The sequence below is a fragment of the Falco peregrinus genome, chromosome Z, assembly GCF_023634155.1.
Source record: "Falco peregrinus isolate bFalPer1 chromosome Z, bFalPer1.pri, whole genome shotgun sequence".
Classification (NCBI taxonomy): Eukaryota; Metazoa; Chordata; class Aves; order Falconiformes; family Falconidae; genus Falco; species Falco peregrinus.
Window position 1 is genome coordinate 31,415,966 of NC_073739.1, and position 68,839 is coordinate 31,484,804.

General features: G+C 46.8%; 3 protein-coding genes across 3 annotated transcripts; 1 reads left to right on the forward strand and 2 right to left on the reverse strand.

Annotated features, from left to right (window-relative positions):
- Positions 1-2,726: 2,726 nt before the first annotated feature.
- CHRNB3 (cholinergic receptor nicotinic beta 3 subunit) lies at positions 2,727-17,282 on the reverse strand. Its single transcript, XM_005232833.3, has 6 exons — positions 16,899-17,282; positions 12,719-12,870; positions 11,632-11,676; positions 6,771-6,880; positions 5,663-6,545; positions 2,727-4,333 (listed from the first exon to the last, which is right to left on the reverse strand). The coding sequence occupies exons 1-6, from the start codon at positions 16,984-16,986 to the stop codon at positions 4,199-4,201; spliced, it is 1,413 nt and encodes a 470-aa protein (XP_005232890.2). The 5' UTR covers positions 16,987-17,282; the 3' UTR covers positions 2,727-4,198.
- A 16,324-nt stretch (positions 17,283-33,606) lies between these two features.
- Positions 33,607-38,211, reverse strand: THAP1 (THAP domain containing 1). Its single transcript, XM_055791560.1, has 3 exons — positions 37,958-38,211; positions 37,313-37,508; positions 33,607-34,184 (listed from the first exon to the last, which is right to left on the reverse strand). The coding sequence occupies exons 1-3, from the start codon at positions 38,026-38,028 to the stop codon at positions 33,732-33,734; spliced, it is 720 nt and encodes a 239-aa protein (XP_055647535.1). The 5' UTR covers positions 38,029-38,211; the 3' UTR covers positions 33,607-33,731.
- On the forward strand, positions 38,191-54,173 carry LOC129782743 (transcription factor JunD-like). Its single transcript, XM_055791075.1, has 3 exons — positions 38,191-38,302; positions 40,701-41,194; positions 41,665-54,173. The coding sequence occupies exons 1-3, from the start codon at positions 38,191-38,193 to the stop codon at positions 42,640-42,642; spliced, it is 1,584 nt and encodes a 527-aa protein (XP_055647050.1). The 3' UTR covers positions 42,643-54,173.
- The last annotated feature ends 14,666 nt before the right edge of the window (positions 54,174-68,839 follow it).

The following is a 68,839-nucleotide window of genomic DNA, read 5'->3' on the forward strand; positions in this document are numbered from 1 at the left end:
TAATCCTGAAACACTCTGTAGATGTGTACCTGATGTGGTTTCTATACGACGTGGACAGTTTACCCTATGGTCCCTTGTCTGTTTAGATTCCTGCTGGTTTTGTGGTGAAGGATTCTTCCCTAAAAGGCACCATTTCAATTAAAGCCAATGGTTTCAAGAGTAAAAACTTCTTTTCTCTCACCGGAGGCTCTAAATTTAACTGTACAGTGTCAGTGCAGTGTTTTCAGTGTCTGCTTTGAACATCACCAATCCCTGGAAAATATGAGTCCCTGTTTCTGAAGTCCCTGACTGGCCTTTTGCTCTTTTTTGATGCTCCATAATAAAGAAAATAGAACTGAATAAATGTGTATGTCAGAGATAAAGATGGAATGACAAGAATATAACTGTCTTAATCCAGTAGCTGAAATATGTAAAGTCATGATTTTCTAGAAAAAAACTGTATTTTCTGTAGTCCGCATGAATGTTGCATAATTATGCAGCAACTGACAGACAGATGTATGAACAAGCATGGTTTGTTTTGTCAGCCTGTCAATTAAATATCACTTCTGGGATATACCTCCTCAAAGGATTTGTATTTTGTTAAAAACTCCCTGCTGTACAAATGTGTTCAGAGGTGCTACGGAATGACATTTGCTATGCTGGCTCTTTAATCAGGAAGGAGGGGCAGGGAAAGAAGGGGAATTTGAAGAGGAGAGCTGCATTCTGAACTCAAAAGTTTCATTTCTACAGGAAAGACATCTGATTGCCAGCATTTGCTGTTTTCAGTTCGTGACCACACAATGAAAATAGTGCAGCTGAAGATGTACTGCATTGGTGGTTTAGGCATGACAGCTACTACCCCACAGCCAGTAAGCTGACTTTGGCAAAATCCCTGACTTTTTGTCAAAACATTCACAATTGTACAGCTGTCATTTACAGTAACACACATCTCTCTGTCTTGCCTCTGGACCTCAAAAATAGGGTCTGGACAGTTTAGCTCATCAGCCTGGTATCCTAAGAAAGTAAGATTTACAAAGTCATGTTCTGTCTCTTTCCAAGTGTAGTATTTCCCCTTCCTTTCTCCCACCCAATAACTTCTGGATCCTTGTTTTGCCATTTTCAGCTGTGTTTAGCACATTCAAGACTGGGATCCTGGCATACTCCTGTCAGCATTATGAAAGTAGTCGGCTGATTAGATAGGGTGTAGGGGGACAGGACACGATAAGCATCTCACCTTAGAGAAAGCTGCAGAAAGAATTTAAACCACGGTGACATTTTCTCTTGCCCCAGCTCTTGTTGGCAAATGTTCTAACTGAAATAGCAAGAAAATCTGGCATTTCAAGGCACTGGGTTGGCTGAGTTGGGTGGCACACCACACAACAGCCACAGGAAAAGTACCCATGTTCATTGCAGGGCACATGGAGTGGTCTGTCTATATTTGCCCCATCAGCTCCAAAGCTACATCAGCAATACCCCTTATTATATGTCCCGGTGGTAAGTGGAGCACTGGCAGCAAGAAAACTCTTTTCCTTGAGAGTGATGGCATCTATGAATTACTTTTAAAAGCACAGAAGCAATTTGAAAGCTCAACCAGCTCATTACATTCTATTCCCAAGGGAGACTATCTTTCCACTTTACGCCCCCTAAAAGATCCAGAGCATTATGTCATATTTGTCTTTTGGTGAATGGATGATGCATATGGTCCTGCCAAGCAGTGCCAAGGCCCTTGCAAACCCGTGCCCAGAAATCAAGGCAGCACATGTTGCAGCAGTACTAAGGCAGAGGGTTGCTGGGATTTTTTTGAGATTTGCAGTTTGCAGTGATCTCATCCATGGGCAGAGCACGTGGAGCAGAGGGAAGGAGCCCATCAGAGGACTGTCTGCCCAAATGTCCTCCCTAGTTGTGTTTTATAGTGACAGGCCAGGCCATGGGACATGCTGAATGCATTTGTGGGCCAGTGGGAAAAAGATTCAGGGAAGCTCAAAAAACAGTTATACAAGGAAAGGATGAATAGTGAGACTACAGATGTAGCAGTCCCAGATGAAATGCTCAGAAAAGCAGAGGCCAAAAGCCATACCTGTGCAGTGGTCATACATCTCCCACTCCAAAGGATAAGCCAGGAACCAGAACAAGCCAGAAAAAGCAGCTTGATACCAGACACAGCCACATGAGACACAGCCATGCGTTGACTGCTGTGGGCAACCAAAAATGTCACAAGGTGAGGACAGAACCATCTGCCAGCTGAACAGCTGAAGCACTTGCCCAGGAGAGGATTTTGTCATCCATCATCTGTCATGGCTAACAGGCAGCCCTCTGGCAGTGGTGCTCCGAGGGAAAACCTCTCTCTTATTCATTTCAAGAGTCTGTAAATGCTGGAAAGAAGAGCTTCCTGGCTGTTTTCCTATGGATATTTCACAGTACTGGCCAGAGAAACAAACCGACTTCGACAATGTAAGAGAGGAACAGCTAGCAGTAAAGTCAATGTGTAAGTTTTGTACCAGTGTCTTATGTTAAGACATGTATCAGTATATGCTAAACTAAACAGGTCTGTTCTAAGTTCCTCCAATATCTGAACGCTCCCTCCTCAAACGCACACACAGAGCTAAAAAGTTTCAAGGACTTTCCAAGAACGAGACAGCCCCTGTGAATAGATTTGAGACAAGGCTTTTAAAATGGGCTACAATCTAAACTTTATTGACAACAAAACAACAGCAAAGACCAGAATATGAGCACTTGCACCCCAGGAATCATTTACTAAATATGTCTTTATTAATAATGATTGCACAAGTGAGCAGGACTTTCTGCAGTGACGCAACAAGATGGGATGGTATTAACTCACAGAGGTCTGGTGCGCACTCATAATCCAAGTGCAAGAATACCTCTATCTATTTTTACCACCTTCTAACTTCTATACCTACGGAGAAATTTCAAGGCTAGCTAAAGCTTTAACACCAGATTCACATTTAGATTGTTAAAAATTGGATCTCCAAGCCCCTTGCTAGCCTTGAAAACATCTGCAAGTTCTGAATGGGATTTTCTAGCACTCCGTGCAATGAAACACTGTCCCAGCAAAAGTGATGAGAGCTTCACCTGTGCATTTTCTGTCAGATCTCATTTACACTTTTAAGTTGTGTTTCTAATCATGCAGAAGGATTCCATTTAAATGAATAAAAGGAATGAAATTATGAATTACCTAGGAAACATCAACAAGCCAACACCCAAAGTTATACCTTCCCAGCAGCCAGCCCACCCCACAGCTCCCAGGAGAAACTCCACTTCGGCACCAACCAGAACGTGCTGAAAACAATGTCTGCAGCTTTCCTCCAACTGAACTGTTTAGGAAGATCACTGTTGCCTTATGGAGTAGCATAGCCACCCTTTTCAATGCAATACACTTCAGGTGATCTTCCACTTCCACTTGTCAGCTAGCAGGTGCAGGAATCATAGTTTCTAAATGAAGAGCACAGGGAAAATCCCTACTTGTTCAGCCTTTTTGGTACATTACAGAGTAGCAGGCAGAATTGCAAATAATACTGAAAAGTGGGTAACACCTTGTTGCTTCCTGATGGGCAAGAAGAAAGATGAGGTGTGCATGCCGTAAAGGGTGGCAGCAGGTGGGCAGAGTGGTAAGTTCAGCCACTGTTGAGCTAATCCTGCAGCAAGGTGAGGCCACAGAGTCAAAATTTCAATCAACCCATCTAAAAGGTATTTGTGCTTTTCTTGATGCACATGCTGTGCAACTGCCAGTTCTGACACATGCACAAAGCGATCTGTATAGACTTTGTGGTTTTTACTTGGAAATGCAAATAAATTAAGTACTGATTTGTGTTCCTATTATAACTTGTTTTATAAAGTAGCATTTCAACTGACAGATCTGCCTTTTAAGTATAATCATTGTGCTGGAAGTACTATTTCCAATTTCAACTAATAATCTTGGTTTTTATTGTAATGAAACCAAGCTACTAGTACAATACGTATAACCTAATTGTGCAGCCCCAATTCACTTCAGGACTCAGCTGCACACCAAGCCCTTCCCTGATCTCAGCCAAATCTGTAACTGGTAGAGTTGTATGAAGACAGAAAGCACTATTCAAAGCCTGCCGTTACCAGCACCTTCCCTCATACTTGCTGTTGCTTCCCATCCTTTATACCAGAGACCAAGCTTGAAGGCACCACCATCCCTTGGCATTGTACTTGTATGCTACTGTGGGAGCATTTTCTACAAAGTGCTGTTCAGCCACATCTGTAATGCAGGGGTAAAGATAAGAACTGAACCCATCACTGACACCACCAGAAATAACCACAGGAAGATCCGATCAAGGACTTGAGCTACAAATTTCCAGTCTTGGACAACCTAGGAAGGAGAAAAGGAGAGCAAACAGAAACTGTAATGAGCCTGGTGCTTTGTTGATATTGCTACATATATTTCAGCTCCAAAAATCTGTTTTTAAAATTAGAAGTTTGTGGTATGCTTTATCCTAGAACGGACATAGATCAACTTTTTAGCACTCATAACCATGAGCTGCTCAAAACCCCCAAACAATTCCTTCATTTTAAGCACATGGCAATCAGACCTTTTTCAGCATGTGCAAAAGTTTTTAGATGAGTGCGTATGTGAAAATTTACAGTCTCAAGCTTGAAGATGGCTTTATGATGAACTGGGTTTCTTTTCACAGAACTGCATTTCCCTTAAAGTGCCAGGACTTGGCCCTAGCGCAGCACTTTGACACAGGCATTGATTCCAGTGCAGGTGGTCCCATGGGCTCGTGTTTGATTAAGTGTTCTGTTGGCTCGGATTGTGCACCTTCAGGGCGGCGATTTTGCATTGTGAGTACTGGCACAACCCAGCACACACAAAAAAGCTACTTATAAAAGTGATTTAAAGGACTTTTTTAATTAAAAATTGTTTCAGCTTCAGAGGGCTTCATTCATGGAGATTCTATGTTGACATACTACAGGGTTTACTTTTAAACATAAATTTACTGTTCATATTTCTGCTGAAGTCCTCTCAACACATTATGAACTAAGCCCTGGTTTTGCTACTAGGAGGGTGCTAACAGAAGTTTTTCTCTTTCCGTATGCTGCTAGGTGCATTGCTCTGCTGTCCTACCCTCTCATGAGATGCATAGTTTATGCACACAGTAATTTGCCATTTTAATAGATGGATTTTCAGAAAGGGGAGAAAAATGGTGGTTAGGGGCTAATCTGAACTGGTGTTGGTGAAAATCTAGAAGACCTCCACTCAAAACAGGGCAGCCACACTGTGTATAGTCACTGGGAGGCAGGGAATGAGACCTAGCAACTGCCATGGACCGTGCCTGTAAGTTTTGTGAAAGATACACTTTCAGAGTGTGTGACGGTTCAGAGGTTTTCCAGATTCATTCTATCCCCAGCTTAAGCAGGACAAGGTTATTCAAATAATCCAAAAGCAGGAATTCCTCCAGGAGAGGCTGTTGTGGCCTCTTGCATGTGTGAAGAACAGGGACTCTCACAGCACAATACAGTTCTCCTTGAAGCAATGTGTTTCCCCCAAAATCATATTATTTATCAAGCAGGGGAAGCTCCCAGGACATGTTTGAGATGAGAGCAGGAGGAAGAGGCAGAGGGAAAGGCATGCAGAAAGGGTAAGAGCTTGGAAGTCATCGCAGCCAAGGAAACTGTGATCCGCCCTTGCCCTCCTTACCTGTCTGATGAAATGTTCCTTTTTAACGTGCCTGGAAATGTATCGAATGGAGTCAGCGGCCTTTTCCAGAAAGGCAATAACAATTTTCTCTCCGTCTTTTGCTTGCTTGTGTTTCTGCTTCCCCAGAAACTTTGATTTCAAGGTGGTTTCCTTTTCTTCAGTGTCTGAGAAGGAGTAACGATCCACATGGCCCTTCATGCACAGCAGCCGAGGCAACTTCTGGAGGAAGAGTCTTTTGACCCAGGGAGCCATGGGATGGTAGGTTGCTGAGGAGCGGTGGTGGACGTTGATAACAAACACAGTCACGATGATAGAGAGGGTCACAAAAATCATGATGAACAGCAGGTACTCACCAATCAGAGGGATGACTTTGGAAGAAGAAGGGATTATTTCCTCAATCACTAAAAGGAAAACAGTGAGGGAGACTAGAACTGATGTAGACAGTGAAAGCTTTTCTCCTTCATCTGATGGTAGGTAAAACACCAGGACAGTTAGAAAAGACAGTCCCAGGCAAGGGATTATTAAGAAAAGAGTGTAAAACAGTGGAAGGCGTCTCAACACAAAGGAGTAAGTGACAAATGGGTAAGAGTACAGCCCATCCTTCCTGTTGCCTTTCATACCCTTGGCATTTAAGATCTCCCACTCTCCATTATCAAAGAAATCTTTCCTGTCTACATTTTCATCCACTAAAATTAAGTCCACCATACTGCCATCATATGTCCATGACCCAAACTTCATGGAGCAGTTCTGCCTGTCGAAGGGGAAGAAGGTCACATCCATTGTGCAGGAGCTCTTATAACTGGCTGGTGGTGTCCAGGTTACCACTCCATTGTACTTCACTATGACTTTGGTCATCAGGGATCCTTCAAAACGTCCATCAGCACTGGGAGTTGGACAGGAAGAAACAGTACCAAGTTCAGGATTACGTTTGCCCCAGTCCTACCCCCTCACAGCTCTGCTTCCTACCCATCACCTGGAGGACAAGGGAAGCCAACATTCATACTACCTAAAGAAGCAGCCTTCTGACAGCACATGCAAGCTTCGCAGTGGCTGACATGCCTTGTCCAAGCTCTGGTCTAAGTCGGGAGCAAGGACCCATGCTACTCACTTTTCAAATAAAACAATGTCGGGAAGCCACAGGGACTCAGAAGGAACACGGATGGCGGTGATCCCACCATATTCCTTGGGATTCCAGGAAAGCTTGTGGTCGATCCATTCCTGTAACAAGCCAGCAGAGTCCTCTGCCCAGTCATACACAACAACCTCATTCCTTCTCCCACCACCCACCTCAGAGGGACTGCGTCGCACAGCACAATGGGCAGAGCTTGGTGAAAGACTGCTCAGCTGCAGGGAGGATGCTAGGCAGGCATGGCTGGGAGATGTTAATCCCTATAAGCATTGCCCCTCCAGCCACAGGTGGGTCTTAGTAACTCACCCTTTTGCAGGCAACCTCAAGGCAGGCACTTCTGGGGAACACTTGACATTCACCACCCTGCCCAGCCCACCTGAGGGTAGTCCAGAAGGAGGAGACACTTCCCTTGGGTGTGGTACATCTTCTTCCCTCTGACAGCCAGCCCATGGTGGTTTTGGCTCTTGATGACCCCATAGAAAAGCCAGCTGGCATGGCACCTACTACCCAAGTGACAGAGAGGTGGCCTTTAATTACTTTTCAGTGGAGACCTGGCTGTTTTCAGTGAGTGGAATACAACACCTGATACCTGTACACTGTCCTTGCAAACCAAATCATTGTTCTCTCATCAGAAAGACCTGCACAATATTGTGGGAAAAATAATATGACATTATGATAAAGCATTTGGTACACATTCCTGAAGAGATAACACTAACAAGGCAAAAGCAGAGGGATTCCTGGCCATTTTCATCATGCTGAACTCCAGAATAGTTTTTCTCTCCTCTTTTGTTTTTCAGATGGGGAGATCCTAGCAAAGTGGCTCTCACAACCTGGAGATTTCCACAGAGGTGCAGTGGAAAAGCAGCTTTTTGATCCCCGTTCATTGTTGATGGGGGTTTTCACTTGCCCACAAGAGCAGCAGTGAGAGGAGGCAAGAGCTGTAGAATGTGGTCAATATCAAGAAGCACAAGATGAACGACTTTCCATTAAGCTCCAACACTGAGAGGTCCCCAGGGATGTGGGGGCCTCAGCCTTCTCTGGGCAATTTCCTCCATGATTTAAGGATGAGCCAAAAGTGAAATTCTCTGCTTCTTCTCCAACTATATTGTTCCCCTCTTCTTCAATTCCACATGTGTTTCACAGCTATACCTACAGAAACTTGTTATTGCAGTCCTTTACAGTGTGACAGCAACCCAGACCCTCCATAGAGTCCTAAACACAGACAGTGAGAACAAGAGTCTTCCTCCTCCCAGGTTCAGGGAAGGGATGGGGCCAAGGTCCTGGGCAGGTGGCTGGTAGACCTGTCCTAAAATCTTGCCGAAAGCACAAGCAAAGGAGGCAGCTGCCCAGGATGGCACCATGGCAGGATTAATGGCCCCACTACCTGTGCCAGAAGAGACATGGACCCACTCTCCAAACTGTTCATAGGGCTGGCATCAGCTGCCAGGCACAGCCCTCCACCCCTGACTCCTGCTGCTGCTGAAGGAGAGGTGGCAGCTGTTCACGTGTGGAAAGAGAAGAGGGGTCATTGCTGATTTAGCCTCAGCGACAGAGCACACAACTTCTAGTGTGAACTGTTCTCTGTGAATGGGCATCTACCAGATGTTTCCAGCAGCCTGGGCTGTTAGGTGGGCACAGACTCGCAAGTATGTATCCTGGACATCTCCTGCAAGAGGTCCAAGGGGGCTTAGGCTGGAAACAGACCTGTTATGCAAGGGGATAGCCAGAGCTGACAGCAGCAGCCAACAGAGTCACCTCACAGCCTGCACTAACACAACAGAAGCAAATACCCAGTCAGCCACCTAGAGATACAATCATCCCTCTGGACCTGAATTGGAGCAGCCCCTTGGCATCTGCAATACTCCTCCACCCCCCCTGCCCTGCATTGATTTCTCTCCCAGCTAAAGTGCTCTTTCATGTCTGCAAGGCAAATTGTTGCGTGCCATCTTACTAGAGCAGAAAATAGATTGTATGCGGAATTTGAAGAGCAGTTTAAAATGGGAATCTCCCTATGGGCTATGCTGGCACAAACCATAGCAGTGGATTCAAAGGGCCCTTTCCTCTCTTATCCCTTTCTTCCAAGCTGCTCCAGACCCTCCCATTGCTCTCCCCTTCCTCCAGGTCTGCCAAATTCCCATCTCTGGGATGTCACATCAGTGCTTAACCCACACCAAGTGGACCAAGAAACACTGGACCCAGATTCTCAACCCTTGCTAGTATACTCCATAGCTTTCCTGAACCCAGATACTTTCTTAGCAACCACTAAAAGCTCCTTTGCAACTTGTGTGTCTGCCTGCATGCACATCATCAAGTCCCACCATCTTGAGCACCTGGATGTCTAAGGTAAAAAAGAAACCCCTTGGATTTAAGCTATGCTCACCTAAGAAAAGCCAGAGTCATGTAGAGAGACGATGACTGTGATTCCTTCTCAACCTCACGCACTCAGTGTGAAAATCAGACTTCCCTGACCTTCCCAGGTCCTGCAGAAGGTCAGGGTCTGTGTCATTAGAGAGTTGTGGTTTGCTTTAGTGTTTTTTACTTTTCCCTACCCAAAAGAAAAAAAAATATTTTAGTTGTACTTAGTTTTATGGACCTTTTCCTAGCTGTTGCGCTCATACACTCTAATAATCCCCCAAGGACTGGATTGCACATGAGACCAGTTCACACCAAGCCCAAGTGAATGCATGATTCCCAAAGCAGGACACCTAGGTGAGGCCACAGATATGTAGTGCTCATCCTGACTTCCTAGGAGAATCTGCATGTGTGACAATCAGAACCTGTCTCTCACTTATATTCTGCTCCCTTTGCATTTCATTTGGGCCTTGATGTTCCCAGTCCCTCGGACGGAGAAGGAGTATTAGAAATGGCAGCAACTAGCCACAGCCCCGCTCAGCAATTCTGAAAATCACAGTGCTGAGTTATCCTGGGGAACTGCCCTGGGTAGGGCACAGTCTCCGAAGGCCTCCAGAGAACTCAGCATGTCTACAGTGCAGACTCCTGGGTAGTCACAGCATGAGGATCAGATAAAGTGGTTTCCACCTTATCTTCATCCTCCCTGACACCCAAGAGGCAATGAGCAGATGGTGGCGTATCCCTACGTCCTGCAGCATGTTTGGAGTACCCTGCAGCAGAACCTGATTTCCCACAGCAAGAGTGGTGAAACAGGCTCCAGGCTGTACCTCTGGGGAGGTCAGTGCTGCAGTACAAACAGGGTGGTCATCCTGGATGGGCTAACCTGAAACGTCCCCACACAGGTTCATGCAGCAATGGAGAGGATGGGTAGGTGTCTGTCTGCATTAGTGTCTCAGCCCTGATGCCCTTGGGCAGCCTGGACTTGGATTTGGTCTGTTAATGTGAGTCAATACTTCAGGTCCTTCTCTTCTGCAGTCACTGTAACCTGAGTGAAGATGTCACCCAGCCAGAGGGATGAAGGCAGCCCCAGGACATAGGAAACTTTGCTGTCCTGGATGAAGCAAGCAGCCAACCCTTCCCTAAGAAGGAAATGATCAGGCTGAAATATTCTGTCAAAGGCTGCAAAAGGCTATAAAATCTTTCTGGGGATACTTGCAGGAAAAGGGAGATGAGGAGGGTGAGTGGGTGGATTTCATACCTGCAGATGGCAGGGCTTGGGTGTGCAGGGGCAGGTGGGTGCAGCAGCCTGCAAGGAGAGAGGGTGGGAATTGGGAGAGGACAGATGGGAGGTGAGGGGTTACCTTTGTAACCTCTGTCTGGCCAAGTGGCTACTCAAAGTAAGGAAGTCAAGATCTGGCCCCGTGCACCTGAAGGGCTCTGCAATTGCAGCTGAAGGTGAGAAAAATGTAATGCTGCAGATTTTCAGGGTAGGGTCTTAGCAGCTGGATTTGGATCAGCAGCAAATTTCTCCAGCAAAAGGGGAAATTCCTGTCCTCCCTGCAGCCAAGGGAAGTCTGAGCTTCTTCTTCAAGGGAGAGACTGTCTTTACATATAATGTCCATATGGTCCTGCTCCACCCAGAAGCTCACACACTGCAGTGCTACAGGTACCACACTGAGAACAAAAACTGAGCTGCATTTCTCCTCCACCAGCCCAGTGACCCCTGGGAACCATTTCCCATAGCATCATTTCAAGTACAGTTTGGGTTTTATGTCCTCTGCCTAAGATCAGCTGCCATGTTTATACTCACGTGGCTGAGAGACTTAAAATAATTGTCACAAGGTCACTAAACTGGTGCAATGTAATCTATACCAAATGCAGTGTTCTTCAGGAGTGAACAAGAAAGGAGACTTAACAGTCTGACTTGCACCTTTCCCCCATTTGTATAAATTATCATCACTTCCAGAAGCAGTTATGTTAGAGAGGTCTCAGATTTTAATTGCCAGAGATTTCAATTGGGGGTGGGTGGGAGGGTGCGGGGGTTGTAGCATGCTGGTCTTATCCTTCTCTTTAGTTATGCTGAAGAAGAAATCCATCTGAAACACCACCCTTAGCTCGGGCAAGAGAGACAGTATTTGCTTGAACTCCAGGTCTGGGACAGGACAGTCCCTCAGGGCACACACAGCATCCCAGGGACAGCCCTTGCAGTATCAGGAGATGTTTCTTCCCTGAAGTAGCTGGCTTGAGTACACTGCTGGAGTGCAAGCCAGGAGAAGAGGCCTTTCTGCCTGCCTTTCTGCCCCTTTATGCATTTGCAAAAGTGAGAGGAGTAAAGTAAAAACTTCAGGTGAGGTGACCTGGTGCTGCTTTTGTCTGGCCACTCGAGATCACGAAAGGGGATGGATGACGTAGTGGGCAGCAGGCTGGGCAGGCCACTCAGCCTAGCAACCCCACACTGGAAGGGGAGGTCTGATTTGGTCTAACTTACCTGCTTCAGCCACACATTGGTTGTCATCAGCTGATTCTTCTCATCCTAGGGTGACACAAGGTAGAGAGGATTGCAATTTCAAAACAGCCAGCAGAAATGGACCCTGTGCCTGCTAAGTCTAAGCCTGCACTGAGCAGAGGAGATCACTATCATCCTGTTTACCCACAGGCCTGGGCTCTTTCACTATTGGGAGAAGTGAACTGACTTTCTAAATCCAGTCCCTGCTCTCGCTGGGAGCTCCTGAGGCTGGAAAACCGAGGCCAGGCATTTCACAGCAGCCCAAAGGAGCCAGATGCCAAAGAGCAGGGAGGCAGCAGGGCTTAGCCAGCAGGTGGGGTCAGGACAGACATGTCTGTGGGGTCCCAGAATAGCTGGTCTCCCCACACTGCTCAGCCTGGAGTCACTTTGGGAAGATACAATCTGAAATATTGTCCTGAATATGTAAAGCACAAAATTAGTCTGCCTTCCATGGCACAAGGGATGCTGCCAGGGGCCAGGGAATGGAAGAACACTGTTGTGTGGGTACCTCTGGTCCCTGTGCAAATTCCACTGTGTGTTGCAGTGATGGAGAGGAAAGGGAAAAGAAACATTCCAAGTGGGCAAGAACATGGAATTGTCTGTTATGCCTCTAGTGTCTTTTCTGAGTGGCCAGCTGGGTCAAGATACAAGCTGCCTTTGGCCTGGATACAAGCTTGCTTAGAATGAACAATGTCCAACCATCTCTAGCCTTCTTCACCCCTGTCCTGTAGCTGCCTTGTCATTAAATTGCAAATTTAGTCATCAGGGACAGTGGTATGGACTATTTGATTAACACCTGATGCAATGAGGCCTTATTCCCTGAGAAGAGCAGGGAAAAAAGGACCTTCAGGTTTGCTGCAAAACAAACAAGTCTTACAGCCTGTACAGCATGTCAGGCAGGAGGTCGTATCGCCAGCACCACATCACACTCGGCGTTTTGTTGCCTGATCATCACTTTGCATTTCACATGTCAGGAGACAAAAGCCAACAGCATCACCAACCCTTCCAGGTGGATGCACAACTGTCTACAAAAGAAGGGATGTTTTACCAAGCCCAGCACAACACTTACCACATCCACAAGTTGTGATATCTTTAATCCAAAAAGGACTTTAATGGTGTCATTGGAGTTTTCCACAGGGCGGACCCATTTCTGATAGCCTTGAAATAAGTGCTTGAGGAGTGCGTCCTCATTTTCAGCAATTGAACTGAAGGCAGCCACATCTGAAAGAGAGTGGGGGCATGCTGGAAAGCAGACGTGGAGAGCAGCACAAGCTGAAGAAGTGAGGCAGAGCAATGATGTGAGACTAATTTACCTCTAGGCAGCTCTTGTCTGGTACAATAAAATCTGCAGGAATTCAGATGCACAGACTTTCAGCAGAGCCAGGGCAAGGGGAGGGGAAGGCAAGGCACCCCAAGACCAACTGACACACACAAAACGACCGTCAGACCACAGCAGTGCTGACTTTGTACTAGGTTTCTGTTTTCTGTGGCCTCTTGGTCTTCAGTCTTTCTTGTTTATTATTCTTTGGGAGATCTGCAGGCTTTGAGCACCAGGTGCTCCCTTTCACTCTTGAGTAGTAAATATCCAGCCTGGTAAATGCCACCCTGAGGAAGAGTTCTGTTTTCTCAGAAACCTGTGGTGTACCACAGAGAGCTGGGGCCACAGGGTAGATCTGGTCACTGAGGGGCAAACCTGTGGGGTAAACCCTGGCTAGCTGGCTTGCAGCTAGGAACAGCAGCAACACACGGTGGGCATTTCAGGGCCCCGGGATTTCACTTGCACTTGGTTGGGTTCTATGGCCTCTCTGAGACAGGAGGCTGCCCTGCACAAGGATTCGGGGTGGTGGAAGCTGCAGGGCCTATAAGTCAGATCTGAGGGAGCCTCATAACAGAGGAAATTAATCCTCCTTCTGGGGCTAAGCAGGGGGTAGCAGGAAATCATTGAGAAAGCTGAATTCTCTCAGGTGGGGAGACTGTGTTTGGTGGGCTGTTGCACTAGTAGAGCGAAAAGCAAAAGGAGGTCATCCATCAGCAGGAGGAGCTGGATAATGCAGCTGGTAGGTCCTCAGTACAGGACGATGCAGGTCTACACCTGCAAGACTTGCGACTCCCCCAGTCCCTGCCACCACATTCCCCCTTGCCCCTGCTACCACGAAAGGGGAAGGGCAGTTCAGACCCTCCATCCTTTCCCAAGTGCCAGCCCCACTCTCTGTAATGCTGAGGTCCTGACATGACATCCACCTCTTCCCTTGTGCACACACACAGAGCACCCAAGGATGAGAAGGACTCCACCTTGAGAAGGATCTCACCTCTCGCCAAAGGCACCATGCAGGGAAAAGGAGCTTGTGCTGATCAGCCCTGTGCCATGGGGGTAACAGTCAATATTGCCATGCCAGCAGTCAAAGGGGACCCCACAGGGTGATGCCCGGGGCCCACCTTGTCCCCTCACCCCCCGTGCCCTGCCAGCCCCAGTGTGAGCAGGACACCTGTGCCTAAACTGCCAGCCATGAGGTGCAGGAGGTGCCTGCAGGCAGAGGGTCATGGCTGAGAGACACGACGGTGTGAGGTGGGTGATGGGAAAGCCTGGGCAGGGGGGCACAGCTCAGGGGCAGCAAACATCAGAGGCAAGGGGGCCCCCAGCAGGGTCCCTCTGCCACGGAGAGAGACAAAAGGGCATCTGAGCCCAGCAGCCCCTCCAGAGAGAAAACCAGAGGCAGAGGGTAACGCTCTGCCACATGCACGGAGGAGAGGGCATGACCACAGACCACCGTCCCTGTCCATGCCTTCTTCCCCCGGCAGCTGCTGCCCTTCTCCTGGGAGAGAGAGGCCGTGCAGCCTCCCCTCCCCCGCGCAGCCTCCTCTCCCCGGTGCAGCCTCCTCTCCGCGGTGCAGCCTCCTCTCCCCCGCGCAGCCTCCTCTCCCCCGCGCAGCCTCCTCTCCCCCGTGCAGCCTCCTCTCCCCGGTGCAGCCTCCTCTCCGCGGTGCAGCCTCCTCTCCCCCGCGCAGCCTCCTCTCCCCCGTGCAGCCTCCTCTCCCCCGTGCAGCCTCCTCTCCCCGGTGCAGCCTCCTCTCCCCCGCGCAGCCTCCTCTCCCCGGTGCAGCCTCCTCTCCCCGGTGCAGCCTCCTCTCCGCGGTGCAGCCTCCTCTCCCCCGCGCAGCCTCCTCTCCCCCGTGCAGCCTCCTCTCCCCGGTGCAGCCTCCTCTCCCCCGCGCAGCCTCCTCTCCCCGGTGCAGCCTCCTCTCCCCGGTGCAGCCTCCTCTCCGCGGTGCAGCCTCCTCTCCCCCGCGCAGCCTCCTCTCCCCCGTGCAGCCTCCTCTCCCCCGTCAGTCTGTGTGAGGCTGTGGGCAGGGAGTGACCCAGCAGGAAGCGGCACAGCTGAAGGACTGCCTGAAGCAAAAACCTGCTCCCACACCAGAGCTTTCTGTTGGACAAAATCCTGCCCTGACTTAGTCTAGATTTTCTCAGGAAAGCACAGGCTTCAAGCAGCACTGTCACCCCCCACTTCCAGCCATAGCAAATGCCCGCTTTTCTTGGAGAATCTGTAAACTCTGAAGCCTAGCAGTTCCTACTCACAGGGTAACAATGACTTTACTGTCAGGTGTTATAGCACAGGCTGTGCTCATCCTCTGTTGTGGATGTGCACTGGTGGTGGCATTACCAAACCCTGGGGAGGTGGAAGCCCGCTGGTCAGAGGGAGCTTTCAGCACTCCTTTCCACCTGCTGTGCAGCTTCTGTGGCCACCCTTTGTCTTGCTGCTTTGTCATAAGCCTTTGAAGTCTGCTGTTACCAACCAGGAAACCATAAATGCCCCTTCTGCTTGCTTCAGGGTTTATTTCTCATGCCAAAGATAGCCTAGCTCTACCACAGCAAATGGAGGACAGAGTCTGGGGTCTGTCCTAGGAAAATGGATTGCCTGCCCAAACATGCTGGACCAGCATTGCATCTGCAACAAAAGGAAGAAAAAGAGCATATTTTCCCCACTCACTACCCACAACCTCAACAGTCCAGTCCCATGACTCTCTGCAGAGACCCTGGCTCCCAGCCCTTTTGATTTCCCTTTAGGAGGTTCACAGGGGTGTGGTGGTGTTAAACACAGGAAATTTAATGGGAAAGCCATTGAATAGGAAAAATCCACAGCCCGAAAACTTGCAGGATCAAACCCATCTTTGTCTTAATGCTGGAATACATTGCACTGGGTTTATTTGAGTATAGCATCACACACACACTCAGCCACACACCCCATGGGCACGGTGTCCGTGGCTGTGTATGGAGCTCCTGCTAGGAAAACGGCGCCTTTTCACAGCCCATACTTCACATGAACTCCAGGGCCCTAATACTCCAAGAGGATATAGCAGAGAGGTGGTAAATCTGGTTTGGGGGCTGGATGTGTTGATTCTCAGCTGCCAGGGAAGCCACAGAAAAGAGTGGGAAAGACTTGAGAAGTCTCACAAAGAAGAAAGCCAGAAGGAACAAGATCGGTGCCCTTGTAAGACAGCCTTAGGACAGTTTAAAAGCAGAAGTTTTTTAGTGAGAAGGAAGACATATCAAGAGGAGAAAATAGCCTAAACAGCTCCTTTGATCAAGCCCCATCTGATGACTAAGTTAGATAAAGTCATGAAGAAAATACTGAGCAAAATAGAGAAGCAGCTGTAGGACAGATGCAACCCTGAATTTACCATATGGTGCACAGAGAAGACAAAAGTTGGAGAGCTCCAGCTCCCTCGCAGGTTACTGTGTGTGCCAGTAACTGAGCACTATTTGCCATCTCCCCTCTCCTCCGGGTTCCTGCTTCTCGCTGCAGTCCATGCCGCGAGCAGTTCCTCCCCCGGCACAGGGGCAGGATTGCAGGGCAAGGAGTCTGCTAAACAAATGTGTAAAACACCCCGAGAAATAAACCGGACATTCAGCCTTTCATCAGCTCACCTGAGGCATTTCAGTTTTCCTCCTGGTGATGGAGATTCTCCCACAACTTCCTTTAGCAGTGAAGATTGAGTTTAGGGGTTTTCATTAACTTCTACCCGGTGACCACCCCACCACCCCAGTTAATAAAACCTTGTTGCCAAACTGCTCGTTGTTGCAATACAAAGGCAGCAGCTGATACAACCCTCTTTTCCTAGTCAGACGGTGTTAAGAGGACTGAGGGAGGCTGGTATCTCCCCTGTCTCTGCAAGCAGCAGCTAACTGGCCAGCAGAAAAGAAATCTTGAACGTCTGCAGGTCGGCATGGAAGAAAAAGAAATTGCACTTACCTGAGTGGCTCAGACACAGCACAAAAAGCACTAGGCAAAGCATGGGCACCACGGTTGCTTTTTCTTTAAATCTGATCTTTTGTCTCATCTTAGAAGGGTACTAAACCGATCTATTTAAAAATCAAGGCAGACGATTGAGTCTGCAAGGCAAGACAGCACCTTTGAGCCTTATCTTGCCTCATTATGATGCTCCACTCTGTAAATCACAGTTCATTGATTTTCAGTCAGCTGTCACATCCCGTAAGCCTAAAACAGGGCTCTGGGTCCTAAACTCTGACTGATTTGTTTGCGGTGGTATTTGCATGGCTATATCCACTGTGGTCTAGGAGTAGAAGCTAAGCAAGGTTTTTAACGAGGAGAAAGGTATTTTATTATGCTGCCAGTTACAGCTAGGGAAAAAAGCAAGCTGCAGATCAGACCCAAAGATAGATCACATACCTGAAAGGTTGTCTGTTTGCTCCAGCTGTATCAGTTGGTCTAATGAAAGAGGCAGCCTCCCTACAGACCTAACTTAGCTTATTCATTTTTCATACGACACTTGCTGTTTTACAGCTATAAAATGGATTTGGGGAGGAAAAAAACCAGTAAAATATAGTTGGGAAAACAGGGCTCATTTCTAAATTTATATCTCATCACTCATGCATATGATGCCAAAATGGCATAGAGTAACTGCTCAGAGATGAATTTTGTCTTTAAGCAGCAAAGGTATTTATTTCATGCAACACTGGGGAGCTAGCTGATTCCCACCAGACAAACTAGCTCCCAAGTTTTCAGTGAAAAGTCAGATAATTCATACAGTTTTCATAAGAGGTTACAACATCTTTCCATACATATTCATTTGATTTTGACACCTAATCATTCTATTCATAATAGGTGGGATCTAGGTGGAGTAAACCTTTCAACTTTCTTTGTTCAACGATTTCCTGACTCATGGTCTCCTTATCTGCTTCAGATGCCCACTTTATCTTTTCTAATTATTCAGAGTACATTCTTTTAACATCATCAGTGGTACATTCCTTTACTTTAACGTCCTCAGTGGAACCTTTTCTTATTATTCAGAGTACATTCCTTTCTCAACACACAGAAATACTTGTACAGTACTATCTATTGACACTGTTTAACAGAGTATGTTGCTCCAGGGGCCTTGTGTCAAGGAAAGAGAATGATGGGGCCCTTGATTATTTAGCCAGTTCCTCTGTAGGTGTCACTCGGACACTTGGACAGGGCTCCTTTCAGAAGCTGCTAGAAATTGCTGATATCAAAAGGGACACAGGTTCCTCTTTTCCTGTCTTCCTGTGACTCCTCTGCCAAGGGATCTCAGGATCTTCTCTGTTTTCTTCCCAAATGAAAGTCACTTTGCCACCTCTCTCCAAAGAGGAGCTTTCTCCCTGAACTTTTCAAGTTCAAGGAAAAGTGTTGCAAAATTCTTTTAGTTTTGCACCCAGACCTAAAAGTCTTCTTGCTTTGATTTATTCTTTCTGGCTAATTAATTGCATGCTGACTTTTATATAGGAAGCCTGTTTTTTTAATCAACAACATTTCTTGCAGTGACCCAGATTTTGGTACAGTCATAAGCAATGTGATTGAGATTTGCCTTATCTCAGGTCCTCACAGAGGACTGACAACTGGCAGCTGTAACCTTGTCAGATTATTCAGCTTCCTGTAATGAAAAAGATCTAATTTCAGCATGGTTTGAAGTCACGTTGCTGCTACAAGTAGCCTCCTTGTAGCATTCTACCACCTTACTCATGCCACTGTGGGCTTGCAGCTTGCCTCATCCACAGCTCTCGGGCAGGCCGCTGACTCAGTGGTTTGCCTTTCCCACTACTGTGCTACACACGGGAAACTGGCTAGGGCCCTCGCTGGCTCCTCGGCTCTGCCAGTGCTTGCCTGGTGGGACTGGAGGAGTAACTGGTTTCCTCTGCACCTTCCTCATCCCAGCTGCAGAAAGGAACTCAAAACCAACAGTGTTACCAAGAGACTGCCTTGAATGAAGTGCCTTGTTATGAGCAGCTGCTCTGTCACTACCAGACTGCTCAGTTTATCTGTTAGACCCAGACCAGGCACAAGCACACGACTCATCGAGGTACACAGTAAGGGTCCTTTTTTCGTGTTGGTATCAAGAGAAGAATGGTTGTTTGGCTGGAGTGGTACAGACAGGCACTGCCACAACGTGCCATAAAGTTGAGCATGGATTAAACACAATTATCCTGCCTGATGCACATTTTTCTGCAACAAAGCTACCCCTTAAAAATGCTCTGTGCAGACTACCCCACACTTGCCAGCATGTTTCTGGCCCTGGACAGGGCTCAGCACCTTCAGCCATCATCCATCACTTTTGCTGAACCAGACCTTCATGACTGCAAGCCCCAGCCCCTGCCCATTGACACCTGATTGTAACCGCTGCCTGAGGCTGCATCCAGGCATTGCCTGTTAGACAATGCTGTATCACAGACTGGAGAGAAACTTGTTTTCATAAGGCTTTAACCTGCTGCCTTGAGGTAATGAGGTTAATCTATTAGCTGCCTATAACAGCAGGTTTTTTGCTACATGGTACTTGCTTGAAGGGAGATACGATGTATGCTCATTTTACCGTTGCCTCCGCTCACTGCCTAGGTTGTGACAAGAGGTAAGGACCTAGCTTGCCTGGTCTTTGGCTTCCAGAGTTATCAGGCAACAAGAGGAGGGTACTGGAAAGGTAAATTCTGCTTGCTTGATGATGATGCCTTCTGTTTACAAGTCTTTATTCAGCCATGCTCTCCAGCATTTTGGGAAAAGAGGTATGCATGAATACTCCATTTTACCAGCTGAGCCATGAAGCATGGGGATCATCCATGCTGAGATAGCAAATGAATTCCTGGGTAAAACTTGAATCTTGAAGCCTGCCTTTGCTTTTCCACTGGTTTCATGGGATTTGTAACTGACGTGAGGCTGCAATTTCAGGCTGTAAAGGGCCAAGTACAAGCTGCCTGAGCACAAGCAATGCTGAAACTGGGCCTCCCTCTCTAGGCAGCTCAGACTCCCGGGGAAAAAAAAAAGATAAATCCATCTAGGGGGAAATATCCATTAGTATGAGCCCACATGGTTATTACCAGGAGCAACTGAAAACCTGAGGTTATGCTGGAGGGTGCCAGGCCATGCTACCCAAAGGCATCCCACAGCTAGAGTGTGGAAAACGCATTTTCCAGTGAGAGGTGGCAGAGCTGGTTGGGGACCAGAGCAGGAGAAAGCTGGACTGCCGCCACTTTCCTCCTCCTCCTTGATCTCCTTCCCTCCCGCCGAGAGAAGGTACTTTCCCCTTTTCCTGGCCTTTTCCCTTCCCAGCAGCTGCTGCCGGCGCCCCCGCCGCCTCTCCCGCGCTGTTCCAGCACCGCTCCCTGGCAGCGCCCGCGCAGTGCAGGCAGCGCCCGCGCAGTGCAGGCAGCGCCCGCGCAGTGCAGGCAGCGCCCGCGCAGTGCAGGCAGCGCCCGCGCAGTGCAGGCAGCGCCCGCGCAGGGCAGGCAGCGCCCGCGCAGGGCAGGCAGCGCTTTCGCGGGAGCAGCCAGGGCCCTGCTCGCTGAAGTTCTGTGGATGTCTTCAGTCCGTCGGACTTGTTTGGGCTACAGCGCCGATTACACGCCGTGTGAGCTTTATTTGGGAGCCCACTGTAACGTGCGCGGGTTTGGACACTCACGGTTTGGATGATGCATTTGTAGCTGGAGCTCTGCATAATGTTAATTCAAGCTAGATGGCAAGCTCTAAAAATACGTAAGAATTTTGCCCTTGTTCATGGACCTGTTCGTGGCAGCAGTTACAGCTTGGCTCAAGAGTTTTAACTTCTTTCACACAGTAGGCAAGGAAAAAAAAGGTCTTTGCGTCAGCTAGGGAATGAACAGCCACTTAGCACAGCAAGCTGGGAAAGGGCTGACAGGAACCCTTGAAAGAGGCTGCCAGAACTGCACACACTTTCAAGCTGCTTTCGGACAGTTGTTTCAGTGGTGACCAGGCTGTGCAACTACAGCGACAAGGTTTTGCAGAACAAGAGCTGTTCCAGCTCTGGGTTTCCTTGGCGCCTTCCTACCACGACAAACTCCAGCCCTTCTTCCCATTTCCACCACATTTACATGAATGCAGACTTGAGACGGCTTTGAGTCCCTGTGCCTTCTGGCAGCGTACAGTCCATGCAGTTGCCCACTGCCCATTTCCCTGTAAGAACCTTCCACTGCTCCATTGGGACTGGAGGCACATGGGGAGATGGGCCTTTTGGAGGCACACAGGCTCTTAACCACTGTATGCACATTAGCATTTCTGACAGATAGTGCATTGCCCTCTGCCTTTAGACTTTTTGTTTTCCTTCTTCAGTTCTAACTTTATAGTGTGGTCTTGTTCAGGGTGTGGCACCAGGTCCTGGGGCTCTGTGGTCAGTTCCTGCATTTTGGGGACACTAGCTAGCTCTGAAATATGGTAATTTTCACAACTGCTTGTCTGAATTGGTAACTGTAAACAAAGACATGGCTTGGCTCTGCTGTTTTCTCAGCTTGTCCTTCCATTTTGTCAAGCTCATCTCTGCTTTGGTAAATGCTCCTGGCAGACCAGATTTTATCTGCAGCATCATGGACTTGCTGTTCAGATGTCAAGGCTTGGCAGGCTGCAGGGGCAGGCAAACTGTTAGCGAGGGTCAAGACTTTGCAGGGTGTGAGAGAAAACACTGTTTTGAAGACAGGTGCTCTGGCAGTGACAGAAATGCCTGGTTCACCTCTATCTCTGCATCAACTTCTCAGCCTCTCATTTCAGTGGTAACACCAGGTGCCTGGGAGCCTTTATCCCAACACACAGCACCCCATGACAAGAGGGAGTGCCATTGTCCTATTTTCTGCTTTCTCTTTCTGCATTAACACAGGCTTTTTATCCTCAAGGTAATCGTATAACTCAAAGGACAATTCCTGCCCCATCCTATGGCCTCGATAAGCTGCCTGAATCCTGGTGGCAGCTTTGTTCATTTCATCCACTTCTCCTCAGATGCAATAGCTCCGCCATATAGCTGACAGACTTCCTTTTAGGAGCCACTGTATCTAGCATGGGAGGGTGGGGGACTGCCTTGGAGATACTGCAGCAAAATGAAATGCTTTCTCAGAAATTGGATGAGGTCTACAAGCTCTGTTCCTGCCTGTGTCTGAGGGCATTTTCTCTTTATAATCTTTGCCTGAGTTAGCAGAGGTGGTTGTTTTGTAGGTCCACATCATCCACACACAATTCACAAGGAGATTTCTTTGCAGCTTTAGAAATATGGCACAGATTATTCTCTACTGCCCAAAAGATGAAAATATATTTTCTAGGAATGCTTGGAGGCCCATATTCTATTGTATCCTTCATCATCATGCTACTGGATGTGGTGCTTGTGGCTTTTTTCACGATATTTCAATAAAAAGAAAAGCAATTGCTCTTGTGCATTTTCTTCTGCTGCTCTATGTCTCTTGCTACCTGCTTGGATTATAGAAAAGCAATTATTTCCACAGTTAATAAGTTCCACATCATGTGCACATTCAGCCTGTGTATTAGGAGTTGCGTTTCTGTGGGAAAATGTTATATATTATTGTATATGTTATGTATTATGTCTATATATTACACACACAAATCTGTAAGTACACAATAGCCTTACCAGGTTGTGTTTCATGAACATAACCCTCGTACTCAAATTTTTGTACCTTGTGAGTTGTTCTACATACTTTTTTTTAAGCTACTATTTTTACAGAAAATGCAGCAGCAGCACCAATTGCCTCAGCCACATTCAGCCTCACAAAACTCAGGGGCTGAGAAACAGCTCCTCACCATGGGCTACAGGACAGAAGCCTGTGTCCTCATCTTTAGCTTTCAGATATAGATTGGAAGAGGACAGGAGGGGGAAAAAAAACCCCAAACAAGTGTTAAATCCTTGTTTGGGCGCCAAGGGGGCCACTCTCCAGCTGATTCAAACTTGTTCTGACCATTTCTCTTCATCTTGAGAGCTCTTCAGAAACTCCCCTGCCAACTGTTCATCAGCATCACGTCTTGTCACCCCTTACATGCCCTCCCTCTAAAAATCAGAGCCAGAAATGTTAAAAGGCTCCCTGTCTGGCTGACAGATTATGGCCACCCCATTCAGGCACTGCTTTGCTGAGGTCTTACATGAGAAGATGCTGAAGTGCTGCAAAGGGAAACTGAGCCTGCTCTGCTTAGAAATGGTCCCTCTCCAAATGGTTGCTGGGTTCACTTAAGTTAGGAACCACTGGCAATGCCAAGCATCTTCAGCGACCCAGGATCCAGGCTGTTTAGTCCTCCTGTGAACAAGACCGCTGATGTTTGACATGCATCCATCTTTTTTCATGATGACAAAGGACTGCAAGTCTTGACCAGGAAGAAGAAGGTTTGGGCCCTGGGCTGGACCCAGCCTAGACTCCTATTTTAGAGCCTGTGGCATGTGAAAAGCAAAGTCCACTGACTCAGCTACATTACAGCCAAGAATTGTACAATGTGGGAATTTCAACACAGCAGTCAGGACACTCAGCTGAAGAGGGCAGCTCCCATGAAGTTCATGCATTTTACTTTGGATCATCCCTGGTTAAAAAGCAGAAACTGCTCTGGCAGCAGCCAGTCAGCAGATCATAGCCCACCTCTGTCACAGTGGTCACCCTAACCAGCATCACAAAGCCAACTTCTCCATGGGAAAACAATGTGGGGGGTGTTTGCAGGAGGTTCTTCATGTAATACTTCCCACTAACTCGCTTCTGCCCTCCTCTAGTCATACCACACAGGGCTCAGGCCAGCCCCGCTGGTGTTCTGAACACTACCTACTGATGGTTTGAGCTGGGATATGAGCCTTCTAGCCAGAGATGCCCACTCACCATGCTGAGTCTGTGTTGTTTGGGTTAATGTAAAATAATTTATAAAGAATAAGATTTATTCCTTCTGGAGGTTTGTTAAGATTAGATAGAAATGTACAAAGGTAGGAACTAAAGCACATATGTAGGACCGTCCTTTTGAAAGTCTGTGGCATAATTTGGACTTCCATTTTCACTGGCTTATGAACAGAGAGTACACTTAAATGTAGACCCAGAAACCAGCTTTCATATGCAATAACTTCTGGAATTTCCTAACCATAACTTATTTTATGAAGCCATTACAGTCCCTTAAATGTCTACCTGTGTGCTTAAAATTCAGTCTCCTGAATACCCACCTCCAGGTATTTGCTTGTTACATTAAAGTTTTTCACAGTTGTGCTCATGAATATGTACAAACAAAACCCACTTGGACTTCTAAGTAGCACAAATGAAACTATGGATATTAGGTGATGTTTTTGTGGTTCTTCAGTTTTCACACCAGATGTCTAAGAGGACTGAGTACAGAAGAAATAAAGGCCTTGGACATGAATGGTGCCAAGTAATATCAATTAGCCTGGGACTATGGGAACACTTGATGGTAAACATGAGTGTAAACAAAGCGCCACATATTGGATGCCTTCATGGTTTCTGAGTGAAGTATATTTTATATGTAATGAACAAAAATTAAATTTTGGGAAACGTATGATCATAACAGAAGGAATGTGAAGGTAATGTTAGCTTAGTACATCCTGTAATTATTTGGCGGCATATGTAATCAATGGATATATCTTAAAACTGTAAGTTCATTGAATAATTTAGTTTTAAAACAGCAAACTGAGAGGTTTTGACACCCAAAAAGCTACCTCTACTGGATGACATCTTTGATATCTGTCATTTGTCTCACTTCTGACAAGCCAGAGAAGTTGAGTACAAAACCCAGATGTTTGCAGCTTCATCTCACTAAAAAGCATAATTTATGTTACTTACAAAAATACGTAAAAACTAGATTTCCCTTTTGCGCCATGCCAGAATATCCTATTTCCTATGACTAGTTTTAATGGTCTGTCTCTGTCTAATCAGAAGAATCAACCTAATTAAAGTTATTTAGGTAACTTCATCCAATAGCAAAAAAAGGCTGGGTTGAAGTAACTCCCTGAACTGGGAGCACAGTCCAACAGTTTGTATTGGTATGAGGAGGCCCTTACAGCCAAAGGCACAGCAAAAATACTCTGCAAATTTCTCCTGTGGCACAGGGAACCTGGGGCTGGGAAGAAGTCCATCTCTCCGTAGGAAGGCTGATAGGCACAGGGCCAGGCCCTAGCAGGTCAACAGATGATGGGGAAGAGTGCCAGGAGACAACTTGCCATGGCTCCTGCAGAGCTTGCAGAACAAATGCCATCCTCACTAAATGCCACAAAGGCCCAAAAATACCTTTTAGCAGCCTCAGGCCCTAGTAAAACAAACTGGGCTACTGTCACCCTTCTTCGGATTTATTTGTTCGCACTGGGGCAACTCTTCACATTCACTTCCAGTGCAATGTGCCTGCCTCAAACAATGTTTCAGTCAGCCAACAGACTGGTTTCATAAGGTTTGCAATGTTTTGAGGCTCTCAGCGAGCCCAGAGAGCATGACGCATTAACTCCAGATGCATCAGATAATCAAGCATAATCAGAAGGAGAGAGAGAAAAAAAAAAGAAAAAGAAAAGAAAAGACCACAGGAACACTTCAGAGTTTAATTCCTCTATGAGTAAGGGGGAATGACCATTTGGCTAGGAATACTACCAGACACCTTTATTCAGTCAGGTAAATAACCATTTATCATTGCAGCTGGATTTTACCTTACCACAATCTCACAGCAGCACAGCAGACTGCTGCGGAGCCCATCTCCCATTGTGACATCATGTTGCCAAAGAAAAATGCTGCTTAGTCTTGTCTGAGAGAAGGACACTGCCCCAGTGTCCCCTCTTTTCCACAGGGCTGATGATAAAAAAACATGATGGACTTCCCAAGGATACAACAATAACATTTCCAGCAATATAAAGCCCCTTGGGACTCAGCAAGGCTTTGCCCAAAATGTTCAGTTAGGCTTTCAGCATTTCAGCACAGGCAGGACTTTTACTGCTGATTTCTGTGGGAGGAAAGTTACACCAGTGGTGAAGACACTGCTCAGAAAGCTCTCATCTCCCCTGAGAACTGCTGAGCTCATTTTTATACCTCTTAAATAGATTGTCTTATATATAGGAATCAAGAGGCAAGTAGAATAAAAGGAAAAACTCATCTTGAAAGCACAGAGTGAAACCCATTGAAACAATAAGCAAGCCTCCCCTTTCCTCAGGCTGAACTCATCCATTAACCAGAAGCAGTCTTCAGCTGAGACATGCTTTTCATTCCAATGCTATTTCCAGCAGTGTTCCGCATATTCATCTCTGTGGCACATTTTATGGTATGAAACAGTAAAATGCTACCAGTCCATAACAAAAGCTTGCTGCCCCACGTTCCAAATACCGCAGTGCTCAATGCTGACAACTGAGCAGGTCAGTGTCTCATTCCTGCATATAGAAGATTAGAAAAGGCAAAAGTGGTAAGAAACATAGATGTTCAAATTCTGCAAGTATTAATAGAAAAGCTCAAATTAATCTTTGGTAAGAGGGAAGAGCGATGCTGTAGAGAAGCAAGGCAAAGCACACAAGAAAAAGTTGGAGAACATGAGATAACGTTCAAGATCAGAAAAAAATTCTAGTAGACAGAAGTCTTCTACAGTCAAATCTCATCACAGAGATGAGAGGTTCAGTAGACACCATACTCACAAGACTTTGTGATGATCATACTGTGAAAAACAAGCAAGCCAATGTCATGTATCGCATAGAATGGTTTGTGTTGGAAGGGATGTTGAAGATCCCTTTACTTCCAACCCTCCTGCCACGAGCAGGGACAACTTACATGTAAGGGCATGTGTAAGTTTATGACTACTTCTGTGACTGAAGGAGTAAGAGGTGTTGAAGGAGGCTGATTTTTGATTTGGTATAGGAATCAAGTCTGTCAGGCAGCATTGGGAACAACACAGAAAAGCACCACTTGCAGATATTAGTTTAATTTAATTACATCTTATCACTGAAGTTATAGACATGTCAATTACCTGGCAGCTACTAAGCTGATATACCATGAAACAAAAAAGGTAAGTCATAACAACCTTAGTAGACAGGCCAAGAAGTAAATGTCAATATTGATGGAAGAACAGTTATCAACAGAGTGATACTGTTAATTATAATGTCATCATAAGCTTGCTTGAATATTTAAGTGTAAAAGTTATTTTTTATATATATATATATTAGTTTTATGGAAAGTTACGAAAGGAAATCTGATTTCGTCAGCTGATAGCAGTATCAAAGAAAACTCCACTGATACTATAACTGTGGTTTGTGTGTGTGTATATTTTAAAGAGATTACTTCCAAATAATAGAGTTCTTCAAGCTGAAATAGCCACATGCACATTCACTTAGGGGGACAGATGTGCTTTCTATTATCCATGACCAGATTTCCATGGTGTAGTACCTTAGTGCAAACCTTCCTCAAGGCACTGGACACATAAACTCTGAGCAATTTCAGTCCCTTGACAGTGAAAGAAAAGAAAACTAATAAAAATATTTTCATGCCTGGACTCAGAGAGATCTGAAGATAAGAAATGAACGTACATACAGGCTATAGAATATGAGGTTATTGATAAATACATTTTTTCAGTCCTTGGACATAACACCACAAATATTCATTTATCTGGCAGTGACTCCTGCAGTCCCTCACATGAACTGCTACCACAAAATCACTTGATAAAAAAACCATATCAGCTCAGGACACCTACGAGACAAGCCTGCAAGTGTAGATCAAGCTTAACATACTAGAAATGGAAACACTTATCAGTAAGGCCAGCCCCTGTGGCCTGAGCTCACATGGCATGTGCTCTAGCAAGAGCTGAGGACTCCACCTTTGTGTCTCACAGCCAGCTTGGGAACAAGTCTCTCTTCATTGAGATTTTCTTTGCATGCAGGTACTACTTCTTTGGACCCGACAGCACCAACTGATGTTGACATCAGTGAACTGATGAATAAAGGTTTGATCATAGCAATACCAGAAAAGAAGAAGAAAAGCAAAAAACCCCACAAAACAGCAGCATAAAAAAAGAGCAAGAACTTTGGACTGAGCTGTGAAAGCGGGTACCCTGAATCTTCCTTCTCTACATGCCAGCTAATGTGGTTATTATCCTAAACCTAAAAGTGCAAGTGGAAGTCTTGGGATTTCTTAAGCCCAGAACAAGATCTTTTCCTCTTAACATAAAAAAAAAGTACTACTCCTGAAATTTTCTTCCTTTCTCAGCCATGGGTCCAGACTACAAAGTACCTGAAGCCAGAAAAGTTCACTTCCTCCTGCAAGAGACGTGTGAGGACAAACCTGAAAAAGAGATGGGGATGTGTGACTAAGCCCTGCAATGGAAGAAGACCCAGAGGAGATGGGCAAGAATGAAGAGCTGGGGGAAGAATGGAAGGAATAATGACAAATTGTCATAAAGAAAGCTGAAATTGTCTTAGCACAAGGGGGACTGAGTGCTAACCTTTGTTTTACGTTCACAGCTGTATCAGTCATCGGACTGCGTAAACAGCCTTCCCTGAAATAATTAGTTGAGAGTAATGTTTTCCTGAGCTAGCCAGGCCAGCGTGGGAGAGGTGTCTGTATGTGAGTCAGCCCAATATAAAGTATAAAAACTGAACAACTCACAAAATGAGCTTGAAAGAGAGCAACTGGTGTGAGCTAGGTGGGTTTACACCATGTATTTCTTCCTGGCAACTGGGGACACACAGTGTCATGACAGTGAACATTTAGAGACCAGTAATGGGAATTTGTACAGTACATTTGTATTGTGATTCTGCTGTATATTGCAATCGCTCTACCATGCTTGTGCTGCAATTTCAGTATATTGCTGTATTGCTCTGCTAAATCAAAGTCCCGGGTACATCCACGAGAACCTGATCAAAGTGTATTGATCTCTGGCTGGGGGCTGATTAATGAGCCCAAGACAACAGACGAAATCATTATGAAGGCAAGACCTCCTCCTTTTTCTGGATTACCTGTCCCAGGTCACTGAATTGAAGATCTCCCAGTGAGAAATCACACTTCTTTCAGAGACTCAAATACTAAAGAGTTGGTTCATCAACAGATGACTAGTATAGCCACAGACCCCGAACCTTTAATAGTCACACCCAGCAATACCTGAAAGGAGATGAGAAGCCTGCCTAATTTGTTCATGTCTTCCCTGTGTTTAAAACCAAATGAAACCAAACCAAATTACTAGCCTCACAGTATTCTCCATACTCCTCCCTAACTAAAAGACCTTTTAATAGCCCATTAGAACCCAATTAAGATGCGAAGGAGAATCACTTTTTCAGGGGTTCCAGGAATGTGTGTGCTCAGGCCTTACAATCTATTTTCCCTGTACAATGGGAGAAAGCAGCTACAGGTGTATCCCTGTACCATTTTGCACAACAGGCAATCAAAGGCTTGACACTCAATGCTACATGAACTAACAGTGGCAGGACGGTGAAGATATTTAATTATTGCAGTGATTTAATTATGACAATGTAATGTATCTGTTCTCAAGAGAGGTTCTTAAGAATTTCTTTCCAAGTAACTGATTTAAATGTTTTCTTTGACTTATTTAAGATTACCTTCCTTTGGGAACTGTTTCAAGTTATTCATAGTGGATTACACAACAACTTTGCAACACATTTTTTTGCATACTTTTAAACTCCTTCAGTCTGTAAAACACTGTAAGGCCTTCTGCCCCATTTACACAATTAAATGCTGCAGTTCCATCAAAAGATCTCTGTAAGAAGATAAATGTTCCATTTAAATCATTGAACAGGCACAAAGAGAAACCTGTAATCACAATTACTGTCATTATCATATTTTTGGATCAGGTATCCTGTTTTGCTCTCATTTATTAATAAATCATTATCATGGCTAAAGTATGGCAGATAACCTGCTGTGTCTAAAACAGCAGGAGTTACAGACCTCAACTTGCAGTCATGACAGACCACAAGTATCAATGCACTTTGGCAGATTGTGTTTTGGTTGTTACAATTACACAATAGCTCAAAATACCACCTTCCACCCTGCCAAAGCCACCTGATGAAGGTGTAAGCTGACAGGAAACAGATAAGCCTATAGACTAAAACCTAAAGTAGTTCTCAAGAGAGAAAAAAAGCAAAAGGGCAACTAGGTATAACTGCCTGGTTCCAGAGAAGCATGTAATAGAAGTCTTTTGAAACAGACTTAGAAACTGTTGTGGTTCCAGTTTACCCAAGCAAATTTCTTCTTGCCTCCTTCCTACATTCAAATTGGGATTTGCTTTGCACTTTCTTCAGCTGCAAGAACTCCTTCAAAATTCACACAGAGGACCCACACCCTAAACCCTATGTAGAGCTGAAGGAAAATGAAATCTCAGCAAGACAGGAGATCTCTTGGAAATTTGTTGCACTAATTTGTTGCGTTATTAAGACCACACTAGTAACAATATAGACAAGATGGCAACTGGAAGCAGAGGAGAAAAAAGGGCAGTGATGGACTCCCTTAGTGTGACAATCAGTAATCTAGCTATTTAGCTATTCATTTTTCCCCTCTGGGAAACATACCTCTGGGTTTCAACTGTCCTAGTCAGAAAGGCAAATCAAATACTCTGCAGAGATGCAAGGAGAAAAAAGTAAACACGGATCTGATACCCTACCACAGCAAAAGGGAAATTGGGACAACAGGGACAAGTAAGTGAATACTTCTCTTTAAAGAAGCAGCTCTAATTTCTGCCTGTTGAAGGATCAGCCCATTTCAAAACAGATCTCTCTGTCCAGATTTTAAGGATGGAACATTTCTGCCAATTTTGCTGCTTTGTAACTTCCTTTAATTTTTTGCTTTATAAAATAGGCTTCAGTGAAGTGCAGTTACATGCATTTAAACAAATGTCAGCTACTTTATGCACAACTGGATAACCACATGCCACTCTGCAGTCCTACCTCCGCTTTTTAACTCCCAATCACTCTTTTCATAGATGTTTACAAAATCGCTGCTATGTGCTGGTACCAGTTGCGGCCAATACAAACAGTAAGTGATGCAGCCTTTTTTTAATAACTGATTGTGTGCATGTAACAGATCCCACTTTAAGAAAAGACAAAAATTTTAAAAAAGGCTTGGGGAATGTATTGTGCTTAATTTAAAATGAAAAGCTAGAATTCCTTTCCTAGACTCACCAGTAGCAGATAACAATATAGAAAGAGAAGATGAAGGCTATCAGAGAGACTGCAGTGCAGGGTATGACACAGTGCAGGAAAAGTCAACTGCTGAAAAACTATCTGTTGTTTCCATGCCAGCCTTTTTTCGCCATTTCAGAGCTCTACAATACTAACAGTCCTCCTGGACCTAGCAGAGTCCACACCTAGCCCTAACATCACTGCATCAGGGGTTAGCAAGCTTTTTTTTTTTTTAAGAGGGGGTGGGGGCCAGGGGAAGTTGCTGCAGGAGAAATTCAAGCCTGTTGTCAGAACGGACTGCATCTCTTGAAAAAAAAATCCTTTGATAATAGGAAAGGAAGTGTCAGCAATTGGGCAGCAGTCCCCTCTTCAACCCAGTACTACTGAAACCCTTAAGACAAGCCACCCCCCTCAATGGAAGGAACATTTACTTGTATCAGCCATTACACCAACTTCACCAACATGAAAATCTTAAACACGTAAGAACACCACACACAGCCATCTATCAGCATGCCTTAAATTTACCTTGCTGACTTACTTTTGTTGGGCAGTTTTCTGGAGGGTTATGAAGCTAAAATACCAGCAGGAAGGGCCCAACAAGCACAGCAGCCAGAGTTTAAGGTCAGGGGAGACAGGGATCTTCGGCCAGGGTGGAAGGAAACAGTGCTGAACATTAAGGGCACTAAGTTATCCTTACATTTTCAGAAGCATCTCATGTAACGCACCAGCTCATTGCAGCCAGAGGAAAGGACCTACTTCTCCCTATTCCCAGCTTCTGGCCTTGCCTTTCCCTTGTATCAGACCTGATATTGTTGGTCTTCCTCTGCCTCTCCACTGCAAGCCAGACAACACCCATGAAATAAGGAGGATGGTAATGGGAGTACACAGCCAAGTGGCGGGGGAAAGAGGATGATTGGCAGGAGCACCCCAACCACAGGGGCGTGGTAATGCAGCAACCCAACATGCATTGGGAAGCCACGCTTTAAATTCCCAGAGAGTAAGGAGAGAAGGTATTTTGCAGAGAAAACTAAAACAATCTGCTAAGTGGTCACACATGCCAACAGCATAGCAACAGTTGTTTAAACGTCTTTTCCCTGTCATTTTTTTGAATTTGAGCATTTTCAAGTTTAAGCATGAAACATTAACAGCAACAAGACTAAAAAACACTGTGAGAAAAACACAGTATCTAAACCAGGGAACTACTTTAGAACAAAAGATACAAAATGTCAGGCTAGTTTTGGCAAAGCCCTGGGAAAAGAGGAGAAAGAGTAGGTAAAAATCTAATGCACCGTAGAGGAAGTAAATGCAGAACTATCAAGACAGGTTCAAAACATTTCAAATTGTCATGCTAACAGGATATTAAGGGAAGCTTTTAAAGCCATCACAAACAGGGCTCGATTAATATCAGAGCTAGAATTCATACCACACACAAGTTTGACACGGACTAAGAAAAGTAATTTTTCTCCTGTCTAATACATCCAGGAATTTCTGCTGTGAAAGTTACAACAGCATTAGCAGGATGCTATTTTCTCTGATTTTTAAATTAGCTCATTGACTAAACAAATTATCAGACAGCAAGTGCAAACTGCTGCACTACTTTGTCACGCTAAATTAATTTTTAGGAAGAGTCTTAGTAAGGCTGAAGGAGAGGCAGCAGCATTTGAGGTATCAGTCTAGCACCCAGCAACTTCGAAAGTCTAATTCCATACCTGCCCTTTGGTGGATGCTTTTTTGGGGAGCTGGGGAGAGGCAGAAAGAAAAAATCACAGTATACTGCAATGAAAGTCAAAATGCTGATGTTCTGGGTAAGTAAAAAAAAAAAAAAAAAACCCACCAAAAAAACCCACCTTCATTTCCTGAAGCTACACATGGTTGAGATATGAGTTAAGACCAACAAAGAAGAGGAAAACCTTCTACCCGTTAGTGTTATGCAAATGTCACACTCCAAGATACTGGGGACTGTATATTATTAGGGTACTTTTGAAAAGTAGTCACCCTAAACAGTACGCTGCCTTCTTGATCCTGCCAACAGTCCAATAACATACCTGTTCAGTGCAGCACTGCTCTTCAGTACATTTAAGTGCCTTCAAAACAAATGCCTCTTCTAGAGCTCTCATCAGCTATGCTAATGAATTCTCCTCATCTCACTCACAACACAGATGTGGTGAAAGGTTAATCTGAAAGAAGTTAATTTACATAATTCACCAAAGAGATCCAGGAATTTAGACATTTTGCAGGGCTTTGAAGGCATAGCAAAGTGAGGTTGGAAGTTTTCCCAGGTGGAAACATGTATCTTATCTTTATGTTTCTGCAGCACTTGCAGGTGTTCTTAGCTGGCCTAATTCTGCTCCATCTGAAATCAGTGAAAACTACACTTCCTGCAGATCACCAAAGCCGACATTAAATGTCTTGACAAAGCTTTGCATTGAAAAAGAAAAAAAATTAATAGATTTTAAAAGTATTCAACCTTGTATCCTTTTCTTCTGCAAAGCAGATTTTGTAAACACATAGTCTAATTCTCGGATGCTGGCATTTTCAATATATTAAAAGTGTATGAAACAAACAACAACGAAGAAAACGTGATCTCATTTGTATGACTTATTTATTATTTTAGAATTCTGAAGAGTCTTATACACAGAAGTAAGGAGCATTTCATTTTTAAACTAAATTTTTTGGCCTAGCAAAGTGAAAACTGATGTTCATGACTTCTAGGCAGGTACTTCTACAACTTCAAAATAGTCATTGGGCAGAATCACATAGCCTTTTCCTGTCAATATGTCTTTTTCTTTCTGAAACTGAACGATCTCTCTCAGTTTTTCAATCTGTCTTTCCTGACGCCGGCATCGCTGTTGTGCTGTCTTGAGCTTCTTCCGCAGTTTTTCAACTTGTTCCTCCAGCTGCTGAATTCTTTTCCGCTGATGAACTGTATCCTCCACAGTATAGTTGTGATCACAAAAAACAGCAAGATTGCTAGGGGTCTGGAGGGGAGGCATCAATAATCCAATACTTGGATCTACAAATCTGGCATCTATTTGAGACAAATGAAAAGGAGTTGATGGAGACTGCAGCAGTACTGGAGTTGCTGCTGGTGGTGGTGGTGGCGGCGATGGCAGTGGAGGAGGTGGTAGTGGATCTTCTGTCTGTTCTGCAAATTCATCAGCCTAGAAACAGCAAGAAAAAAAAAAGTACATTTTCACATTTAACATTGTTTACCACACAACTTCCTTACTACAGTCCCAGAATAACATAAACAACCATGACTGAAATTAATAAAACAAGTTTCAAAGCCTTCATTTTCAAAACTGACAAACAGTTCCGGGTCTGTTTTGTCTGGCTTCTCAAAATGGAGCCATTTTTAAGCAGCTTCATTTTCAGAGCTCTTTGAAACTCAAGTTCTTGATGTCTCAAATAAATAAAAAACTTAATAACATAGTAATTACTCTCACCTGAAGACAAGTCAAATACATACCCACAATTAGCTAAGAAGGAAGAACACAGGCTACAGTTCCGCAAAACTGAGTTCAGCTGACCTGATAACTCATCACTGCCACCCCATTCCTCTTTATCCCTCCTCCTTTCTGCTGCGTCTTACCATTATCTGCTTTGAACCTACCAGCTAACTTAAATCAAAAACACAGCAGAAGCAGATAACCACCTGCTCAGATAGAGTAAGGGTCACCTACTGAGAGGGCTGATAAAGCTGGCAGAGGAGTCAGACACACCAAGACCTGCCTCTCAACAACTGGAAGGGACTGTGTCACTGGTTTTGGGCTGTAGTGTAAGGGCTTGGTTTCAAGAGACATGATGAGCCAAAATAAACAGCTTCTCAAGAGCAGAGCAGCCCTCCCAGCCCTCATATTTACTCTTTGCTCAAACACAGCAAGTTGCTAAGATGACAGAAGGCTATTTGCTCTCCAACCATCACTGATGAGAACTCCTGTCCTTTATTAAAAGTCAAAGCAATGAAGCAGGAGGTATGAACTACACCTGCACTGGTGTGTGGAAGGAGCAAGAAACAAGACTGCACAGCTGGCAGATGGGACGGAGAAGGGAGAAGCATGATCCTCCCTTTTGGCAGCAGCAGAACATCAACTGGCTCAACTCCACATGGAACTGCAGTCCTCACTGTACTGCTCTCAATAGGTTCACTTGTACCGTTCAGGACAACACAGATCCCACACCACCTGAGTACAGGCCAGAGCAGAGAATCAGATTCTTTCTGTCCCACAGGAATGCAGTGTAACTCAGAAATGCTTCCCTACACATGATGATAAAAAAAACCAGGACTGTTTAAACAAAAGAGCTTGCTTATTGCCTGTGAAAAAGAAAGCTTAAGACATTGTCAGTGAAAGAGGTACTGAACCAATTTTTTAACTATCCACCTGTTGCCATTATTACTACACATAAAAGCATAAGGACAGGGACAATGCTCAGTATAAAAGCAACTGGCAATACTCATCATCTGAACATCAAGCTCATCAGATCTGAAGGTCACATCATTAACTTCCTTGACTTAACATGCGAACAGCCTAATACTCAATACTGGGGGGGGGGGGGGGGGGGGGTCTAGATATGCCTCTTGTAAAAACTACAACACTTGACAGACAGTAACTAAGAAGGCAGTTTTGTGATTGGTGTTGAAGGGAAGTTCCATGCGCAGCCAAATATTACTGACCACTTGTACAAAACCAGCCAACTACCAGTCTTATTTCTCAGTTATAAGAAATTGCTGCTAACAGTCTGACCCTATCAGCTACCACTTTCAATCTTTCTACTAAAAAAATCTACAAGGCAAAGATGTAATTGGCAGAGAAATTCACCCTTGTTGGAAGCACACAAAACCCATATCATTGCTGGACAGCTGAATTCATGCAGACTTCATTTGCAGCTTATCCAATACATGCTACCTCTATAAATATGTTTCCATCGCCACAACGTATCATGGAGAACAGATCATTGGTATCACTGACACACCGTAAGAGAATTCTAATTAGTTCTTACAGCCAATAAATGGTTCTCCTAAGACATAAGTAAAGAAAAGGAAGTATTTCAAATTACATAGTACAAAAGGTAAAAACCTGTATTTCAAAATCAGTGTGGATTCAATTCCAAAACAACCACTAGTATTCTTCATTACTATGTTACTTCTTGAGCATATGTGGCAGTTCATCTAAATGTGCCATGAGATAAACAAGAATAGCATTAAATCCTTCTCCATAATTAAAAGGCACATTTTGTGGTTTTGTAGATCTAGGCATGATAATGAAATGGGGAATGTGGCTTACCACTAATCCTGCTGTACCAATCCCACTTTTGCAGATTACCCTATACACCCACTCAACTATCAGACTGTGAAAAATTTTGCAACTATTTTACACGTGACAAGGAAAACATGTCATACTGATAGCAGGGAAGCATAGTCAAACAAAAAACACAGTCGTACTTACCTGGAAATTGTCTTATAAACCTTCTGCTTATATTCCCTTCTCTGTTATTAGCCACTTTTCATTTTTCAAATACATTTCCCTTTTATTTCTTCATCAAAACCAATATTGTATATAAAGAAAAAAACAAAACGCAAAAGCCCCAGTTTTCCTCTGTGCACTTCATCCCATTTGAGCCTTTCACTCCCCAGACCTATTCTATCCGTTCTCTCCTTTGCCACTTCCTCTACAGCAGAGTGGCAAGAGACTTAATATTTTATATTCTTTATAGGAGTTAGGAATCAATCCTTCGCATTCTTGTCTTGCAGTTACTACACTGAGAAGGAAGAACTCATAACTGATTTGCAACTCATGGTAAGCTGCTTTTAGCAGTACAGTGAAGGGAACCATGCACCTCACCGGGGTCTACCATGATAAGTTCAGAGACCAGTTAGGGACCAGTCTGGCTTATGAGCAGAGGGTAACTGTGAAGGCAAGACAGAGATGTTCTCAGCCCAGACAGGCAGCAGGTGCAGCTACTGTTCTGCCCCTCTGCATCTCACTGCACAAAGCTTCTGCGTATGCACACAAGAGCAGATCAGAGCTACTGCACATCTGCACAACGCTCTACATGCTCCAGAGCCTCGGACAGCCTACATTTCTGCTCTTGTCAAAGCAAATGAGACCAACTGTCCAACACAGTTCAGCCACTACAGCCCTCCACATGCCTCCAGATGTACACGCTCAGCCAGTATCCTTCAGCCTGCATCTTCTCCCCACTGCTGTGCTACACCAAGCCCTGCCAGGCTAACGCAAGCAACACACACACGTTCCACCATCTCAAACCGCGCGTGCTTTGACTTTACCTTTTCATTGGGTTCAGTATAACAAAATATTGTGGGCACAGCATTTTCTTTCAGAAGCTTGTTGTTGCATTCCCTTTTAAAGCAATCGGGAGTAAAGTGTTCTGAACAAATGCTGCTGTACTTGGTTGGCTTGAAGTTTTTCCTTTTAACAGCGGCTTCCCATTTCTTGCAAAGATCAGGTCTTGTAAGAGGAAACCTGTAAGCAAGAAGTACTTTCAGCTTTTCTGGAAAGCTTTTTAACACGGGGTCGGGTTACTGCCAAGCACCGCTGTAACTGACTGCACGATCGCTCGCTTCTTCCTCCGACGGGCTCATTCGGGAGCCAAACCCCTCCTGCCGGCCCGGACGGCGCAGGCGGGGCGGGACGGGATCTCCGCTGCCTGAGAACGGGGCGGGGGGCGCTCCCCATCGCCCTGGGAAGAGCAGCACAGCGCGCCGCCGCTCGGCTCTCCTCGGGCAGACCCCCGGGGCTGGGAAGGAGCGGCGCTCGGGGGCCCGGCGGGGCTCCCTCTCGGCGGCCGCAGGCGACCGCTACGCCCCGCCCCCCACCGGCACGCCCCCTGCGCTCCTGGCGGGCGCGCTGCGGCCCCGGCCACGCCCCCGCCCGGCCCCGCCCCGGCCACGCCCGGCCACGCCCGCACTCACTTATGGAAGGAGATGGGCTTCTCTTTGTCGTATCGGTTCCGGCAGCGGTAGGCGGAACAGGACTGCACCATCCTTCCTCCCCCGCGCCCGCCGCGGCCCGGCGTCAGGGAGGCGAGTTGGCGGCCGCCGTTAATTCACCGCCGGGCGCCCGTCCTCCTCCTCCTCCTCCCCCCCCCGCGCCCGTGACCCTCCGAGAGCGACAGGAACGTTACGCGGCCTCTCCCAATTCCAAGATGGCGGCGCCAACTTCAGCGCAACCCCGCGGTCGCCCATTGGCGGGCCTCCGCGAGGGGGCGGAGCTTCCTCAGCAGGCCCTCCAATCAGACCGCTGCGTGCGAGCGCGAGGTGAAGTTCCACCCGCTCCGCCCCCCGCCTGTGCCCTGCCCTCTCCCCCCCTCCCTGCCCCCCCAGTCCCTGGCACATCTGGGCAGCGGCGGACGCGGCACCCCCCCGCCGCCCACCCCCGCCTGCCCTGGCCTCCGCTGTCCGCCGGGGAGCGCCCGCGGGGCTGAGGCGAGGGACGGACGGGCCTGCGGAGACCCGCGCCCCCGCGGGCCGCGGCGGAGGGGGGCCGGGGCCCACCGCGGGCCGAGGCCTACCGAGGCCGGCGGGAGCCGTGCCTGCGCTGCGGCCCTGCCTGCGGGGAGGGAGGCCCGTCCGGGGGCTCTTGGGCCCCGGCGGTGCCCGGGTCTCTGGTGGAGTATGCTCGTCCCACCCGGCAGGCGGCGCTGCGGGCGGACGGGCGGGCGTGCACGACGCCGTTGTCACAGGGGAGGAAGCTGGTTCTGTGAGCCCTGGAGGGTTTCCAGACACTCTTCACAAAAAGCGAGGGGTGGGTGGGAAGCAGAAAAGAGCCGAAAGGCAGCGTTGCCGTAACGCACAGTTGCATTAAGGATGTGTAAAACAACTCTATTTCACCCACCAAAACTTGGCTTGCAGGTGTGTCAGCAAGTATATGACAGCAATCTAAGTACATCGATGTGTTGCTACATTTATTTCAAGCAGCTTCTCCATCTTTCTGTTCTGTAGGCTCACCTTCCAGCGCTGCATTAGATCAGCGACTGAAATGGTCCTATATAACTGCCCGACAAGTTGTCAGAAGACTGATGAAGGGACCTAGCTTTAGTGTTGTTTCTGTCATATATCACATCATAGCTAGAATTTCACTGACAATGACCCCCAAGTCAAGTGAACCTCCTCAGCTTTTTCTCTATCCCCACCCAGGACCTCATTTTCTCTGCAGTCTACTTTTCCTCTCTGTACTTGCTTCGTAACAGAAAAAAGAGAAGCTTTACTAACTTTAGCTTGGAGGCTACGGCTCCTCCGCTTTGACAGCCCTGTTTTCCCAGCTGCAGAGAAGGTACCAGTCGCTGCCATTTGCTTGCCCAGGAGTATGACACGAAAAGCCCATACAGCCAGCAGCCACAGCAACCCTTCCACAAAGCCACTCGCATCAGCTGCTTTCAGTACTCTGTGTTGGCTTGAGCACTGCTAGCTCTGCCCCTCTGCTGCTAGGTCAGCAAAAAGACAAGGAAATAAAAATAATCTCTTTCTAGCACCACCTTCCTCACCAAGAAAGATGTGCGTAGTCTTCCCCTATCCATGCAAATGCCTCTGTTTCTGCTTTTGCCTGATGGCTTTCTTCTCACTGGAGTCTTGCTGCCACCAGTTTTCTGGGCACCGATTCTGCCACAGCCTCAGGGAGCAGCAGGAAGGGCATCTTCCATGGGGGAAGATGATCTGGGGGTAGCTGGAGCCAAGGTGGTGGCCCTCACCAGCCTGGGCGTGCCCTGCAGCACCTGAGCCGGGTGGGCAGGGCAGGCAGTGTTGGCTGGACCCACTGACACACCCAAATGAAGCGAGGTGTGAACCAGGTACGAAGTCCACCCAGGGAGTCCAGGCAGGAGCAGTGGGAAATGGTGCCAGGAGCAAAACTGCAAACACAGGTCCGAGGTCCACCCAGGAGATGGGGCTGGAGAGAGGAGCACCTGTGACGTAGCTGGGCAGGGACTGAAGGCTGTGGGCCAAGTTGAAATAGAGCTCCTGTCCCACGGGCAGGGTGTGTAGTTGGGGGCCCCGAGGTATGTGAGTCAAGGTCACCAAGGCCTTAGCTAGTGTGCTTAGACTCCGGATCTCCTATGGATCTGAAGTGGTGTGTCTGGGGCAAAGTCCTTCCTGACTTGACACTGGTCTCTCTGCCTCCCCCCCTGCTCCCAGTTTTGGAGCAAACCTAGGCACAGTGGAGGCTCAGCGTGGTCGTGTACATGGTAGGACTACAGCAGAGCACAGCAGTGTCAACAGACCTTGGGAGAAGAGGCATTTGGTCTCAGTGTGCAGAGAGGAAATGTCCAGGGAGAAAGCATGAGCAGATTGCGGCAGGGTGACACCTAACTGAGGGGATGCTGGTGGATCCCACCACGTATGGGGAGAGCAGATGTATGTGTAGATGAGCCACCCAGGCCCTGGGTCAGCAAGTCCACTTAGAAGAGAGCTTTCAGCAGCTCTGTCAAGATCGCGTTGGTATCCCCAGCAGAAAGGATTTTTAAAAGACTGGGTGGAAAGCAATTTCCTCATTGTGTAAGAATTTGAGAGACTTGGAGAGGGCCAGGGGGAATTGCCTCAAGGGAAAGATAACAAGTAACACATCCAAACTGAAAAGGAATACTTTAACGTTTCAAGAAAGTTGAAAAGACGTCTAAGCCGTTTCAAACTCTTCTTTAAACTTTTTTTTTTTCTCCCCCAGAAGAAAGGCCACGTCAGATCCATCTCCTTCTTGCGAGAGGCTTTTGTTTTGACGAGTCGGCACGCTTCCCGACGGCCCAGCGTCTCCCCGACAGACTCCTCAGCCCCTCGCTGTCGGGAAGCGTTAACCCTCGACACCTGCACCACTACCCTGCACCCTTCCGTCACGGACCCGACGCGGGAGCCCCCGCCACGCGTGCGCTCTGCTCCCTCTCCCCTCGCAGGATGCGTGCCGTGGCCGAAGCATCCCCGGGTAATGCCCACGGGAAACCCCTCGTCCCGGCCGCAGCCGCCTCTCCTGCGCCGCAGCCGCCGGGCGAGCGTTCGGGGGAGCGCAGCGGGGGCTCACCTCGGGCGCTGCACCGCGGCGGCACCGGGGCTGCGGCGGGAGGCCCTTTCGCGCAAGCCCGGCGGGCGGGGGAAGGAGCGCGGGGACCAGCGGCGGCGGCGGGGAGGTGGCGGCGGGGCGGGCAGTCGGCGGGCCCGGGGCGTGGCGTGGGGCCGGTGGCTCCGGGAGGCGACTCAGTCCCCGCTGCCAGCCGAGGGCGGCCGGCCCCGCGGAGCAGGCGCCCAGCCCGGCCCGCCCCGCGCCGGAGCCGCCGCCGCCGCCGCCGGCCGGCGAGGGCGGCAGTATGAGCGGCGGGCGTAGCGGGCGATCCGCCGTGAAGATGGAGGCGCCGTTTTACCCCGAGGAAGGACTGGAGCTGCTGCCCGACTTCGTGCCGCTGCCGAGTTTCGGTACCGCCGGCGGACCCGGAGCCGATGCGGCGGCGGCGGGGCAGAAGCTGCTGCTGGGCGCCGGGAAGAAGCGGGACCTGGCGGCCGCCGCCCCCGCGCCGCTCCCGGGGCCCTTCGCCCTTCGCTCGCCCGCCGGCGCCCGCGGCAGCGCGGCGGCTCTGCGCTTGCTGCCCCCGCCGCCGCCCGCCGCCGCCGCCGCCCCGCCGCCGCCCGCTGGCTCCGCCGAGCCGGCGGGCGGCGGCGGGGCGGCGGCGGCGGCCCGCGGCGGCCCGGAGGCCGCGCTGGGCTCGGCCGCGGAGCTGCCGCTGCTGAAACTGCCGCCGGCCGCCGATCTGGAGCAGCTGCTGATCCAGGGGGGCGCGGGGCTGGGGGCCGGCAGCCCGGGGCCGGCGGCGCCCGGGGCGGGGAGCGGCGGGGCGGCGGCAGCGGGGCCGTTTCTCTACCGGCAGCCGGTGACGCAGGAGCAGGAGGGTTTCGCCGACGGTTTCGTTAAGGCCCTGGCCGACCTGCACAAGCAAAACCAGCTCCTGGCGGCGCCGCCGCCGCCGCCGCTCTCCACGCCGGGACCCTGCTGCACCGCCCGCCCGGGGCCGCCGGGAGCCCCCGCCGCCGCCGAGCCGCCGGCCGTCTACACCAACTTGAGCGGCTTCAGCCCCGCGGGGCCGCTGAGCCCCTCGGGCAGCGCCTACCCCGCCGCCTCAGCCCCGCCGCCGCCGCCGCCGCCGCCGGGCCTGGCCTTCGGGGCGGCGGGTCTGGGGAGCGGTCGGCTGCCGCCGGCGCGGTCCCTGGAGGAGCCGCAGACGGTGCCCGAGGTGCCGCCGTCGGCGGGCGGGGAGGGCGGCAGCAGCGCGCCGACGCCGCCGTCGCTGTCGCCTCTGGACGCAGAGAGCCAGGAGCGGCTGAAGGCGGAGCGCAAGCGGCTGCGGAACCGCATCGCCGCCTCCAAGTGCCGCCGGCGGAAGCTGGAGCGCATCGCCCGGCTGGAGGAGAAGGTGAAGGCGCTCAAGGGGCAGAACGCCGAGCTGGCCGCCACCGCCAACCTCCTCCGCGCCCAGGTCACTCAGCTGCAGGGCCGCGTCCGCAGCCACCTCTCCTCCGGCTGCCACATCAACGCCGCCGGGCACCCGCCTCCCAACGCCGCCGCCGCCCAGCCCCGGGAGGCGCCCCCCGAGGCGGCCGCCGCGCCGGAGACCAGCGCCTGCTGAGGAGGGACCCCCGCCGCCAGCCGGCCGCTGCCCCCCGCCCGCCGCCGGCGCCGCCGGGAGCCACCGCGGGCCGCGGTGCTCGCCCGCCGCCGGTCGCCTGTTGTTATTATTATTAATTATTATTATTATTTATTCGCGCCCGGAGAAGGCGGTTGCAGGAGCCGGGTGTTGCTAAGCGTTTCCCGAGGTCTGTCGACGTTGCGGTTAACGGTGAGGGTCTCTGTGGGTGGTTTCGGGGCAGGTGGTCGGTTTGGTTTTTTTTTCAGTGAAGTACTTGAGGTCTGCAGAGATTTCGGAAATTAAGGAAATTCCTGTTTACAGAAAGATTCAACTTTATTTTCATGGGGGATATAAAAAGTGTGTTTCCTAATACACCTTACTGAACTGTATAGCAATGGATAAGCTTTTCACACTTAAAAAAAAAAAAAAGAAAAAAAGAAAAAAAAAGCCAGAATCGTACCCTTTTGAAAAGATGTGCGTGTATATATATATTTAAAACATAATATGGCTATGTATATTTTCTTGGTATTGATAAAGAACTTTTTTTAAAATACCGTCCTTTCTCTAGAGCTTTAATTTGCCTTTGAGAGTTAAGACTGCTATGTGGGGTGCTCTTGCACTTGCACAGTTTCGGTTTTAAAATCGAACCCTGGAGGAAAATGTTTTTTGTTGTAAATCTTAAGCAAGATGAAATGCATTGCTGACTCAGTCATATGAAAATACTTTTCTAAACTGTATGCTCCATATTTCTTGTGCCAGTGCAAACTTGGGGCATTGATAGTTATTTATTGAAACTTGAACACTTTTGGACGTTGCTTAGACCTTATTTTTCTAGATAACACGTTAGTAGGGAATGGTTACTTTGGCAAGAATGGCGTTACTTTTTTTTCCTTCACTGTGTACATTCCAGTAGTGTTTGCTCTTTATGTAGTATAGTAACAGTTCAGTGCTATACAGAAAAGGGCTCAGATTTGGGGTGGGTTAGCTATCAAAGTGGTAATTCCATTGTATACTGTTTGAATAAATCGCAGAAATATTACAGAGAAGTAGATTTATTTTTCAGTAGAAATCTGTGTATCTTGCTTCTTGGTCTACTTTGTTCTGAAGAAGCTTTCTGCAATACTCTAGAGACAGAAAGAGTCAGCGCTAGAATGTGAAATGTTTTTCTGGTTGGGAAGAGTTGGTGTGGTTTATTTCTTTGTCAAGTTTTTACTAGTAGAAGAGAATAGCAAAGGAACTATTTCCTCTGATAGACATAATCCTCAATAAGTTTCTGAAAGCTTTAGATCCCTTGCTCGGTACTACTGCCTACCTGCTTCTGCTGCACCTGTGTGTTTTGAGCATAGCCGCTAGCACAGCGCTGTCCAGCCCTGTGGCAGGGTGCCGTGGGAAGGGTCTGTCAGAGTGTGAGGTTCACCCCACCAGAAGCCCCTCGGCGCGAGGCCGCGGGCGGCCCACCGCTGGGGGAGGGAAGGACTTCTCCTGAGCAGATCCAGCTGCAGAGGGGGGCCCGCTCCCCTATGTGAAACTGTGCTAAAAACTCTGCTTGAACTCAGAGGCAAAACTTAAATGGGGATATGCGTCTGTGCCAGCTGGTGAAAATGGGGGATTCTACGAGGAGCCAAGGAGGCATAGACATCCTTTATGTGTACAAGCCGTTGCTCAGATCTGTTAAAGCTGCTCAGGAGCTGTTAAACATCCTGTACTTCTTCTGAAAGCTACACTTGATGCTTTGAAATTCAAGGAGAATGGGATAGACTCACAGTTTTTCTTGCTTTTATTGGGGATACATGAGTGCTATCTAATCAGAAAGTTGAGCTGCAGCAGTCAAGTGTGTGAGCTTTTTCTTTTAGCGTGCATAGTCATTCCTGGCACATGTGAAATGTCATGACAACGTGTAGTAATTATGTTATTGTAGCTGAGATGGTCTGAGGATATTTCTTTTCTTAATGCATATGCAAATTAGGTAGAAGCCATATTAATCATTGTATAACTGTTTAATCATGTCACCAGAGCCTTTTTCAGTGGTTAAAATGATTGCCTGTAACAGTACTTTCTGCTGTTGGAAATACTAATGAACAGATAAAAAATTATTTTGACCTTAACACAGGTGTAAAGACTTCTTAAAGGCATTCTGAACCAGACTGCATGCAATCTGTAGCACTGCCTGTTACATAATAACTGGGTGAAAAATAGCTGGCTTTTACTATGTGGCAGGCATCACCTATCTGCAAAGATGCTGCAAGACTGGAGGAACTGCTAAAGACTTCCCCCCCAGCCCTGCTTCCCCTAGTGAGAGAGGTAGTGCTGCCTGGTAGATACGTTGATGTGAGATGCTTAGCTTTGCTGTATGTGTAGTGAGGTGGGGGTGTCTTGGAAAAATTAGTAAAAATCGTATGCGTGAATGCTGCTGTTTCAGTTCTTGTACTTGCAAATGAGTACAGGGCTAGGTAAAGATCTTGCAGTAGAACACAAGATAGTGATAAATGCAGTACTTGTTCTTTACTTATTTTACCATTTCTGGTTAGAATAAGTTAACAACGTCCAAGGAGAAGTGGGGGGGATCTGTAAGGCACAAGAGATCACTGCAATTCCCCTTCCCAGCTAAGGGCAGGGCTATAATGGGCTATAACCCAGCAGGGTTATAACAAGCTTGCCCTTTTCAGCATGGTGGTGTTAAAGCTGGAAACCACCACACGTTACCTCTCTCCCATTTGAACTTTCTGCAAGAGCAGCCTTGTGTCCAGCCTCTCTCTGCTTGATGTTCTAGTGGACATCTGTTCGTGGTAGAAGTGCTGACAGGCCAGCTCAGTTACCATGATGACTGATGAGAGGTTACTAGTGAGGCTGGCGGCTCCAGCTCTCTGCCAGACACTACTATTCTTGTAGTAGAGTTGTCTGAAAGAAATGTCTTCTGTAGAGTGACAGATTACCTTCATAAATGCCTTCTTTTATCTGGTATTTAGGCTAAGACACAGGATCTAACACCGACATGACCAAATCTGAGAATAGTGTGTGTCTGTGGTTGGGGTTTTTTTTACCTGTTGATTCTGCTAGAGGTTGCCGCACCTACAGTGGAAAGAAGTGTGAATAGCCTAAGCACCTAATAGTTTAAACTAATATAACAAGACTCAGGACTGCTTGCCTGCTGCAGCAGCCATCAGGTTTGATTGTTACTGTCTTCTAACATGTATCAGTACTCTGACTTTACCCCTGAAGTGTTCCCAAATCTTGGCTTCTTTGGTTTGTCCTGCCTTCCCCCCACCCCACCCCCACCCCCCCTCTTCGGTTTGTTGCAGCATTTTTCATGTCTGTTTCTTCTAGGTATTGGAACTTTGGTTACTGTAAGATGCTAAAAGATAGACACTAGGTAAAATTTTTCCAGACTCTTTATGTAATTTGCATCAACGTAGCTCCTTTCCAGTAACTGCAGGCAAGTTGGCTGTGTGTCATTGAAAAAAAAATTCAAAAGAAATAAAAAACCATTTTATGTTCAGTGGACTCAGCACTTTATAGAATTTTCCTTTGCCCTTCAAAACTGTGCCATGCTTGCCAGGTGTACTTGTGCACACTGTTTGCTAGTTCTTACAAAGATTCTCACTGCATGACTTGATTTGCAGGCTAGCCTCATGCCCTTCTGATCTGGTTTTGCATTCCAGGTGTGAACCCATGACAAATAAACATCCCTTTTTGTTTCTGTGCCCTAGGTGTAGTCTCTGTTCTGGAGATTGTGCAGTCCCTTCCTTTGTCTGTTTTGGCTGAGGGATGCTTGCTTCTGTGCACATCTCACTTGCAGTTTATCATTGGATTCCGAATGTGCTTGAACTGATGTCTTGATCTATATGTGAAGTGCCTTCCTATTTAGGTGCTACAGCAAAATAGTTTGATTCATAAATGACTTTCATTTCTTTGAATTTTTATCAGATCTTTTCTGTCTTAAGGAGTAGAAGGAGGAGGGTTTGTGGTGAGGGAGGTCTTGTTCACTCCTTCCTTGGGCAGAGGGAGGAGCTCCCACCAGATCTGCCCCTGCTTGCTGTGAGTCAGGGAAGGTACTCTGCTAGGACTGATTCAGATGATGTCGTTACTAGAAAAGTTGGCTGGTTTGCTCCCCAGTGCAGAACGGGTAGTGAAATTTGTCAATATCACAGGGTGTCCAGACAGGACCAGGTGGTTGCTGAGTGGTTCTTAGAACTTTCACTGTGACTCCGGGTCGAGCCCATTTGGCAGGCTTAGAGAGCAATTCCCAAAATGCAACTACTTTGCATACTTTGAGAAATGTAGGTGTTTGGGGGTGATAGGTCCTGATTGCTGAGCGGGGTGATTCTGATGGTGGTGGTGACATTTTGTTATAAGCCTTTGATGGTCTTGCAAGAGGTAGATACCTCAAAGGATTTGGACTCTTCGCTGCATGTCATAAATCACTGTGGACTATCACGCACTGTTCGAGGTCTAAGGGTGGCCCTACTACAGTTCTTCGTTACCTTGGTTCCTGTTTATGTCATGACTGAAGGAAGAGTCATAAGGCATCCATTTTTTTTTCATGTAAGTATCTGATTGACTGTGTCTGTTCACCTTTGACAAAGGAGTGATCTCCCAAAGTTAAGTCCTGAGGCATTCTGCAGCTGTTAAAGTGGAATTTTTATTTGGCAACTAATTTCTAATCAGTTACATAGCTTGATGATACTTATATCATCTATATAAACATCTATATAAACTATATGAACAACTATATGGTGTTGTTTGGTGGTGTCTGAAGTACAGATGCATGCTATGTCTGAATTACAAGTTGTGCTGGAAACAGTGACTTGGCTGCCATTACTTGAGTCTTGGCCATTTGAATCCAGTAGCTTCTTAGAGAAAATGTCTCTATAGCTGAAATTAACATGCAAGAAAAAAACCCCATCCAACTGTCTACTTGTAACGCAAGTCATTCTTCAATGCATTTTATGTGTCCTTCTTCTTCTGGAGTGTAAGTTAAAAAAGAAAAGCAATGAGTTACATTTTCATTATTCTTATGTGCAGCTGTAACTGCTGCTGGATAATTTTGCTCTTCCCTTACTTGATTCTCTGAGTTTCTATGTATAGTAAGTAGGCAAATTGGAGTATGACATATCTGTGTACATACTTGATTTGTACAAAACCACTTCCATTTTCCAAGCATTTTGTTTGCTATTTTCCCGTAACTAAGAATGAGTGTTGAAGAGTTCCTAGGCTATTCTGACACTCTTTGGTCTCTTCATCTGATTAGTATTGTGTGCAGTGTCCGTGCATCTTTCAGCAGAGGTGGACAGTAAAATCTGACAGGGATTCACATTTTTTAACATTTGGCAAGACCTGTATCAGCAGAAAAAGCCTTGAACAGGAAGTTTTCACAGTGCATAATAACCCTGCAAATGTTGACTGATTTTTCTAATGCCACGGTCCCTTGTTGTGGGACTGCAGCAGGGTTTACTGTACTTGATGCACTATGATAAATGTTGCTGTGACAAATTGCAGAAGCTAAAGATTCTTACAGACTTGTTAATCTTGTACATGGTGAAACTTCACTGTGAAGGTGATGAATTACATCTGAATTTATGGAGACTTAGGCCCTTATGGTATGTTATGGAGGACAAGAGGTCTTGCTAATTCTCTTATTCCTCTCCTGTCTTTCAAAGATCTCTCTATTTTTAATGTGCCTGTAAAGTGGCTTTCAGCTAGCTGTTTGTGTTGTGAAACTTTTCTTCATAATGGCTGGTAGTAACTCAAAAGTCGGGACAGAAGCAACTTCCCCACAAAGTGGTCATGTGTGACAAACTAAATGTAGGTTTCTGAAAGACATTGCAACAGTGAGTTGCACAGTGGAGAACCTGCTGTTGTCCATGTGTTGCTAAAAGTTTAGAAACATGTACATCTATGTATAGGGGGCAGCTGAGACATCATCCTGTTGACTTGCTACAGGCATTGATCCTTGCTGCTTGCTTTAGTCTGGAAGCAGTTTTCCTAAGCTGTTGCATACCGGAAGGTTTACTTTCTGCATGAGTATAATCACAAACCGCATCTCTGCTTGGGTGTTGAAACAGTCCAGTACGTGTAGGTCAACCAGAATGCCACACTTAAGCTGTCTTCACAGGGTCCTGCTGAGGAAACAGTAGTGGGGAGAGGAAGGAAACCAGTCTAGGATCTGTATCTTCACACCAACGCCATGTTGCAAAGAAATGCAACTTTCTGTCTTGACAAAAGCATGTCACTGATGTAAAATCACCGAGTCTTGGTCCTGTGCCTGCAGAGTGTCTGAGTTCTTGGGCTGATGTTTCTGAGACATCAGTTGCTTCTTGGGCTGGAGTTCTGCTTGAGGTGGTACCCTCTCAACCCGTACCAGCCACTGATACAGGAAAAGCCAGCAAATCTAGCCTTCTGAAGCACACAGATACCCCCAAAGACATGTCAAGGTGTTGTGCACAGACACTAGCATGCATAAAGAAGGGCATGGCCAAATGGAGGAACTGTGATTTTCTTAGCTGCCGCAGTACACAATGGGGCATCGTCTTATTCTTTGTTGTGGTCAAGTTCTCACAGAAGAAAACTAAGCTGCAGTTCTGTGTGTGATTGCAAGGTGATTTTTTTTAGATTCCCAGTCAAATTGGAGGACTGTTAAATCCTGCAACGCTAAATTCATGCAAAAAGACCATTTATTTTAAAATCACATGTAGCCTTAATGTAATCTAAAGTGATGCAGTTCATATGTAGTGATTTGCTGTGAAGGGAAGGTTATTATCAGTAATGTTTGCAAGGGAGTCACCCTAAATAATTATCTACCTGCTGTTTGCTTTTTTTCTGCTATCAAAAGGTCTGTATCCATAGCACAGCTAGTTGTAAAATGAGCTTTGCTCTGAATTTCTAGGACTGCAATACTTTAAGGAGTATGTGTGCTGGTGAAATGGCTTTTCTGGAAGAGTTATGATTTCTTTAAGGAATGCTTTGGAGTGATGGTTGACTTGACTGTGAAGCCTTGCTAACACACGGAGATGATAGATAAGACCAGTTCACTGTGCACTAATATGCTAGATTGTGATATTTAGCACACTGCTGATAATATTTACTACTATTATTAGTTATTGGTTAAGAACTAGTTGTGAGTGGAATTGTAAGCCACCTAAATAAGGTCCACACAGACTGGAGAGCTGTGTCACAGGAGATCAGTAACAGAACTTGAATCCCATCCCAGAAAAAAAAATATCTTTGGTTGCAGTCTTTGTTGGTTTTGGTTTTGGTCTTGTGAGTTTTGTTACTTTTCTAGATTAAGTCCTATTTTACCCTACCCTTGAAATTTATTTAAATCTGAAAACCTTTCTGCTAACTACCTTGAAACATCTTTTGCAACTGTTTAGTCGCAGTTGGTGAGATTTTGGTATTACTTCTGTCATAGATGGAGAAAGCTGAAGCTGTTAAAAGTCTGGCTTCTCACTGCATCCCTGTTCTTAGACCACAGACTGAACATTCAAAAAATCATAACCAGTAGCTGGAACTCTGTGGAAGTGTTTGAGACCATTTTCTTGTCCTTTCCAGAAAGCTTCCCGCTGCCCAGAGGAGTGTGTGGCCTTCCTGCCTGATATGGAAAATTGACCTTTAAGCATGAACAGTCTTATAAAAAAAAAAAAAAAGGCTTATGGAGATAGCCTCATGGTTCATGCTGAACCTTTTGAAAGGTAACATGCTGAGCTTGAGAACCTTCCCTGCACCTCTGTTTCATACATCTCCACTTTTTTCTTGTAATGCAGGACACAAGCAGTGTGGTGGCATAGACTAAACGGACTGCTCCAGAGAGCATATCTAGAATACCCTCCTCCTTTTTCCCTAGTGACTGCTAGGGAAAGATACCAGTAGAAGATAACGGTATAAAACTTGTGCTTCTTGGTAGAATAGAGCTAGAGGTTGAGCTTTTGTATTTTCCAGCTTTTACTGTTCTCTCTTTTAATATCCTTTGTGGAAGAGTGACAGGAATAGTGGGAAAATACTGACTACTGCAAAGTTAAATAGTCTTATATATAATATGTCACATAAGCTATGGCCGTAAGTACCTAGGATACCTATTCTGTTTACAGTCTGACGGATGACATCTTCAGAACAGGGATTCCTAAAATGCTACCTAAGTGTCATTATCAGTCCAAACCATTTTGTGTTTAAATTAGTAAAAGTTACTAATATGGTGTGTACATCCTTGCGATGTTTGAAAGTGTTTCTGGGCATACTGGAACTGAAATCACAGCACAAACTGGTATGTCTGTGGTATCTTTGTGGTATGATATCACTTTCCAAGCAGGCCAAAAGTGTGTAATAAAGCCTACTTCTTTATTCCTTTCTCTGTGCTTATAGTTAGAGATTATAGTTGGAGGAATCAGCAACAGTAAGAAAAACAACCAAGGAAGAAATAAAATTTATCTCAGATACAGTATTTAATGGTAGTATTTATTGTATGATGAACTGGCAAAGAATTAAGATTGCTCTTCAGATTGCTTTTTAGCTTATTTTGTTTTCTTATTATTGCCCAAGTGTCTACTAAACTTCTTTTCTTTGGAAACTGTGCTCCTCCCTGTTTGGCCTGATGACTGGTAATTTCACACTTACCCATATTTATTTAAAGCCATGGCAACCACCATACTGAAATGTCATTAAGTGAAGTCCAGGTCCGACTGCTGACTGATGATGCAAAGGTCTGCTCTCTAATAAAATGCAGCCCGTGAAGGATGAACTCCAAGAGGCAGCTACGCCCTGTCTTCAAGCATTTGCTCTGATTTCAAGGCTTTCCCATGTGGTGGTGTTGCTCAACATGTAGCAAAACAAGTTCTTGCGAGCCCCTTGAGCATTCCTCCGTATGTAACAGATTAGATACTCAGGCTTTGTTAATTTTTTCCTCCCTCTCCCCACCCCCCCCCCACCCCCCAAAAAAAACCCCAAACCAAACCAAACGCAACCCCAAACCTGGAGCAAAGGACCCAACACAAGCAAATCTTGGAGAATTGTTTCACTTTGTTGCAAAACACCACTTGTTAATTACAGGGACACTTAGCACAGTTCTGACATGTGAGCCATCAATATAAACATTTACTTTCACTGGTGATTTTGCTTGGGTTGTGCTTAGCTGCTTTGTAGGGGATGGAGGGAAGGGAGTTAAGTGTTGCAATATAGTGTTGTGCAATTCCTGGCTTGCAAATAGAAAATGATGAGCAAGTCTGCATAGGCCTCTCACCCACCAAAATTTGGCCACTGTTCTTTACCACTCCCACTCTTCCTAATTAGGAACGCGTCTACTGGCTTCTTAAGGTTAAAAGGAGAGAAGGGTAGAGATCTTAAGAGGGCAGTATCAGGCCTGTTCTGCTGTGAAAGGCCCTGAGCCTCCTGAACCTTAAGAGTCAAGTCAATCTGCTAGATTGCCTCTAGTTAGGATGTCCGAAGGTAATCCTCAACTCCCTGTGCAGGGTCTGACAGAAAGGGCAGCCGGGACTGTATTCCTGAGTAGGTCTCGTCAGTGAAGTAGCCTTTCAGCTTTCCATGTTTCTCAGCCTGTGGAATTGTAGGACATTATTCCAGGGTAGTTTCTCTTTCTTGGAGTGGCTCATCTAAGGCTGGCTTGTTCTTCCTGCAGTTTTTGCCTAGACTGAAAATCTTTCTGAGGTTTAGGAGACCACACATGTGTCCTTGCTGTGTGGTGTTCATGATGGCTACTGTCGTATCACCCAAAACAGACTCCCGAGAAGGGAGCAGCTCTGGATAGGTGCAGACTGGGAAAGATTAAATCCATCGTTCTTTGAGCAGTGCGTCTTTTCATCGGTTGAGTAGAGCAGCTAACTCCCATCAGCTAAAAAGGAGAGAGCTCTTGGACAATAGGACCCGACTTTGAAAGTGTTTGGTGGTTTCTGGTGCCTGGTTCTTGCTGAACTTCCATGATGCAGAAAATGCTTCATGCTCTGCAGTACCATCATTGAAATACCTTGCATTATCATGGGCTGGGGTTGCTGCTAGGATCGTGAAAGTCCTGTGGCTCTCATTGGGATTACAGTCGTGCCAGGTGCTGATCAACAGACCAAAGGGATCTCCTGAAAAGGAGAAGCAGCCCCTCCCTGCTGGGTAGCTGCCAGCATCCCCAGGCTCTCTTTTTGTCCAAAAGCAGAAGTGTGAGCAAACTACTGCTTCCTACGGCTCTCGAATCCAAACAGATTCTCCCTAGGCCTTCGGGCATAGCACTGGAACTTCCTCATTCAGGATAGCTGTTCAGAACAAAAGGTGGAGACAGAGCAGTTCAGATTTGGCTTTGCTGTTCCAGCAGTTTACATGCAACTAGTTGGTGGGTGGTTGTCTGCCTACATCCTTTCCTGGGTTCTTGTAAGTTGGGTTTTTGTGTACCTTCTTATTCTGCCTTATTAAATTAGCTGGCACAGAGGAAGCCTCTGAGAAACCCTTTCAAAATCTCTGCTGCAGAAAGAATTTTAAAAAATTGCAGTATTTGAATAGATTAAAAAACAAACAAACAAACCCAAAGAAACAACAAAACAGATTTGTATGGATACAGAAATACTTCCCCCTTTTTTTTAAAGCTGATAATTTTGGGGAACTCTTCCAACAGGTGTGCTGGCAAGGACATTGCACACAGATGGAGGTAATAATAGTGAAACAAAATTCAGTAGCTACTCATTTGCTGGATTTGGTCGGGAGAGGTTTATCAAGGACACTCCTGACAGCTTTTTTTCTGATGCGGTGATTTTTTTTTAAATGTAAACAGAAGCTACAGGGCTTAATAATATACAACTGAGGATTATGTCCATTGTAATTTTTTTACGTTACTTTTACAAACTGTGTAGTATTATATTTAAAATACTTATTTCTGAGACAAAGTGGATGATACTAGTTGGCATCTTGCACTTAAATTAATTGTAAAACATTTTCTTAATTTAGTGATGTGTTTAGGAGAATACTGTAACTTACTGAATATACAATGGTGATAACTGTGTTTACAATAATTTTCCAATTCCTACTGTTCAGTGGTAGCCAACTTGTTCAAGAGTTAGAAGTAAGGCATACTGCGATTGGCAATCTTGGAAAAAATTAGCTCAATGCTGCTACCACTAAATACTGTGGGATGGATACCATGGGTTTAAATGGCAGCCGAATTGTATTCCAAGCCTCTGTCTTAAGTACTTACAACTAAAAGGCGACTTGCCTTGCGCTCATTTTTGTATCACTGTGTGTAGTACATCAGCTAGAAATCTGTTAATGATTGAGTTGTAACACTAGGACCTTTATGGAGATCACAGTGGGGTTTTTGTTTGTGATCAGACAGACATTTTGGAATGTATAACATTGATCCTTGTGCTGGAATTGTTTATATGCAAAAGGTATTTATGATTTTTTGCAAACTGCAATGTGCAATTTTGTACATGTGTTTTAAACAAAAGAGTTTATAAGGAAGATATCGTATGTACAGTACTTGGACATGAGTATTATTTCTTTGATATAAATATCTAGAGGAAAATTAAAATTGCTTTATATTCATATTTTTGGGTGTGTTCTTCATTATTTCAGCAAGAAATCTAAAAGTCAGCTTAAGGCATAGTTGTCATTTTGTTGGAAAATCCAAGAAAAATTTGTTGATCGGGAATCTTAAAAAAAGGTTTTAAAATCACGCTTAATATGCTGCTTCTTTCAGTTGTATCAACATTTTGAAGTGGAAGGAAGGAAAGATTTCTTCTAGTAAAAATGCTGCTCTTCAGATTAATTTCCATATGTGCTAAAGCAGATGCAACTCAAAAAGTAAACTTTTAAAAAGAAAAGAGTTGAAGAGCAAGTCCAGCTCTGGTGACATCAGATTTCAGGCCATTACTAAGAAAAGCTGGAGTTGTCAGCACTGTGGGACAGGACTCCAGTTGCCCATGTCTTGACTCTTCTGTTTCAGCAGAACAAGGGATGGTAAAAACTTTCTGCCATTTAAACTGTTCTGAAGCCACATCTGGAGCAAAACTGTTAAATAAGGCAACTCTTTTTCTTTCCCGTGATCGTTCTTATGCCTGTTGCTACGTCTTGACATACTCCCAAAGGAGAGCTACTCAGTAAACATCGCCATGTGCTAAAAACACTTCTGAAGTCCCAGTTGAAAGCTCCCCTGCTCTGGGAAGGCAGCCCTGCCTTCCGGATACATCCTTCCAAACCAAGTGATGAGGGGAAGGACTGGGTGCCAAGCCCCACCAAGAATGCTCTGAGGATGCCAAGTTCAAGAAAGAGCCGAGCAGTGCGGCAGCGCCGGTGGCATTGGCTGGGCCAGCTCACACCCCGGCACACGGCTGGACCCTGGCTTGTTCTCTACAGATGCATGGGTTCCAGATCTGACACTGAGAAATGGTAGAAGGGCTGGTTTCTTCTAGTTTCATATATGAATACTAAGATTTCAGAAGCATGCAGAAGCTAGAGGGGGAAGCAAACCGAGGAAGCTGTGAGCACACTGTAGTTCAAGCTGTTGTACGTTGGCACTTAGGGGTTTATGACCGCATAATCAGTTTGGTGTGGGATTACTGTGACTTCTAAATGTGAGCCATGCCTCCTTCAGCGCTCTGGGAGTTATTTAATGCTTTTAATTTCCATGTTGTACATGGCTGCAGGCTGTTTCACACATGCTAGCCAGACCACTCTTCGGAGATTTCCACTCCATTCTAATACAGTTTAATTTCTGGGACAGTCTGTAGCACTCTTGCAATAATCTTGATGCTTTCCAAATTAAATACAGATGGGAGGCAGAACAACAAGATGCTGAGAGCCTTGGTAGATGCTTTGATAGATGCTTGAAAGTATTGTTGGTGATTTTGCGTGTCCATTTGAGCTTCAGAGCCTAGTTCTATAGAATAGTGCTTTGAAGGTATGGTGTAGGAACCCCAATGTACTTGCTCTCTTCAACAATTCAGTACTTCTGGCCTTCAGTGTCTCATACTGGTGCCTTCAGAAGTGCTCAGTGAGGAGATAATTTAGACTGACTGTGCTCTATTATCGACAGGGTGTAGATTGAAAGCTGGGTGCTTTGCATTTCTTGAATAACCTGCAGGATTGTGTTCATTTTTTTGCTTCTGAGATGGTCCCTTTCTCCTCCCCCTCCGTCTCTGGTGTCCTTGCAAGAGTGGAACAGGCATGGCCCTTGCACAGCTTCCAAAAGCGGTGTCCAAAGGTAAACAATTCAATGGGTCATCACTTATTCCTGGGCACTGCCCATGTTCTAGACTAAGGGAAACAAAGGCCCAATGGTGCTTTTGCAGCCTACCATCTCTTTTCCTTCAGCCTGGGTGACTCAGGTTCTGGCATATGCTCTTCAGGTGGATCTGGCAATTGCATCAGTTGCGAGAAGTCAAATAGCACATCACATACAAAAGCTGTGAACCTCTCTCACTTGTTCTGATGTGGGCTGGTTACTTTCTGTTTCACCTGCAGCTGGCTGCACTAAAGTAATTTTTAGAAGTTTTCCCTTTCTCTGGTGTGACATAGCAACGTGTAAGATTATGACACACAAGTTGCGTTGGGTTTCCCCCCACCAACTGTAAATGAGGTCAGGAAGTGTAAAGGACAACATTTCAGCACATTTGGGCAGATGTCTCATCATCTGAGCCATCCTGTCAAATCTGGAATTCATGCCTTTGTCATTCTTGCTACAGCTCTCAAATGTCAGTTCCAGAAAGACCCTGCCGCAGGGGAGGTGGGGAGCCAGTGACTGTAACCGATGGCCAGCTCTGAAACTGAACCCATCGGTCCAGAGAGGTGGTTGGATGGATGGAGGCTGTTCCCTACTGTCAGCCTTCGGTGTGCAGGTTGGGTAGGACTGGAGGCCTGATTCTGAGAGGCCAAGTTGCAAAGGCCAGTCACAGCTCTCTGGCTATGTGTCGTGTCCCATGATTTTACTGCTTTGGGTAGTGCATCCTAATGACTAGGTTTTGGAGGGTATCTCAAAGCTCATTCTTGAGGACTAAAGTAATCCGGACCAGGAAGTGCAGGAGGAGACCAGCAGGGCAGCCAGATCACATAATTTCTGACCATCCCCTTGCAGCTTTTACTAATTTTTGGGTGCACCCCAAGTCAGATGCCCTCTAAGCCATACTGTTGTGTTAAATGGACTCCTGTTCTGCTCGGACCTGGCAGCTCCTGTGCACCTGTATCCACAGAGTCTCATAAGCCACAACACAGCAGCTCTGAACACTGCACTACCTCAGCTAAATAAGTCTGGGATTAAATGTCCATCCTTTGGTCAGCTTGTTGGTTATTTTTCTTCTCCTTTAATCAAGCAAGTTTTTTTTGCTTTGGACCTGGTAGAGCTGTCTCTCTGCAGTTTCCTTAGGGAGCTTGCTGCTGCTGGTGACTGGCAGGCAGGACAGAGGACAATTCCGTCGTCTATGGCTCTGAGCTGTGGGCCCAGAGGAAAAGAATACGAAATGTGTCCTTGGCTGCAACTATTGCATCTGCTTAGCAGCCTCAGGGAGGGGCCTTAAGCAAATCTTGCCCCTGAAGGAGGTTTCCAGCAACCCGTGGCCTGTGCTTTATGGTGGAATAGCCATGCCCCTGCATTACCCTCTTCCTCAGCAGGCAGCTGGGCCTCCCCATGCTCTGCAAGTCCTAACGCTTATACACAGTGCAAAGAGAAGCTCTCTGCCTTCCTCTCCAACCCGTTCCCTCCCTTTCTGTATGCCTGAGCTCTCCTTCAGTGCCTCCCACTCACTGCTTTTCCCTAACCCTAACGCTGCATCTCCATCTGCTCCCTCCGGCTGCAGCTGGGAGCCTCCCCGGCTCCCCTCCCTCTGTCCTTGCCGTCCTCGCCCAGGTGTGTGGGGGCAATTCTCTGCTCTGCAGCTCGCTGAGTACACCCTCCTGAAGAAAGAAGGGTAGAGAGGGTGCATACCAGCAGGAGCGTGCCCCTCCACGGTTTCGCTTGTTGGTGTACAGAAGAGGGAAATCTCAGCTCGGTGAGCTCGCAAACCGGCCGGCAGCGCCTGACACGTGCGGTGTGCCCACAGGGTCAGCACGCCCTTGCTGCCCTGTGCTGGGCAGGATGCGGGCAAAGCCACAGCAAGAACATGGCCCTAAAAACTGGGTGGGCTTTGTGGATTTGCCCCTCGGCTCCAAGGAGCTCTTGGATCTCAGTTCTCTTTGGCGTTTGTGTTCAGCATGCTTAAATGGAGGAGAAAATGAAGGAAAATGGCAGAGGTAAATTACACAAAATTGAGACTAATGTAAATACTTTGTAAAAACACCAGCATGGGGAGACTTGTAACTATTCCCCAAAACACACTTTAGAAAATCAGCAGCTTGAAGGTAATTAAGAAAGCACAACAGAGGTGCCAGATTACCTCTGCTGTTTTGCCACAGGGCAAGGCTCTCCAGCTTCTCCAGCTGGAGATTAAGTAGAGCTGACTGTGGGGGAATATATCCCAGTCGCTTTCTCTCCTCACTGTAATCTTTTGGGGAGAGATGGAGATTTAACTACAGGTGCTGGCCAGCTGGGTCAGTTTCAGGAGATTAGCAACTCTCCGTCCTCACCTATAATTTCTCTTTCACAGTGGGGCTATTTTTAGTGAGTGGTGGACAAAATGCTTCCGTACGGACTGTTCTGAAGCCTGTCACCAGATCACCTGAAAGCACGCACTGTGGGTAAAAGACAGACCAGAGCCAAAACTCAGCTGTGCAAATGGCTGGCCATCTCATTAAATCTCTGAACATCTTCAACCCCCAATATCCCCCTTGGATCACACCATGCCTTTCTGGAGGTGCCGGAGTCCTACGGATGCCAATTCTGGAGATTTTAAGGCAGGAGCCTCTGTTTGGGAGCAGCCGTGTGGGCTTTCCAGTGCCTGCGTAGCTATGGCTCTGGCAGCATGACTCATGACAAGCCTTTCCCAACGCCTTACCAGTTAATCCTTTCAGTTTCTTTAAATGAGACACAGGGCAAATGTGACTCATTGTCACTTTTGGGAAATTACAGATTTGCAAAGCATGGCCCAGGGGAGTGTCCGCCTTGTGCCACACAGCTGGGATCGGTGCCTCCTGCCCTCGCCTACTTTCCCTTCTGCTTTCAAAGTTAGCATCACTTCTTCCTTTTGACAGCCAAACTCAGGAGAGACTTTCTAGGGTCCTCTGTTGCCTTTAGGTGAAGAGAATGTGCTGGGCTAGAAAAAGAAATTGCTTGAAGAGAAGCATTTGCTACATGTCAAACTGTGTGCTGGCGTTGCTTTATAAAAACCACACACCAGCTTTGCAAGAAGCTGTGGGAGGGTGAGTCCCTCCTTCTCGGACAGATCCATGGCTGTTACAGCTAAGCACTGTCGTGCTGGCAGCCGGGCTAGTGCATGATATTTACCCCTTTGTACTGCTTCTTACTGCTTCATGCCACTGCAGTAGCCACATTGCCTCCCCAGAGCAGGCATCCAGCAGCAGACGGCGTCCATCTGGCCAGAAACTGTTACAACAGCTGTAGCCTGACCTTTTGATGTGCTGTTGTTCCCTGGTACCTTCCAAATCACAACCATGTGGGGTCTTCTGCAAAGCTTCTGCTTCACTCTGACAGTCCTTAGGATCTGCATTAGCATCTGTGTTAGTCCTGCCTAAACTTCCCCAGGTGCATCAGGGCCATCTTTGCCATCAGGGCACATAAGGAGAGCAGTCTGGGGTTCTTTGTCCTGATGTTATGTAATGGGAAGGGTCTGGCTGCACTTCTGACCTTTTGAGGTCAGGAGAGGGGAACAAAAAAAAAAAAAAAAAAAAAAAAAAGAGAGAACAGGGAACTTCAATTTCCTCTTGCTCCTTGAGCACTACACCAGGGCTGTTCCAGGAGGAGTACGGGGTACCCAGCCAAACTGTGCACCTTGCTGAGACAGTCCCGGGAAGGATGGACCTGTAGCTGCATTAATCAGACAATTTTGCCAAGATGAGGAGACCCAGACAACCTTCCAGACTGTTTCAGGTGCAGCACTCCTCATGGTCCACAGCTAATAATTTCACCTAGCTTGCATCTCTTCATGGAAGCACAGTCCAATGGACTAAAACTACACACATAATTAAATACAGCTCTCCCAAGCAATAGCTCTGCATACAAGGGACCTGCAGGTAGGTGAAAAAGGTGCAACCCCATGCCTCCACTCGTCTAGGCTTGCAGCAGACCAGAGTCCCAGCAAACTGAGAATCAGGGTCTCAGCATTTGCAGAAAGGTCCGTGGAAAGCAGGCTCTCTTTCTCTTTCCCTCCTATTGCTGTGCTGGGCATGCTCCCCAGCAAGAACACAGTTGTTGCAAGGACTCCAGGTGAGTTTGACAGCCTGGACATCTCTGTCTCTGTGTCATTTCTTCTTCCTCCCTGTTTGCCAGTGCCAGGGAAGGAAAGCACACAGAAGAGCAATGTGCACCAAGCCCATGCCTTTGTGATTTGGTATCTATTTGAACACCCCAGGGTGTGGGTGGAGTAAGCACAATGTTCAAGCCATTGAAGTGAGAACCTGGGCAAACAGGAGTGAGGTAGCGTCTGAGACCACAGAGCAAATATTTGCCTGCAATGCACTTTGGCAGATAACTGAAAGGCAGCCAGCAAAGGGTGGAGAAGTCCAGTGGAGACAAGGCACTGCTTGTTTGCTCAGCCATGCAAAGGACATAAATGCAAACCTAGAGCCATTCAGGCTTCTCAAGCAGCAGTAAAAGGTGAAAAACAGGAGTGGGCCAGTCACAGCCAGCCTACACGTGCCTAAATGCCCTCCAAGCGCAAGTATGAGCATCACGTCAAGAGGCGGCTCACCTGCCTCTGATGTGCTGGCTTGTACCTCTGAGAACCAGCGCTTTTCCAGGCAGGGAGAGGGAGCAAAAAGACTTTCCTGTGCCACCTCTCTTCACGTCTACAGCAGGAGCTGCCCATTGCTCTCTCTGGCTTGAGAGAACGGGGCAGGAGCAGCACAGCTGGCACCAGCTCCTGAACCCGTCTTGAGCCTCCAGACTCACTGTTTGCTTACTGCATGGTCAAACAACTGCATTTCAGTCCTGCTGGGTTTGTGGCATTGTGTGTTTCATGATCCACCCAGCTGGGAACCTTTCTGCTACCTGATAAGGTGCAAGGGCAGAAACCCTTGTTGCACTAGCCCTTGCTGCAACCCCGCTTGCCCCCCTCTTCCCAAAAACCATTGGGATAGGCAGAATCAGACCCCCTTTATGTTCAAGGGATAATATTAAAAAAGGCAGAAAATAGTATTTTGTGGTGCCTTTTTCTGAGCAATAGCAAAACTCAGGCTCTGTCTGGATCAACAATGTTCATGTTGGGATGAAGGGGGTGACCACCTTCTTCTTTTGTACCTGATTTTACTGTTTACAAAATGTGTGTATCCTGCTGCCTCAGACAGATTTGGTAGCACAGGGCAGGCCTCATATTGGCAGTAACAGCTGTCTTGGCCCCAGAAGTGGGTGTCTTGATGTGACTGTGTCCTCCCCAGCACTAGGAACCATTGGAGCAAGGAGCCCTGGCTCCAGGCCAAGCAGGGAGCTCCTTGTGTTTCAAACTGCCCCTCTCTCAAAAAGATTTCAGTTTCTCCTCAGTTTTCTCCCAGTCATCCTTTTGCTGTGAAAATCCACATTGACTTAGACACCATCTTCATGCTCAGGGGTGAAAAGCTGTTGATGTACAGCTGTACCCCTGCTGGGAAGCCTCCTGGCCCTTCTGGAAATAAATAGGGGCTGGATGACATATGCCAACACCTGAACAGAAAGAGAAAGCTCACTAGAGTTCCTGGGGGATGGCTCACCCTCCTTCCCTGGAATGGGTGATGTTTCCTTCCTGCAGTAACTGCTGGGTGTATGAGACCATGGCGTGGGGAGCCCCATGTGAGGTCCAGCCACCGTGACCTGCTCTGCTCCCTGCGTTGTTGTTGCCTTTCTCCCCACCTCTGGGCTGCATGCAGGCCAGGGGCTCCGCTCCCAGGGGAAAAGCCAGCCCTTTGCAGGCACCCACCCCACACCTCCCAGCGAGCACCTGGGGGAGGATGGGCTGTTGGTGCTGTGGGCAAGGAGACAGTTTTCTCAACCAAGCATTGCTTCCTACAGAGTAATGCAAAGGATTTTTACCTGTGTTGCTCTCTACTCCCTTGTTGTGTCAAATCTGTTGCAAGCTGAGAACATGATACTGGGTTCTGGGAAGCTGCTGGTCCAAAGCAGGTGAGCCTGTGGCACCAGGGTGAGCTCCCTGGCTGACAGCAGCAGGCACTTCCGAAAAGAGTAAGGTGGGATAAAAGATCATTGTCCATCTACTGCCAATGAGCATCTGGGAACTTTTAGAGGGAGAGGTTGCTCTGGGGCCTCTACCTTTAACAATTCTCGTGGAACTCGTGCCACAGTTTTGTTCAGAAGATTTTGGAAACTGCAAAAATTCCTGGCATCATCAGCCCTGGCAGCAGAACTGTGCAGCTTGTGAAGGAGTTTGTCCTTTTGCTGTGTTTAGGAGTTATTCTCTACTAACTCCATGGGGTGTCACCTAGACCTGGTGACAGGAGAAGCAATGAATAGTAGTACCCCTATTCACATTTCCCATCTGAGTCCTGGTTTCTTAGACCTCTACTATACCTTCTCTGTTTTGCAGGTTGAGAGTCCTAGTAACTTTGCTGTGTCCTGGCACAGAGCTGCTCTGTACTTCCAGCTCCTCAGAGTCTCTGTCCTGTCCTGTCACTGCACCCATCTTAAGATGGGTTGACCAGAACTGGGCAGAGGGCTCATGATAGAGACACCAGAGAATTAATAAACTACCTTTATTCCCTTCCTTATAATTCTCAACCTTTTATTTCCTTTCTAACCCTACTGAGCACAGCCATTAAGTAAAGAGATACAGCTTGCTAGACTCCTGGCTGCCAGGTAAACCTTGAAAACGATAAGTAAGGGAGCAGGTTCCCTGAGTTTGCAAAGGGTCTGAAATAAGAGCATAAAGGTACAACTTACCCTGTCCCAACGCAGCCACTATTACTACTTGTCAGAAAAACAGAGAAAAAGGATTGCTATGCAGAGATCTACCCTATCCACTCCTGTTTGAGTTGTTTTCCTTTCAGGGTGGCCTTTGGAGCTGGTTAAGCCTTCGGAAAGCCTAAGGCTGCTCCAAACCTTGGCTTGCACTTCAGTAACCAGTGTTGTTGCTGGGGAATGGTGACTTTCCCCACAGCAGATGGAGCACTCATGTGACACTATGTATCATCTATTTACATCTTTTTTTACATTAGCAACAGATGGCTTGGCATAATTATTTTTTTTAAAATTAGGGGGAAAATGTATCTAAAACTTCACACATATTCTGGAGACAATGTTTTTTACTTTTACAGCACCAATGCTGAGGTCTCTGGCAAAATGACCTCCCTCACCCTTCCATCGCCTTCTGTGAAGAGGTGTCACACTAGAGATGAAGGTAGGGAGGACAGCAGTAAACAAGCAGAAACTCTCCCAATCATGCAAGGGGGAGAGGAAAAGGCAGCTCTGAAGCACGGAAGACAAAAGGGAGAAGAAGCAGACTTAAGGGCTGTAGTAGGAGGGGAGAGGAAGAAGAGAAGCGTTAGTGCTGACAAACCCTATCTTCAAAAGCTAATCGGATTCAAGTCCTACAAAAGCATAAGCATGCTTCAGAAATAGAAAACTTAGCAAAACATGAGTTCAACAGTTGGTTTCTTCTTGTTCCTCTTTTGGTATATAAGGCTGTAGGCACTGGATCTCCGCTATCAATTTTTTCTCAGGAAATATGAGACTTGGTGGGGAGGAGGGTTAATGTAAATGAGGACTTTCCCATGCTCGTGTGGCTCCTAAAGCCGGGGCTGTAAGCTAGCTGCCAGCTTGGTTTGACTTAGCAATGCTGATGCTGTCAGAAGAAAGGAAGAGGCTGTTATTAAGGCCATGGGAAGAGATACAGGATAGGACAAGAGCAGCCAAGGTACTGAAATGTCTTTATCAGACTACATTTGCCTGGGAAACAAAAGGCCTTTGAATGACTAGGGATGGAAAACATCCCCAAAATTGCCAGGTGCAAGCGTCATACTTGTGCACAGCGTCAAGCCTTGTGCACTGGCAACGTGCAAGGCTGCTGCCATCTGTTGGGAGGTGGCTGGGGCGTGGTGGGAGGCAGCTGTTAGAAGAGGACATTAGAATGCTGTTGTGACACAGGGGGTTTAATCTGCATCCTTACTGCAAAGGGCTGTATGAGAGAGAAAGTAAACCTCATCAATGCTGTGCCACTGTCCATAGGCAAGTATCTGATCTGCCTTGTGCCAACAGGAAGGAACAGAGTACAGCTTTGGGTGGAAAGTGGAGAATATTTTTGATTGCAACAGTCCCTGTGAAATGGGCAATACCAAGATCTGCAGAGAGAGCTCTGGGCAAAGGTTGCAGGACGTCTCAGTGCCCGATAGACCAGTGGGTGCTGCATTTGTAAGCAGGTCTTTCCCAGCTCAGGCATGTACATCTGCTGTCTGAGATGTCGTTCTTTTGCTAGGTTATTTTGACCCATAGACCTTTGCTGCAGTAAATCAGATGATGTGCCTACTGGTTCTTGGTGTTTCTTAGCAAGCAAACATGGTATGGTGGGTGGATGCAAAGCTAGTTTACATTTTTACGCTAGTTTTACTCCTCTGTAAATCCTACTCAGTAATGACTAATCCCCAAGTTGATTCCCCTTTCCCATTCGGATTATGTTATTTTCACTAGATTTCAGTACTTAATAAAATTTAACCATTTAGAGTCTACCTGTTGTGATTTTTCACATGCTATAAGGACAAGTGGTTGGCTTTCAGGCAGTACCCCAATACTGCTTATATATAGGAGCAAATCCCAAGTTTATAGTAAAAGCAAAGGCAACGCAGATCATAGGGGACGGTCCCTCCCAGAAAGCATAAATACTTCAGGAAAATGCACAGAAAGAGCAGATTGCAAAAGAAACTATGGCAAATGCCTATGAGGAATCAGACGAGACACCAAGATGAGGCTCACTATGCTGAGGAGCCCATCCATCCTGGGTCTATTCATGAAACTCCCCATAACAGCAGGACAGTTTGGGCCATGCAGCCTCTGCTCACCTGCCACCATCTTTACTGGGAACAACACTACCCAGGAGTCACTCTCCTGGCCAAAGCAAGGACAGAAGCAAGCTGCTGCTATGCTCCTTTGTGAAGAGTGTGCAACTAATTAATTCCTGCTGGGCTCAGGTCACTCTGCCTGCAGCTGCCAAAATAAAGGCAGCAACAGACACCCCGAGAAGCCAAGTGGCCCTCAAAAAAGCTGGAGGGCCCTGCAGCCACAACAAGGGGCCCAGTGGGACAAGACCCACCCTCCTAACAACCTGACTGGCTACCAAGGGTGCTGGGCCAGCTGCCACCTCCAGCTCAGCCCTGGCCCCAGGGATGGCCTTGCCCTTCTGGCGTGGGGTGAAGCTGCTCTGCAGCACCGAGGTGCGGCGGGGCAGGCTGGCCTTGCTGTAGCTCCCCTCCACCGGGCTGCCAGCCAGCACTGGGACGCTGCCTCCCGTTCCTCGTGGGATCAACAGAGGCCCCTGTCAGGATCTGATCCCACCGCCCTTTGCAAGGCAGTGTACCTCGCTGGGGGCCATTCCTTCAGGCATTTCCCAGCAGGCAGGTGCTGCCCTGGCTCCCTCTGTTCCCCTCTCTCCTCCAGAGGGTGAAGATCTGCCTGCTTTCTGTTCCTGTTCCTGGCAATGCAACACCACCAGTCTCCTCGCTTGTGAGGAGATGTTTCAGCTGTTCCCAGTGCCCCTCTGCCCCAGATCTACTGTGGGATCTGCAGTGCGATTCCGAGTTAGCGAGGCATTCAGTGGGGGCAGCAGCCCACCGCAGAGCAGCGTGTAGTGGGCTAGTGTGGCGACTGCTGCTGATGATCTAATGTCTAAGATTACTGCTATCGATGGCCTGTTTCTTCTGACCAAGGTGAAACGAATCCGCAGCGAAGATCTGAATCCAGGAAAGGGTTTGCCTAGCAGTCCAGGACGGGAAGTTGAGGGATTTCCAGAGAAGCAGCTTTGCTGACACTACGTTGCCAGTCCTTGTGGTTTTAATCACGTGTCTTACATGGTGGTGTGGGGTTATTTTTCCCCCTCTAGGTCCCTTGCAGTTGCAATATGATTAGCGAGTTCTCTCTTTTTATATTGAGACAATCTTTGCTTGTGGGAGCTGTAAAAAAAAAAAAAAGAGAGAGAACAAGAACCCCAGGGGCTCAAAATACCTGTATGAAAATAAAGGGTAACACCACAGAGATGATTTTCAAAGCAGTGCCACGTTTTTCATCAAGAAAAGACTTGCACCTGACAACCTCAGTGACAGAGAAAACCAGTCTCTCCAGACACGACTGAAACTGTATGCAATAGCTCCTCCATACATGGGCTCTTCTCCAGCCTCCCAGGCACAAATACAGCCCTGCCTAACTGGAGGTCTGCTTTGATGCCATGATTCTTCTGGTCTTCATTCTCCACTTGCAGTTACCAAACCAGGAGGCATTGCTGAGGGAAGTTACAGGCATAAGCCAAAAGGTTGCTGGTCCCTCATCCTTCTTGGGGAAAGGCAGCAGACCCAGGGTGCACAGAACCACACACATATACTGAACTGTCTTCTTCAGCTTGCGACCTGAGGAATTCAACCATTTAACCAGACACATTTCTACCTCCCTTCCTGATGCATGGTCTATGAGATGCAAGGGAGTTAACGGGTGGGCTGGAAGGGATATTCAGGGGTAAGGTGTGAACTGTTGCGGTATGCGAGCAAGTGATTCATCAAAATTTGCTTGGTGATCTCTAATAAGGTCCCTATGCACCACAACAAGAAAGTGGGAGGGGAATGAACAGAACTGCAAAAACCTGCAAGGAAAAGAGAAAGGAGACTAAAGCAGCTTCGGGTTGGTTGGTCGAATGCTGAAGATGCTAGATAGGATGAAAACATAAACCATAAACTGTCATAAACCAGCTCACTAATGAGGTGTATTGTAAGTTATTTTCAGTTCAATTAATTTCAATTAATTAAATTGAATACTGTGACCCTCCTTAGAGCCCAGCCACAAAGGCCACAGCACCAGGCAACACCAGCCCCTGGCACCCAGGTGGTGGAGGCAGCAAGAAAGACCGAAGCACGGCCTTCCACTTTGGGGAGTAAGGACGCATCCCACGGGATGATGGGAAGCCACTCCCTAAAAAAGGTGATTTATTCAGTAGTGCTGGTGGTGCCCTGTACAAAGTGTGGCATGGATTATTTTCAGGTTCCGCTTTCTCCCCATCCTGGTAAAAGAAGAAATATGTTTCCAGAATGAAGGCAGAAAGGGTGAGGGGGGAGAAAACAATTCTCGACTGTGAAGCACAACATATGCTAGGGTGAAGCTGAACAGTTTTCCGTGCATATTCTAGCCAAGCTATTAGTAATACCTGATAAACCCATGGTTCCCCATCAGTTACCTGCCAGCAATGAGCAACTGACTCAGTATTATCAATTATGCTCTTTTCCCCTCTCCTTCCCTCCCACCAATTAAGCATCTGTTAATCATGAAAAATAATCCTCTTCTTGGGAAATATGGGACAATGAATGAGTTTTGTAATAAAATGGAATATTATTGTAAATAATCATTAAGGTGTCCCGAAATAAGGTGGAGCTGTATCGTTACCCCAGGGATTTTAAGCACTGCTATTTAGCAAAGGAAAGGTAAGCTGGTCAGGTCTGCCAGATGATGCACACAGGTGACATGTGTCAGGAACACCAGCAGCAAGACAGACTTGGTCAGATCAGGACTTCTCTGGTTCTACAGCTGTCAAGGCCCATTCCAGCTGCCTTGAAAGCAGCTACCTTTTCATTCATCTGCACCCTCCCCAAGCAGGACCAGCTGTCCTTCCTGCACAGTCTCAACGGATATTAGCATGCCTTCAGAAGTCTCCCAGCAGAGGTTCCACCAATGCCCCAGATAATAACCTTTCCCAATTCACTTCAGCAAGTTTCTTCTAATATAAGCCTTATTTGCTGGAATTCAAGCTCACTGCCACTTCTTCCAGTCATACCTAGAGCAGAGAACAGCATCCACTTTTAATACATTTAAAGACTCATGTCTTCCTCAGTCTACCTCATAGGCAAAATAACAGTCTTTCCAACCTTCCCTCCTGGTTCTAGAGTTTTCATCATTCTTGTGTCTTTTACCTAGTATTAACATACATGAAGAGAGGAAAAGATATTTAAATGTTCTTATACAGGGTCATACAGTACCAGTAAGAGTAGATTGCACAACTAGGAATTTTCTTCAAGAGGACCTTTTTTGTTGGCTCCCCTCCACTCCCTTTGATTTAATTCACTCAACGAGCAGCCCTTACACCTGTCATGAAAGCTGCAGCAGAAGTACCCGTGCTGAGATCTGAGGTTACCGAGGCACAAGTGAAATGTATCTGTGATAGACTTGTGTGTGGATGCTGAAGTGACAAACACCTTATGTGAGGCAATGTGATACAGAGCAGGGGCATACAGAGACTGAGCCCAAGTCGTAGTATAGGAAACTCAACTAACATCCTGCTTGCCTCATTTTAAAGTATTATTTATATAAATACTTGGATCAACTGCTCACTCCCTGAATCAAGAAAATCCTCAGTTTACAGAAAGCACTTTTAATTACCGCATTGTCTATTGGTGTGCTGCCCACATGGGAACAGCACTTGCAGCCCTACCCCTGCCCTAAACTTCTGCAGGTCCTGGGGCTGTGGGAATCATAGATGGGATGAAATTTAGCAGCTTCTTTCCCAGGTCAAAACCCCAGTGCTCACGAGAGGGAAGGTGGCAACCTAGTAGGATGTTGCATCTCAAAGGAACAGGGATAATGAGGGTTCCAGTATTGGTGACTAATGGGCAGTTGACTGTTTGGTTGGCAGCTGGAAGCAGAAAACCTACCTACAACTGTAACTGTACCACAGCTCCTCTAAGAGAGCCATCTACTCTGGCAGCCTTGGCTGAGGAACTCTCCAGTATTTAGCTGAGCTTCCCACAGCAAGCAGAGGCATCAGATCAAAGGACAAGCACATACCCATCAAACTTTCAACCTGATTTAATAGCGTCTTACCAAATAATTACATGTTTTTCCATAAACAGGGGAACCATGTATCGAAGCAGGCTACAAAGTTTACCTCTGAGTTCAGAAGACTTGGCCCTGGACTTTGCAGCCAAGACTTGTTGGACA

Bases quoted from the DNA above. Each gene is read 5' to 3' on its own strand.
- THAP1 (XM_055791560.1), bottom strand. From the start codon at position 38,028: ATGGTGCAGTCCTGTTCCGCCTACCGCTGCCGGAACCGATACGACAAA. The intron at 37,509-37,957 runs GTGAGTGCGGGC...TCTTGCTTACAG, and splicing joins AAGCCCATCTCCTTCCATAA to GTTTCCTCTTACAAGACCTG. The intron at 34,185-37,312 runs GTAAAGTCAAAG...TGCTGTTTCTAG, and splicing joins ATACTGAACCCAATGAAAAG to GCTGATGAATTTGCAGAACA.
- LOC129782743 (XM_055791075.1), top strand. From the start codon at position 38,191: ATGGCGGCGCCAACTTCAGCGCAACCCCGCGGTCGCCCATTGGCGGGC. The intron at 38,303-40,700 runs GTGAAGTTCCAC...TTTCTCCCCCAG, and splicing joins CCGCTGCGTGCGAGCGCGAG to AAGAAAGGCCACGTCAGATC. The intron at 41,195-41,664 runs GTGGGGCCGGTG...GGCTCCGCCGAG, and splicing joins CGGCGGGCCCGGGGCGTGGC to CCGGCGGGCGGCGGCGGGGC.
- CHRNB3 (XM_005232833.3), bottom strand. From the start codon at position 16,986: ATGAGACAAAAGATCAGATTTAAAGAAAAAGCAACCGTGGTGCCCATG. The intron at 11,677-12,718 runs GTAAGTGTTGTG...GTGTCACCCTAG, and splicing joins TATCACAACTTGTGGATGTG to GATGAGAAGAATCAGCTGAT. The intron at 6,546-6,770 runs GTGAGTAGCATG...TCCAACTCCCAG, and splicing joins GACATTGTTTTATTTGAAAA to TGCTGATGGACGTTTTGAAG.